The sequence below is a fragment of the Punica granatum genome, chromosome 5 (genome assembly GCF_007655135.1).
Source record: "Punica granatum isolate Tunisia-2019 chromosome 5, ASM765513v2, whole genome shotgun sequence".
NCBI classification, from domain to species: domain Eukaryota; kingdom Viridiplantae; phylum Streptophyta; class Magnoliopsida; order Myrtales; family Lythraceae; genus Punica; species Punica granatum.
This window is the reverse complement of record NC_045131.1, coordinates 26,742,811-26,814,899: the sequence shown is the minus strand read 5'-3', so window position 1 is coordinate 26,814,899 and position 72,089 is coordinate 26,742,811. Positions and strand designations below refer to the sequence as shown.

Sequence of the window (72,089 nt, the reverse complement as noted above, 5' to 3'; positions counted from 1 at the left end):
ATAATTAATTTATATATCATATACAATTTATTAAATGCCTTATTTTCCTATTTTATTATACTAGATATATATTTTTATGAATTAGTTAACACTTTTTTAAAAATTAGGTTCAACCGATTAATCTTTGGTTGAATATATAAACCCATGAACCCAAATGTTCACCGGTTTGACGTTGGGTCCGATTTTATAAACAATGCTACATAGCCTCACGGATATACACATGTGAGAAATATTGGGTAACTGGCCAGTGATCATTTCATCTACTCTAAGGAACATTTAACGTTTCATTTTATCTCTTATAGGACATCTCCTTCGGGGTACTCTTCATTTACACTTCACCAAACGAGTATAATTTTAGATGTGGCTCCCCCCACAGTACATCGGGTGTAGCACTTAATTCCAACACTTTATGGGAACATTTCACATTTCATTTCATCCCTTTCGGAAACATTTAACATCTAATTTCATACATTTAACATCTAATTTCATTCCCTTGAGGGGTATGCGCATGCATGAGTCAATTATCTCACTTATCTTAATATTTACAGTAAATTAGGTATATCAATCTCTCCATTTACATTCACATATATATTTCCAACTATATCAATTTGCATATATGATATTTCCATATACAATATCAAAGCAAAGCTCTCATTAAATAAGCATAGAACATATAGCCCGTTTGTTTTCAGGGTTAAAATCACAAAAATTTTAACTCAACACACTACACAATAAAAATACACATTTCTCAAGTCAAAAATTTTAACTTTAACTTTAACTCAACATACTACACAACATTTGTCATTTTCTACAATCAAAATCAAAGTTACTTTAACTCTAAAACCAAACGCACCATTACAATTGACATTCCAATAAGTTGACAAGCCAATAGATAGCATAATATGCTTTAGGCAATTCATTTTCAAACAGAACTGAACCCGAACAAACACGTCTCTTAAAGACATTAACACAAAAATATCAGCTGTCATGCACTCTTGATCTTTGACCAAAAGCATTCAACTTTCGATGAACCAATCCTTACAAATATTAGTTAAACTCAGCCATACATAGACATTTTCATTCAAAGCTACATCGACCCTGGTGACTCTAAGAAAATAACACGAGAACTTCTCAAGATGATTGCACGTGATTCTCACACAACGTATCTTGCCCAAAACTCCCTATTCATAAACAAGGTCAACATCCATAGTATCAAATATATATTTTAAATATCCCTAAGAGTAATCTTAGAATACTTATATTTAAGGATATGTATAAACCACATAGGAAGATTTCCTTTTTGAATAAATTCTGAGTTGCAATGGAAACCACACCTAAACGGAAATTGAATCACGAGATTCTCTCTCGGCCAACTTTGCCATGGCACATCGCAATAATTGTTGTGGCAATGTTGCTGCATCCGTCTCTATACAAATTGCCACAACAATCCAGGTATTTTACTGTGATAATTTTTCCTGATTGCTCATTCCTTTTCTTGGTCGATTCTTCGTCCTCGTTTCCCAGTCTTCGGGTCTTTCGAGTCTTTCGAGGTTGATGCGAGACACCTCTAACATTGATAAAGTCCAATAAACATTTTGATCAATATATTCAATAACCTCACTCATAAGAATATCAATTCTACATTCACTGACATAGCAACATAAGCACCTTAATCAATTTCCCCAAAGATGATGTCACGATTCCAACAAGCCTCACCGAAATCCTCATACAAATCTAACTCAGAGCAATTAATAGAAGATAATCGCAACCTTTCAGAATTCACGAACAGCCCATTGCCTCAAATTTTCCATCAGTCGGGTAGACCTTAGCTTGAGCTTAAATTGACGGAAATAAGCCCTAATTTACCTGTAGACCTAATGAATAAGAATGCTTAAGCCATGAACAACCAATCTGTCAGCACCTCATTTTGGTCCACTGGCTCCAATAGAGGATGCCTGATTAAAGCTTGGATCACTATTCACAATCGGACCTGTCAGAACCCCATTTTGGTCCACCGGCTCTAGGACAAGACATCAACTAGGATCCCAAAACTCTAACAAAAATGGCGAGGGCAACATATGAAATTTTGCGGCACACACAATTGATCTCGAAGAGTAAGGCACGAATTATCAATATTTGAACCAAAAGCAGTGGACAAAAAGGAAATCACGTCTCTGTATCATTTTCTTCGGTGAGAACGACTATCTTCATGGATCCTAGAGCCAAGTTCGATATTTTTAGATCAAGGTTTGATGAGTCGGGGACATTTCAACATAAACATCATGTCGATAGCCCATTTGAGCAAAGAGATGAAATTCGTTGGATTTGGGGTGCCTAAACAGTGAATACAGCAGCTTGAGCAAGGAATTCGACACATCATATCTCGATCAATCCTGAACCTAAAAGGGTTAATTTTATGTGCTTGACCTAGGAAATCGAGTTAGGTTCGATATGATGGGTCACTCATCCCAAGATTCAATACGGAGAGAGAGTTATGAATTTTTTAGCACGTCATGCGCAAAACAGTTAAACCGGGACATACTCTGCCAGTCGAGGGAGAAAATTCATAAAAAATTCAATTTTTCGTATTTTCAAGCATGACCAACGTCATTGGATTCCCAATTCACTGAAGATTCAGAAAATGAAAAATAATGGGAGACGTTTTTGGCTGGATTAGTACAGAATTGAATGTTTTCTCATAGATCAGAACCAAGTCTCCTGGTTCTGGCTAGCTGTTGGAAAAAAATTCTTTCGGGTACTTCCCGACGTCGAACGATCTTCAAATTTTACAAGGGTGTGCCTAACTCATGTAGGGATCAGGGAAAAATATCACATAGACCGAAAGGTTCATGAGAAATTCAAGAAAAATTCGGATGTTCAGGTCAGCTCATGGACTGCTGGTCGGAACTCTGCTTCTTCTAAGTAAGGTGGAGTGTACACCACCCCTTCCTCCTCTCGCACACTCTTTCCCTAACTTCCCCTACACTCTACCTTGACATTTCCCCATCTTAATCTTCCCTCCAAAAATTCGAATGCCCTAAGTACACCTCAATTGCACTTAATTTCACTTAACCTTGTCATTAAGCTTGCCCTTATAAGTTCATTGCATCATTAACTTAATCACAACTCTCTTTGTAACCTATCTCTAGCTTTCTCACTCAAGAACACTCTCCAAACTCCCCTCATTTTCCAGATTTCGCTCAACCCCATAACAGCCCGGATACAAGGCCGGTTTACTCGAAAACTCAATTATTTTTCGGTGACCGCCATCCAACCCGAACCAAACTTGACCAAACTTCATATCCCACATGTATTCGACCCCCCGAGTCCATTTCCGAGCTTATTTTTTCAGTTTGAAGCCTCCAGAAGCCCGTTTTGCTCCAGCACAGAATCGGTCTCCTAGGTGCACCCCGGTACCTAGTCGGGTTCATCCGACGTTTCCTCCTCCCCACGACTATGGCGAGTCGTGCCATCACTTTCTAGGAGTTCCTTACAACCCTCACTCTCCCCGTGACGAGATGGTTGCGTGCCGAGAGCCGTTTAACCGTGCACCACCGCCATTTCCTTCTTTTCTCCCTTCACAGATTTTTCCAGTTTTTTATCAGTCTTCTTTGCATCTTTCGGAAAAATCTACATATCAAATCCTCACAAAACCAACGCAGGCATGATCCTCAGTCAGTTAGGAGTCCAATGCCGCCGACCTTGCAGCAAAATACCATCGGGAGCCTCTGGGACAGCCATTTCTTTCCGACTTGCCCAGTCGGGTCAGTTCCGCCCAGTTGGTTCTGTTTTCTGCTAGCTAACCCGACTTTGTTTTTTATTTCCAGAAAATATACATGTCCAATCCTCACGAAACCACCATAGGCATGATCCTCAATCAGTTAGGAGTCCAATGCCGCCGACCTTGCAGCAAAATACTATCGGGAGCCTCTGGGACAGCCATTTCTTTCCGACCTGCCCAGTCGGGTCAGTTCCGCCCAGTTGGTTCTGTTTTCTGCTAGCTAACCCGACTTTGTTTTTTATTTCCAGAAAATATACATGTCCAATCCTCACGAAACCACCATAGGCATGATCCGCAATCAGTTAGGAGTCCAATGCCGCCGACCTTGCAGCAAAATACCACCGGGAGCCTCCGGGACAGCCATTTCTTTCCGACCTGCCCAGTCGGATCAGTTCTGCCCAGTCGGGTCAGTTCTGCCCAGTCGGTTCTGTTTTCTGCTAGCTAACCCGACTTTGTTTTTGATTTCCAGAAAATCTACATGTGCTCTCCTCCTGAAACCACCGCAGGCGTGATCCTTAGTCCCTTGGGGATCCAATGCAACTGGCCCTGTGCGAAAAGGCCATCCCGATCAACCGGTATAGTCCCGACAAGCCGGACTGCCAGTCGGGTCTGCCAGTCGACCCGACTGCACCGATTCGGGTCTGTTTATTCCAGGGGGCAGAACCGACTTCCCGAACCCCTTTTTCCGACTTTCCTCGACTTTTCCCGCATTCTAGGGCTAGGTATAATCATTCCCGACTTAAAGAAGTTAGGACTTTTACGTTTTCTTTGCGTTTGTGGGGGCGATAAGGCGGTCCATGACCGATTCGCATGCAAGTTTATGTTTTTATGTGTTTTTACATCGTATTATGCATGTCTTCATCGTATACAGTGCTAGCATGTCGGGAAATAGCTTGAATCGGAGTCGAGGAGACCTCGTTGGCTCTGGCAAGCCAAAGGAGCCTCTCGGCCTCACCCCAAGGGAAGTGGCTGAGAGCCCCTCTTGGCTTCCTCGGGCCATGGATGGCCTCCTTTCCCCGACTCAAGTCGTTTCCTAAGTTTTTACATTTTTCGCTTCCCAGAAGTCGGTATCGTTTTATCGATTCCTCTAAATATCGTGTTTGTGCTTGTTTGTATGTTTGATTGCGTTCCTAAGATCATGGCGGCACCGGCTATGTAAAAAATGTACGTTGTCATCGTGTTTGATGTTTTATGCATGCAAGAAACAGTCAAAACCGATTCTTGGAATTGATTGTAATCATAATTTTCATTTAATCGTTGGTTTCATGTTAATTCGTATGATAGGTACGTTAATATCGAACAATCATTTCATTGATCCATAACAATTGAGGTTCGAGGTCTCAATCATTAAACCACTTCACAAACGGGAAACGGGACGTATCATTCAGTCAATTAAATCATTCGGCTCAAATAAAGTTGTACGAATCAGCTATCAATTTGTAAGTGCGTCGACGAATCATGAACCAATGGAAACGCCTTTCTCAAAACTCACAATTTCAAAATACCGAGATGCGTAACACGAATAGAGTCGAGGTCTAGGGTGGACTTGCGCACCTTGACTCGAATCCGGGCCCAATTTGAGGCGGTTCAAGTCGGAGCACACAAGTCTCCCTTAGACCCCTTCATGTCACGTGATCTCGATTTTTCATATTTCGCAAACCAAAGGGCATAACCATTGTTTCGTGATTCGCTGACATTTTAGGCGTTAAGGAGATCGAAACACCTTGATCTATGGGTAGGAATGGGCAGCCCGTTCGGATGCGAGTCTCATTCGCGTGGCCCGTTTTATCCACTTTCGGTGTTTCCGTCATCTTACCGTAGATTTGGTAATTAACGTTGTTATTTCTATCACAAAACGCATAAAACCGGACTGATCATTCACTCGGCTTATACAAACATTAGATAATGGCTAGGTGGAACTCTAAATTCCAAATCAAGAGTCAAAACATGAGTTTGGCATATTCAATGAAGCCGCAGTGTCGTTTACAGAACGAAGTCTTAAAATCAATTCACACGCATAGTTGACCTAGAACTGCATCCTATCACAATCATCTGTTTGCCTAGAGTAGGGAGATTGTCTGCCAATCAACCCCGGTTAATAACTGATTAAATCACGTACATTCGGCTTAATATACAACTTGTTTGTATTTATCTGTATTTGACAGTTTTTGTCTGTTTTTCATCAGTTTTATCAGTTTTATTCTGTTTTCCACTTGCTTTTGCTGATTTGTTGCGGTTTGGGTCCGAACCCATAGGTTACGTGTTGCACGGGGTCTAACACCCCAAATCACAGAACACGATGTCCAACGCCCCCTCACACTTTGAATGCGCACAACCCGAGTGCGGAATGAGATCTAACATTGAGTCATCATCACGCTCGAAGTACGGCCTATATGGAAGGCGACTTAGATCGGATGTGTGAATCGTGGTTAGATATCACCCGGGAGCTCGATCGGTCCAATGGTTACAGTGAGAATCAATCAATTCCCCTATCACCCGTCGGTCCGATCGGACCCGACCCCCGGCTCTTTGAGCCCGCGTTGCTTTAATTTATTTATCGGTCATTCAAAACACACGGTGAGCCGGAGCGGAATATTGGCTCAATGCAAACCGATCGGGATCCATTTACTTTATTCAGTTGTACTTTGTAATTATTCGAGTGTACATTGCGATGATCTTATTTGTACATCTATTCATTCATTTGTAAGGATCCTCGATCAGCAAGCGAGAGGTCCGAGTGTCGAATCGGTCAAGTTGGCCTATTACTACCTAGAGACGAGTAAGCCCGAATACTCACGGTCTCGGTTCACGCAGGGAGTCGATCGCCATGGTCTGACGAACTGTAAACGCTAGGATAGTGAACCGAGTCCTCGACGCACAAGCCTACTCATCTTTCGAGTTCTTGGCCCAACTTGATCAAATTCATCGATTTTACAGTGTCAAAACGGGCGAGTCAAGTGCAACCCTAAATCACGCGGTAAATGAACAAAATGGCAAGCCTAGCAAACTAGAGTACCGAAATGGCGTGCGGAATATAGGTCCGCACGTAATAGAACCCCCAAATTCGGAATTTCCGGTTCCGTATGACCATTGCCTTAGCATTTAAATGTACCTCGTACCCCTAGACCCGGGTGACTCAACGGCCCTCGACCTACGGGTCGTAAATAGTAAGTGGCGACTCTTTCTCACGCGCGTCCGTCGTGCGTCCCCGAGAAGGTGGACACTCCCAAGCCGCGTTGCATAGGCGCGCGCATGCGTGCCCCGACGAGATGAAATTCTGGTGCGCACACAATCTACAGAACCCTAACTGAGCTGAAATGGAAAACAAGGCCTAATCAACATCTAATCACATTGGAGTTAAATCATACTCCATTTAACTCTAATTTATTTTTTCTTCAATTCAATAACACAATCATTATTTTTTTATCTTTTTCTTCAATTTAATAATAAGTTCTCTTATACACATTTTTTAATCATTATTATAGTTAATTTTTAATACTAAATTATCATGATTAACCATTACTGTTCCTTTAATTCAATAATATCTTTACTCTTTTTTTAATCTTTTTTTTCAATTTAATAATAAATTATCTCACGTATTTTTAACCATTATTATAATTAATTAATAAATTCTCTCAATTACTTTTGTCTTAATGCTGTCAAGTAGAATCGTATTCTACTTCGTTACCAAACGTCACCTAAGAACCTTTAGAGCAAGGGGAATCAACTTACCAAACAGGAATCCCAAGCCCAGCCTTCTGCCCTTCTTCGGTTCTTCCTCAGCTCTGTTCGTCTCTCTCTAACCTATTTTATTATGTTCTGATTGAAGAAGAAATTGGAAGGTGCTCAAAGCTGATAAGGATCCCGAGATTCTTAAATGATGGGAAGGTCGGCCAAACTCTTTGTAGAACGCCCCAAAATTCTTAGAAATTTCTAGACTAGCCCTTCAATTATTTTATAGAATCAGATTGGCCCTCACATTTACATGAAATATCATTCAAGTAAATGTCTATTTCTTCATTTTTTTTATTTTACTCCATTTACTTAAGATATTTACATATAAAAAACAACGTACCCCTTTGGGATCCAAATAAAATATCAAAAAAAATTAAATTCAAAAGGATAAAAAGTCAACTTTCCTATCGAAGAACAAAATTTCTGCACTTTCTTCAAAATCATACCGACTAGTTACTGAATAGTTTAAGATATTTACATATAAATAACAAAGCATCCCTTTTGGATCCAAATAAAATATCAAAAAAAATAAATTTCGAAAGAATAAAAAGTCAACTTTCTTGCCGAAAAACAATAATGAAATTTCTACACTTTCTTCATAATCATACCGACTAGTTACTAAAGTAAAACTCATCGAAAAACTAAGTAAAAGTCATCTTTGTGGTCCAATAACATGGGAGAGCAATTACCAGCAAAAGTTTCTCGTAATTCATTTGTTTCTAAAAATCTCAAAATACGGTCAAATCTTCCAAATTCAAACAGTGTCAAGACTCCTTCAGTACACGGCATTTCTAAACCGACATCAACTAAGGAACAATTAGACAAATTCTACTCACTCATGTCTAATATTAAGTGACTAATCTTATAGGATTGGTCCAGGAAATTACATTAAGTCTTCCCAAAGTTCAAAAATTAACAAATAAAAAAACGAAAACTGAAAATCTTGACAAAAATGAGGCTTCAGGAAATTACGAAACTTCAATCACCATGTCCGGTCACCATGAGATTGCAACTCTTTCATGTTGAACGTTCATTCCACAAAAAAATTTATGCTTCAATTGGTACTTGTGGGATTAGGGCAATTAATTGAAGATAAGAGAACTGTTTTCCTTTTGTAATTGGAGGAATAGATAGGGAGCTGCTAATATGGTTAGTGTTCCTTTATTGTATCTTGTTTCCCGATGAGTGCCGAATTGGTCATGTTATCACTTATGGCTCTATAGAAGAGTGTGATTGTCTGGTAGGATTTTATGTTATGTTAATTTTGATACAGCTAATAATGGAGCACGAAAAGTGAACTTGTCATGTGTTCTTTACAGTTTGCTTTGTTATTACTAGTTTACATTTAGTAAATGTTTTACTTTTAGGACTGATATAGTCAAGAGTTGAATTCACATTTTAGCATACTTATACTATTTTCTTGATAATTATTAATTTAGATAGCATCTTGTATACTAAATATATTATCACAATTATGCATACAGAAGTCATGTCATAGTATCATACTTTTTATTAAGTATATTTAAATTCATTTTACTAAATTATACAGAAGTCATAAAAATATCATATTTATATGCACATTTCTCGATACTTAATGAGCGTTTTTTCAAAATAAATTTATAAGATAAATAATAATTTAATATACTTTTCTTTTCAATGATATCATAATTTTTACAAAGTAATAATAATTGAATCTATTTAAATAGGTATAATACCATTTATTTGAAGAATTTGAAATTTTTTTTCTTGTGTCAGCATATGGGTGCTCATCACTAGTATAATTAACGATGAATCAATATATAATATATAAAATTTGAAGTGTGAAATGTAAGAATATAAACTCTCTAAAGACACGAACTATAGTAACATTTTAATCTTTCAACTATGGGAACAATCACAAAATAGTTAAGGCAATTACAATCACCTCGATGATCAATTTCGACAGGAGTCATCAACACACTACTCTCAGCTTATGATTATAAACTCTGCAAAACAAAGCAAAAAGTTTTAGTATAATAGGAAATTAGTGGAATTTCTCACAAAAATATACTCTACTACAATTAAAAATTGGAAAAAGTGGAAAGCAAAAGCAAAGATTTATTATATTTAGATATTAGCATAATTTCTTGTATGTAATATTCAATATGAGAGGCTAGAATATGATGGAGAGGATACGTTAATTTTGAACTTCTATATAGCATAACCCGCGCATCTTCATTATTTTTATTTTTTAAAAAAAATTTAACATTGTAAGATTTTTTTAAAAAAATTAAAAAGAAAAGAACTTTTAAACTCACAAGTACATTATATATTTTTGAAAAATAAGTAATTCTTTAATAAGTTAAATAATATTTCAATATTAATTGCATAGAACTCCTGCATAATACAAATGCCTGCGCATGTATTAAATTTATGGCCTCAATTATATCACGAGATCTCTTGGTCTTTGTCCTTTTTCTTTTTGCACCTTCGAACTCCAAGCAACAACATAATATTTGAAGTGAAAAATAATTATAATATTTTTCTTCTTGGTTGTTAACTCCAATATTCTATTGAATATTAAACATAAAGAAGAGCAAAATTGTCCACTAAATTAGCTCCATCTAAATATGAGTATATAGAAAAAGGCGCCATTTAAACTAAACTATACTTTCATCTTTTCATGTTACATCCTATTTAGTTTTTAGAATGCTTTGAGTATGTATAAAATTATATCTAAGACAACCATGACATTTTTGTAGTACATAAACATTCATCATGAATATAAATTGTCATTTTGATGATAAAATTAGTGAAGACCAAAAAGTAACGATTTTATCATAAATATAACAACTCATTGCATTTAGGTAATATATATTTGTTCAAATATTGTAAATTATGATTTGTCATGTCTGCATTCTTATCGAGGAGTAAGTATGAGAGACAACTAAAGAATCATTTTGTTTTATATACAAAGATAGCTAATTAAGATATGTGTGTGTATATGTTGAGAAAAATCAACAACCTTACTTCGAATTCGGATCCATTTGTAATTTAAAAGCTTAAGTCAATAAATTGCTGAATCATTATTTTTTTTATAAACTTATAGATTTCCTCTCAACTTTTCCATGCGGGATTACTTTCAACATCCGCCCTCACCATTCTCTATATAGGAGAGAAATCGTCCCAACAATTCTCTCATTTCTCGACTATGTGGAGAATTTCGTCGTAATTCCCATGATACGACGGCAAGGAACATACTGTACACAACTAATTTCGAGTCGAACTTCTACTTCCGGACTCGGATATCAATTGTTAGAACTTTTACTAGTCACGAGTTTCACATTCGAGCTTGGTAGGGTGTGGGTTTCCACACATAACGTGTGTTCTTCCTCAGGATCGTTATCTTGAACACTAATATCACTTGTTGGGAAAAATCCAAAGGCTTATTTCAGACTCGGGTCCATCTGCAACTCAAAACCTTAAGCCAATAAATTGTTAGATTATTGTCTCTTATAAACCTATTGATTCCCTTTCAATTTTTCCATGTAGAATTACCTCCAATATCCGTCCTCATTATTCTCCGTATATGAGAAAAATTGTCCCAACAATATATATATATATATATATATATATGCTCTTTGGTTGATTGACGTCCGCGATAATGGAAATGAAATGGAGTTCTTCCTTAAAGTTATGAAAGCTATTTGTAAAATGTATAATAACGTCAAATCATGCTAGACAAACCGTAATTTAATTATAAATATGATGATATTGTGACATTAGTTCACTTTCAAAGTAGTTGGGAGAGAGAGATTGGACTGTAGAGAAACGGTAAATAGATGGAGCCGCAGCGGACGAATTCAATTACTTAAATGCACGGGAATTAGTCAACTTTTCATAATTCAAGCTGCCTACAATGACTTGACTTACAGTAAAACAACAAGAGTAAATTAATTTACACGTATCTAAAATTAGAAACTGCAATAATCAGACAACCGTTAATCTCATACGACACGAGTAAATTAATGTTTAGCCCATTAATTAAAATATAACCATTAGAAACATATGCAGCATTTTCCCAATCATAGATTCCAATAGAATAAAATGGAAACGGCATCCAAATCGACTGAAATGTCAAATTGAGATATCAATCGATTCAGGGGTGGTGGTATAAGTCGGTTGCTGCCAACACCCATCCGAGGTTGATGGCTTGAACTTGTAGTAGATTTGAGTGGTGGAGGCGTTGGGCCTGACCCCGTACCCTTTAAGTTCATCGGCATCTTCTGAGGCGGTGGGCAGCCTTGGTCTGGGGAGTTACCGCTGGCCAATGCCCCGACCCACTCTCTTCCTCCTATTCTTTTTCATGTCCCATGTCCCTCTTTTTCTCTCTTCTTTTTTTGATAATTTAATTTTATTTACGAAATTTGTATTTTAAAGGTAAAAGTGAAATTATGAAATCAATTTCTTTGTGGTAAAGTAAAATTATGAAAATTTAATTTATAAACGCGTCTTTCCAAAATTATATAAATTACAGAGTCTGCCTTAATTAATCAAATCCAAGGACGATTAGTCCACTGAGAACGTAAAGTTCTTCCAATTATGAATATTTTCATTTACAAAAATCGAACTTAAAATTTTATTCAAAGAGAATAAATATTGAACTGCTTGAACTTATTCCTGTTGGTGCTGCCGGGAGCATCCTTAAACAACTCAAACGAACCCTGGGGGGATTTTAAGACTTCTCACCGAATATAGAGGCAAATCGAAATTAACTCTGTTTGTATGCTGCCACGTTGGACTTTTGTGCCTGCAGTGTGAGAATTTATGATTTTCCCTTGTTCACAATTCAAAACTTCCAATTTATTGCTAAGAAAATCATCCTACTTTCCAAAAGTCAAACACATATAGAATAATTTCTTATACGGAATTGCTTCATTATTTAATCATTGAACGGCATAGTGCCACTCCCAAATTATCATTACATTTCTAAAAAGCTACAATTGTACACTAATTCTAATTATTGGACACTAAGGTGACATTGATAAATTGAATACTTAAAAATTAAATCTTTAATTAGTTAATGAAAGAAATGTATAGGAGTAATAGATATATGATAAGGATGATGAGATGTTTTGTAAAGAAGAAAGAGTACTAATAAGTGAAAAATAATTTATTTCATTAAGTTAAATATTTTTAATTAACTTATTAAGTAGTTTAAAATCTCATTTCCTATCTTTCCCTCTTTCTCCTATTCATTTTCCCTAATAACTAAATTGTAACTAACTTTTAAACACTTATCTTTATCTTTATAAGTTGAAATAAACACAACCTTAGTGGTTGCAACCTGGTTCAAATCCTGCAATTATATATTTAAGACAGCACGGAATGCACTGGAAGAATGTGATATCTTAATCTCACATGTCACTGTAGTGTCCATACGTACAGTGCAGACAATATTATTTGCATATATATATATATATATATATTTCTTTGAGCTATATGCGAAGGAGCAATTGACTAATTACTTTCTCGCTGGAAAGATTTAATTAATTACACAGAAATCCTGAAGGCATAAAAAGTTAAAAGAAAAAAAATCCTGAAAATATTGCTTTTCCAGTGAGACGTCCTAGAACAATTTGGAAAGTGTATAATATTAAGTACTTTCCAATCTTGCATGTGGAGCGACTTTCTTCTCGTTGTTTGCATCTAAGTAGTCAAAATATACATTTTCTTCTCCTGGCATGCGTTAGATTACTTACGAGGGTCAAAATACCATCAAATCAGATGTCTCGATGAAAATAAAAAAGGGAGAAGAGCTCAGCTTTCTGAATATTACCAAGAAATTTCTGTCGTCTATTGTGGAATAAAACTATCCTCTCTTACGTTTGTCTAGATTTTGACCCGATTGCATTTCAGCTAACAAAAATATGGACTAAGAAGCGGTTCCATGCACGTCGACTCGAAACTAAAAGAGTCTGAGTTTGATACTCAACCATGTGATTTATATATTTATTTATTTAAATATTTTATTATTATTATATTAGTCTCATGAACCTCTCTTACGGCAAAAAAAAAAGAACAATTCCATGTGGTAGCACCCTCACTTGATCTGAAATCTTGAATTATTGTTGGTGGAGCTTACTTAATGCCCTTTAATTTCTTACTCATTAGGCCCCGTTTGAAATCTAGAGTAACTGCGTGCATCCTCAGATTTATACTTAAATTTTCTTCCTTAGGGGTTGATATTGCTTACTATACTTCGAACAATTTGTTTGTTGATTCTAATTTCATATATACACGTTTCGGCCTAATTTGATTCTACTTCCTCAAGTTCTTAGTTCTAGATTAGAGTGTATGAATCCTTCGTTTGTTAATACAGATATAGTATTGTAGGAATAATGGGAAAAGATGCCTCTGAACCAAAATGCAAAAGAATTGGTCTACTTTTCAGTTTTGAATGAATTTATTGAAGAGAAAGAAACATTTATATGACTAAAATAGAAATTCAACTTTTTTCGATGCGTACACGGTATAAATTAAATTAATATAAAAAATGGTCCTCAACTTATCCGGTTCGAGCTGAATCAATCAATTCAAAGGTAAAATTTTTTCTACATGGATTTTTTTCTATTTACAAGACTCGATTCGAGACTAGAACAATTTTTATTTTGGTTGAGTTGAAATTAATATATACATATACATGCATGCAAGTATATTCGGGGGCATTTGTTATGAGATAATCCCAGTAAATTTTTGGGAATCTAATTCGAAATTTTGTGTGAACATCAGATTACCTTATTTGACTGAAATAGATTATTGGTAATCTAAATGTGTAAGATAATCCACTTTTCTATTCAACTAGTAATACTTTCTGAATCGGGATGACTATTTAAATTACCAGTGAAATTACTAATAAAGTAATATTATCAGTCCATACCAAATGTAATAATGTAACATTACTAATAATTTTAAAAGTGAGAATCTATTTAAGAGGAAATCTAGAGTTACCATTGAATGGCAATAATCTATTTTAGTTTGGTTGATTTTTTTCTTTTTTGGATATCCTGGTAATCTAAAGTCTAACATCCTCGAATTAATTCAGTTCGATTCGGATTGGCCCATTAACTGGCAAGATTCTTTCAATCAAAGATTTTTTTATATTCAATAGACTCGAATTCGAGATCTTATTTAAAAAAAATAAGTATCGAATCGCTGTAATCAATCATTATTGATAGTTTAGTTGAAATTAATATATGGATATACGTGCTTGTAAGTATATAAGTTCATAAATGCCGAGAACACCATATTTGACCTTTCAGAAATGCATCAACATGCGCCATTGAAGCCAAGCAGGACCAGCCGTACGGCATGGTTAATTTCAGCTCTACCCCTAGACTTTTGACAAAGTTGCAAAATCCCTCCTCAATTTATACCTTTCACACTTCGTACCCTAAAGTTTGCAATTTTTGGATAACATCTCCTTGCCCGTTCATAGCTTGAATTAACTCATCCAAAATCTTTCACACTCCAGTCTGGCAGTCACCCTTTTGGTGGGATAGAGTTATTTGCGTACCAAATTTAATATCTATTTTACAATTTCCTTTCACAAATGAATAAAGTTGAGGCGTCATAATTAAAGATATCTATTCTAATGTTGAAGGTTGACAATTCTTTATCATGGACCATCACCATCATTGTTACCAACTAACATATATGCAAGTATTGCAAAGTATTCGAGCCAATTCTATGTGTTCTCAGATGGGTCCACTTTACTCATGCATATCTTTTGGGCAAGCACCTTCAAAGAAGTTGCACTGCATTAAGTGGTATACTGACTTGACTTTCTTCTTTGTTTTGTCCAACAAATTAATTAATCATCGTTCACCATCGAGGACATGACTGAAAAAGTAGTATCAAAATCTTAGAAGCAAAATCTAATCTAATACTTCCAATCTATAGTATATATTATTTGGATACAACAAAAAGCATGTGAGTAATATTTTTGAGATGAAAAAACAGGGAGAGATGGGTATAGTGTGATGGCTCTCCCTTTCGAGAAGGTTTTATATGCAACGATGATATCACGTACCACAAGACATATAAAAATTTTATTTTTGCCCAACAATGAATTATTTTTATCAATAATATATTTTTATATTTTTACATACTGAAAACTAAAATGACAAACCATTATTAACTTACGGCATTATCAATTGATACTACCATTGCATAAAGGACTTTTTCCTCCATTTCATCTGGAACCAAGAGCATCTGTATTCGATTCTCGTCAATAGAATTCTTCGTTTAATAAGCTCATGAGCTTTTTCTTATTACAGTAAAAAGGAGCATCCGTGTAAATCTTTTAATAATGAGGGCGAAATTGCAATTTCGGGAAACGCGGACCAGAAATGTTTGAAAGCCGTCTTCCGGTCTCTTTGGTTAGCATTCTTTTTTTAAAAAAAAAAAACCTTATCAACAACAGTATTGATTGCCTTCCTCAGCTTAGTCGTACGGTTCCATACTTCCATTCCATTCCTCTGCCATTTCATGGAGGCAGACCCTTCTGCTCCTTCTCCCAATTCTCTCCGGACATGAATTCACTACAATTCTCTCTCGTCCCTCATCTGCTCTCACTGGCTCTCCTCTTCCAGGTCTCGGCCTCGGTCGACTTCGTCTTCAATGGATTCGATTCCTCCGATGTTCTCCTCTACAGCAACGCCACGGTCGTGTCGCCAGTCCTCACTTTGACGAGAAACACGCCCTTTGCGTTCGGACGGGCCCTCTATAAGGCCCGAATCCCCGCGAAGGACCCGAAGTCATCTTACGTGTATCCCTTCTCCACTTCCTTCATCTTCGCCATGGCTCCTTACAGGAAGGTCCTTCCCGGTCACGGCCTGGTGTTCATATTCGCCCCGACTACGGGGATTGATGGAGCTGACACGGCGCAGAATCTCGGGTTTATCAACCGGACGTTAGACGGGATCCCCAGCAACCACCTGTTTGGGGTAGAGTTCGATGTTTTCAGGAATGAGGAATACAACGATATCGATGATAATCATGTCGGGGTTGATGTGAACTCTCTCAAGTCCATTAGCTCCTATACTGCCGGGTACTGGCCCGACAGAGGGAAATCCAGCGGCAGCAGTAACGGTATCGATGACAGTAGTCAGAGTGGCTCGGAAGACGAGGAGTCGTTTAAGAAGTTGAAGCTAAACAATGGTAGGAATTACCAAGCTTGGATCGACTACTCGGATTCGGTCTTGAACGTGACTATGGCACCGGTCGGCACGAGAAGGCCCGTGAGGGCTTTACTTAATGTCTCATTGAATCTCTCCGAGGTTTTCCTGGACGAAATGTATGTCGGGTTCACAGCTGCAACAGGACAATTGGTACAGGGGCATAAGATCTTAGCTTGGAGCTTTAGCAATACGAATTTTTCACTGAGGGAGAGATTGATTACGACTGGGCTGCCCTCTTTTGTTCTTCCAGAAGAATCGATTCATCGATCGAAGGGGTTCATTGTCGGGATTTCAGTGGCTTCTTTCGTGATGATCATTTTGGGCGCATTGCTTTACTTGTTTCTTGTTAGGAGGAGGCAGAGGAAGTTGAAGGACAAAGAGGAATTGGAGGACTGGGAATTGGAGTACTGGCCACATAGGATTATGTACCGGGAAATCGAGGCGGCAACAAAGGGGTTCTCTGATGAAAACGTTATAGGGACCGGTGGCAATGGGAAGGTCTACAAGGGGGTTCTGCCTGGTGGGGCGGAGGTTGCCGTGAAACGGATCTTGCCTGAGAACGGCGAAGGAATGCGGTCGTGCTTGGCCGAGGTCTCGAGCCTCGGGAGGTTGAAGCATAGGAATTTGGTTGGATTGAGAGGTTGGTGCAAGGGAGAGAGGGGAAGCTTCATGTTGGTGTATGATTACATGGAAAATGGGAGCTTGGACAGGAGAGTGTTTGATTGTGATGATGAGAGTAAGATGTTGGGATGTGAGGATAGGAGTAGGATCCTCAAGGATGTGGCTCGTGGGATCTTGTACTTGCACGAAGGATGGGAAGCTAAGGTCCTCCATAGGGATATCAAGGCAAGCAACGTGCTACTCGACAAGGAAATGAACGGCCGACTCGGGGACTTTGGGCTGGCCCGGATGCACGAGCACGGGACTGTGGCCGGGACGACGAGGGTGGTTGGGACAATGGGTTACCTTGCTCCCGAGGTGGCAAGGACTGGCCGGGCATCCACGCAGACGGACATGTTCGGCTTCGGGGTCCTGGTCCTAGAGGTCATGTGCGGGAGGCGGCCGATTGAGGAAGGCAAGCCGATCCTGGTCGAATGGGTCCGGGAAATGGCAGCTCGAGGAGACCTCATGGCTGCCGTGGATGAGAGAATCACGGCTCAAGGTGGTTTCGACCCGGAGGAGATTATACGCGTGATGCAGCTCGGTCTGGTCTGTGTGAATCCAGACCCGAGCGCAAGGCCCACGATGAGGCAGGCCGTGAAATTCTTGGAGGGTAAGAGCGAAGCGAACTGCGAGGCGGACAATGAGGAGATGGAAGCTTATTTGCTTCAAATGACGCGGAGTGGTGCATTGTGGTCCAACCACCATGGACATAATCTTGGCCACGCCTCACACCCAACCATGGAAGACGTCAGGCAGTCTTTGTCATCTTCCATGTCCCTATCTTGGTCCAACTCCATCGTTGAGGGAAGGTAAAACCTTTCAATTTCACAGTTGGTAAGGAGCATCTTTGGCTGAACATAAGTTGGTCTTACCAGATAGAAAACACATTTTTGGTTTTTTTTTTTTCCTTTTTCTTTTTTTGAGGAGGATTCGTAGAGGCTTTCTTTGTTTATGTTTTCTGTAAATACAATAGATGCGGAGAATTCCTATCATTCCTTGGGGCACCATCGATCACCCTTTTTTCCTAATCACATGAATCAGATGATCATGGGACGATGATGGGGCGATGGTGCCCTCGGGAAGGACAGAATGTCCCTCTAGATGTGCAGAGGTTTGTTCACCATTACTTTTCATTTTGCTTATTCCGATTTGATATGTTTGGACAGGCATACCTTTGAAGAGATAAACAAAATACCTTTTAGTTGGGCCTTTCACAATGGTGTTGTTATTATCATGAAATTTGTTATTCATTTTTTAATATTAATGAGAATTATATATATATATATATATATATATATCCTAAATATAAATACAGCAGCTTTTCAGTTATTGTATATATATATATATGTATATAGAGTCTTTTCTTTGATAGATTTATATGCATTTAAAGTCAAAATGCCAGCTCGAGCACCCCCAGTTCCATTAGCTGGATTGGAAGGAAGTAATGATGATTTTGGATGATTGCAATAAGAATTAAATATAGAGAAAACTTTGTTGAAAAGCAATGTACGTGAGAACAACATCTTTTTTTTTCCCCCCTCCAATTAATTCCTTTATTTTTTCTCTTTTGGTTGGTGGTCGGAAGAGTTGTTCCACGTAAGGTTTTTCTTTTCTTTTTCTTTTTCTTTTGCCCCCCGTTTTGGGCAAATCATACAAGGCCTCATCAGTATATGGGCTAAAACTAATTCTCCATTGTGCATCAGTCTGATCGTGATCAATAGACATCTTCAGTGAATTTTAAATTCTCTTATTGTTATCTTTAAAACTCACTAAATTTATCGTTGAATCACATTATCATAATTCGCCGATTGTAAATTTTCAACTTTTTTTTTTTTTTAAAGTCAGTCAAATTTGGAGACTGTTGAGAGGGGCTGCTAGAATTTCAGGAGAACTATATGAAGGAAAAAAAAATAGTGTAGCTAGGGAATGATTAAGACAACGCATGATTGCCATATGGTTATGACACAAAACTGATGGTACCTTCAGATTAAAATACTTGCATTGAAATTTTGACCTGTTGATCGAGCATTTGGTGCAACCGAGATTAGATATTGCTCCGGCTAGACTGCTATTAATTTTGATATCGTCTGTCTTGTCTGCTAATTAACGTATAACTAGCTGGAAACCCCCACCCAGCTAGCTAGCTAGCCAAATCTAGTTTTTGCTGATGAAGCGGGCGTGACCCATATAGGCCAACACCAATTATCAGTAAGGTCAAATGTGTGCCTTTGCTCAGACCTATCGATACCTGGAAAATGGAAACCCTGTATTCTGTTGTGCTGCCAAGGTCATAAATCTTATTACCATGTCCTAGCGATGGAAGGAAACGATAATTATACTTTTATACTCGAGCGGTTTGCCAAGAATATTATCTCTCGACAACCTTTTCATTTTTTTTCCTCATTGAGATCGCATGGTATTATCAGTTTATTAGCTGAAACTAAACTCGACTTCGACACAACTTTGTGCTTTTAGTGAGTCTGGAGCCGTGCATTGCTGGTAAATTGCACTCGCTGTCAGTGCAGCTTGCCCATCACTCGTTTTACGTAAATTGTGAAATCGACGGTGTTGCGACGTAAGTTTGCGCATGATACGTATGTCTGTTGGTTTAGTGGACAGGCCTGCAATTCAGTGGGCTGAGTCGAAACAAGCCCAAGAACAACCTAAGCTAGACCCAACCAAGAACAACCCAAGACCCACAGCCCATGTAGTATATGTATCCACTAATGGGCCTTATATGAAGAGATCACACGTAAAACCCAATGGTGCAATAGTGGAAAGATCAAAACTTCTGGGCTATATTGTAATTGAAAACAATCTTAATGTAACCGAATATCAGGGGAAAAAAAAAACTTTTGGGCTACTCGAGACGTTTATCCGTACTACTCATGGCATTTCGTAAACTTTTTCACAATAATTTTCCAATATATATAGAACTTTTAGCAACTATAATAAAATATCTTACAGTGTTAAAGTCGCTCACCGTTTATTTCGCTTAATTTAAAAGTGTCAAGGATGTCATGGGAATATGCGTTTTATTCTGATTGTGATATCAGCTCCATCGTCATCATCTCTTAAATAATCAAAGGTTTCGTTTCATTCGCTGCGAGAATTATACTCATTTTGCTTCCGTTCCCTTTTCAATATGAAAAGTTAAGATCATGCTAGGTTTCTGTCTGAAACGTTGATGAATGGCTTCTCCTAATGCAAAGCATACTTATCATTTTGCTCATATTACTTATCACGTAAAACGTGTTCGGTTTCACAGGTTAAAAATGCTGATAATCAACAGTGTTACTTTCCATTTCCGTCAAGATTTTGATAACTCTGGCCTCAGAATAAAATGGAGGTACGATGTCGATTCCTTTTCAGCCAAGTACATTTCTAAATTATATAGTCATTTTCTTGAGCATGTATAATTTTAGGAATATTTTCGGATTATTTGATGTCAATAACATGGTAATTTCTTTATGTTTTTTAAATACTGGTAAGAATTGGCTACCGACTCAGAGCACGTATCCTTTAACACAACTCTATAACATGGGTTGACCAACATATGTCTGTTTAAGCGATTTAATGCTTATTCCCTTTAATCGAAATCTCGAGTTCATGTGAAGTAAGAAAATTTATGATTGTGAGGGGTTATTCCTTAATGGGTTAGCATAGCTCGAACTAAATTAATTGGAGTCCATCGAACTTTCAAATATAGAGTGCACACACAAACAACAAAAAAAAAATATTTCTTGCAAAGGAGAATAAATATGGGAACAATGGGAAAAATCAATTTATAAGTACTTGATATTGATAAGAAAATAATATAATTTGCATTTTTTTTACCAAGAAAACCTTGAGCTACCTATCGTTCGGTGATTTGATGACCAAAAATGTTTGTTTGTCCGAGTCGGCATGTACTATTTACTTGCATGCCACTCAGAGACATTCGGCACAGCCGAATTCGGCAGGATTAGCATTTCTCTGTGATGACAACTCGCGTACACCACCTTTTTTCTCTCTTTCTATTTTCCATGAGTTATTTTCATCAGATTTCCTACATGGCTGACTTGAGCGTCCGAGGGCCAACTTAGAACCGTGAGACCCCAATTTAGCTTTGTGCTGTGGTTTCAGGTTGATCCGAGCTTGGCAACTGGAGAAGGGGAGGACCAATCGTCAAGAAACCAAATCGAAGGTGATCCCATCAAATACAAATTCAGTTGAATTACATGGACTGCTTCCATTACCTATATACAGACATCACAGAGAAATGCTATTCCTTTGAATTGTACAAATTCAGTTGAATTACATGATTAACTCTATATAGGTTCCAACTTAATCATTTGGAGCAAGAAAATGCCCTTTGAATTGTGAACTCGAGTTTCTAAGATCACAGATAGAGCGATTAACGAGGACATTGTGTCAATATGTGAAACCAATTTATTTATATTATATTAATTCTAACTCCTGAAGGCTCGAGCAATGGGAGGCCTCCACTCGATAAATAAGAGCTTGCCACGTCAACTTTTTCAATCCTTTCGTAGCTTTTTATTGATCGGATCTTCATTCGCTTAATTAATGTCGAGAGAAAAAAAGAATACTATTTTTAACATTAACTTTAAAAAATCAATGTTCTTTTGATTTCCTATCGTTTCTGCCATTTATTTGTTTCTCTTTTCTCATGTTTGAAAAGGTTCCACTCCGAAAAGCTGCGCTGTAACCTTTGGTCGGCCAACACCGTTTCCCGCCCACTCCGTGGGTCCTCCTCTCCGTCCGCGACTTCTCCATCTTTGTCCGCGACTCCTCCCTCACTCCTTTCGATCGAATTGCGGGTGTCCAAGATCGATTCCTGCGCTCTCCACAATTCCTCCCTCAACCCCTTCAATAGGTGCCCCAACCTTGTATGTTGTTGGTGGCCGAGAAGGTTCCTGGCCCCTCCGCACCTCCTCCCTCACTCCTTTCGGTAGGTGCCCCAATCCTTGCATAATATGGGCCGAGAAGACTCCTGCCCCCTCCACAGTGCCTCCCTCACTCCTTTTGGTATCTGTCTTGTGCCCATTTGAGGAATGACGACTCCTTCTTCCTTCAGCCTTTTTAATCCTTTCGTAGCTTCTTATTAATCGGGTTTTCATTTGCTTAATTAATGTCGAGAGAGAAATAAAATACTATTTTTAACATTTACATAAAAAAAAATCACTGTTATTTTGCTTTCCTTTTGTTTTTGCCATTTTTGCGTCTCTATTTTCTCCCGTCTGAAAGGTTCCAATCCGAAAAGCTTCATTGTCCCCTATGGTCGGCCAACACCGACTCCCGCCCCCTTCGCGGATCCTCCATCTCTGTCTGTGACTTCTCCCTCCCTGACCGCATCCATTCCTCCATCACTCCTTTCGATCGAATTGCGGGTGGCCAAGATCGACTTTTTCCCTCTCCATGGCTCCTCCCATAATCTCTTTGGTAGGTGCCCCAACCTTGTATGTTGTTGGTGGGCGAGAAGGCTCCTGGCCCTTTTGCAGCTCCTCCCTCACTCCTTTCGGTAGGTGCCCCAATCCTCGCATACTGTGGGCCGAGAAGACTCCTGCCACCTCCACAGTGCCTCCCTCACTCCTTTCGGTAGTTGTCATGTGCCCATTTGAGGAATGACGACTCCTTCTTCCTTTAGCCTTTTCAATTCTTTCGCAACGTCTTATTGATCGGGTCTTCAGTCGCTTAATTAATATCGAGAGAGAAAAAAATAATACTTTTTTTAACATTTACTTAAGAAAATCACTGTCCTTATGCTTCCCTTTTGTTTTTGCCATTTCTGCGTCTCTCTTTACTCCCGTCTGAAAGGTTCCAATCCGAAAAGCTTCATTGTCCCCTATGGTCGGCCAACACTGACTCCCGCCCCCTGCGTGAATCCTCTGTCTCTGTCTGCGACTTCTCCCTCCCTGTCCGCATCCACTCCTCCCTCACTCCTTTCGACCGAATTGCTGGTGGCCAAGATCAACTTTTGCCCTCTTCATGGCTCCTCCCTCAATCTCTTTGATAGGTGCCCCAACCTTGTATGTTGTTGGTGGGCGAGAAGGCTCCTGTCCCTTTTCGCAGCTCCTCCCTCACTCCTTCCGGTAGGTGCCCCAATCCTCGCATACTGTGGGCCGAGAAGACTCCTGCCCCCTCCGTAGTGCCTCCCTCACTCCTTTCGTAGTTGTCATGTGCCCATTTGAGGAAGGACGACTCCTTCTTTCTTTAGCCTTTTCAATTCTTTCGCAGTGTCTTATTGGTTAGGTCTTCATTCGCTTAATTAATATCGAGAGAGGAAAAAAAATCTTTTTTTAACATTTACTTAAGAAAATCGCTGTCCTTCTGCTTTCCTTTTGTTTCTGTCATTTCTGCGTTTCTCTTTTCTTTCGTCTGAAAAGGTTCCACTGTCCCCTTTCGTCGGCCAACACTGACTCCCACCCCCTCCGCGGGTCCTCCGTCTCTGTCTGCGACTTCTCCCTCTCTGTCCGCGACTCCTTCCTCACTCCTTTCAACCGAATTGTTAGACCGAATTGTGGGTGGCCATGATCGACTCCTGCCTTCTCCGCAGCTCCTCCCTCAATCTCTTCGATAGGTGCCCCAACCTCGTACGTTGTTGGTGGCCGAGAAGGCTCCTAGCCCCTCCGCAGCTCCTCCCTCACTCCTTCCAGTAGGTGCCCCAATCCTTGCATGCTGTGGGCCGAGAAGACTCCTGCCCCCTCCGCAGCGCCTCCCTCACTCCTTTCGGGAGTTGTCTTGTGCCCATTTGAGGAATGACGACTCCTTCTTCCTTCTGTGATTAGGCCCCCGAAGAGGAGGAAGATCCCGTACTTGATGTGGCAGAGAGAGATACGAGGAAGCACTGGGCTATCAGGGCCATGAAGAGGAGGTTGACGCAGACGACCATGCTCTGTCCGGCTAAGCGGGTCTCCAAGGGGAAGAGCTCGCTCGGGACTAGCCAGCCAAGGGGACCCCATGACCGTCCATGGGCTAGCACGATAGCCCAGGGTCACAATTATCTGCACGATATCAAGATGAGGCATATGATTAGCGAGTGACCAGAGAATCAAGGACTGAATGAACTTTGAGTAGATGGAAATCAATAGAGATGTTCAGCTTCTGTGTTTTAAAGTGATTGATTTTGTTCAACTTCTGTGTTTTCCTCTTTTACCTGAATTAGATGTTCATTTGTTTGCTTCAGTTGAGGAGATGCAGAGGCATAATTTCGGCTTAATGGACTCGAGCAATTCCATGATTTGTTAGCGAAATTCGGAGTGGTAATGGCAATTTAAACTTTATGTTCGTGCTTCTTTTATGTTCTGTTTTCTCAAAATAGCTGACTTTTGTATCATTGTTCTTCTTCTTTAGAATATATATACCTGAGCACAATGGATTGCACGTGTCCTAAATGCCAAGGCGTCCAACTCAAAAAGCGAGTCCACAATGTCCCTTTTTCCAATTTTTACCTAATTGTTGTTGTGCTTCTCAAAATTTGACCTGTCTTCATGCATGTTTTCTTCTTTCAATTGCTACAGATGCAGCAAGATATTCGTTTACCCCAATTGACAAGTAAGATAGCGAGATTACATCGCCGTGCACACATAATCTCGCGTAATGTTGATGTAAATGGAATGTTGCCTTTGTTGCAAATGATGATACAACATCTTGGTGAACGTTCATGATTTAAAATGAAATTTCTTTTGGATATATATGAGTTATTTTAGCATCTTACAATCAAATTTGTCAATTCCTGCAATCAAAGACTTGCTAACTGCATAAATTAGGTGAAGATGAAGTTTGAAAATGGACAAGTTACTTTTTTGGTTCACATTTGAGAAGAAAGTTTCACTGTTTTAGTTGATTGGTTCGCTTTTCTTTTAGGTACTGCAAACAGTGCTTGTGCTACGGGGAGCTCGACTCCTACAATAAACACACACCCTAACCCTTCGACTGGTATGCGGGGAAAAATGCCTTAATAATATTCCATAGTACACGCTGTTCTTAAAATTTGCACTCGCTGTTCTTAGCCATATCTATTTTAACCACAATTTAGGACTAATTTGTCACCAACATATCAGTTGCTTTAGATGAAGCAAGAGTATTTACACATGACCTGTATGGGTAAAAAAAAAAAAACAGAGAGAGAGAGAGAGAGACAGAGTTCCTAGATACTCAATATAATTTACATGCTTTTCAGATGGGGTTTCTGGTGTGGGGAGTTTGACCTCTGGAATAAACACGCGACCATCCGCTTTGACTGGTATGTGGGGACAAATGGCTTTGCAATACTCCACAGTATATGATGTTCTTAAATTGTCTATTCTATATTCTTAGCCACATTCATTTGTCTGTGATTTAGGACTAAACTATCGCTACATTTTTTTTCATAGGTACTATAAACTCTTCCTGAGGCGCCATTATAATTATTGTTACAGCTTCATCCCTTTATTTTACATTGTGCCTTGACATGGAACTTTTGCTTTTTTTTCTAACTCCTCCAATATTTGATTTGCTAGAGAGTGATAACGAGACTTGGAATTTTGGGAAACCTACATGCGATTGTGAATATTGTGGGGCACTACATTAGTATGAAGAGAGAAAAGAGAAATATAGACGACCAAGGAATCCAAAATTCTCTATTTGTAGTTCGGAGGGCCGCATAGAACTACGAGGCAATATTACGCTTTTCATCTTCAACAAAGGCGTCAAGAGGGACAAACCTGGCTGCGTGCGGGCCATTTACTACGGCAGTATCTTGTGGATGCTTACGCTTGTATTGAGGAAAATTGGCTAAATTGGATATGAAAAAACTAGAAACAATTGAGAGCTGAGTTGTACAAAGGACTCAAGGATGCAATTAGACAAAGCGACTTGATGAGTGATGATGTTGGCCGAATGACAGTATTAACGTCAACCCACACTGGTGGACTCCGATATCGTGTACAGAATTATCAAGGCGCTATGGCTATCTATCGGTCAATTGGATATCCGGACTTATTCCTTATATTCACATGTAACCCAAAGTGGCCAGAAATAGAATATTTTATTGAAGACAGAGAGGGGCAACGGAGTGAAGACAGAGTTGATATTGTTAACCGGGTCTTTTCAATCGAGCTTTGGGAAGTACTTCATGATATCAAGCGACATAAAATTTTTGGTAAGACTATTGGAGGTAAGTGAACCTCATATCTTTGCTGACAAATTTTTGGTAATCAAATTCTCAGAACGAGAGCTCTCTCTACGCTGCTTTTGTGAACCAGATTGCTTCGGTCTGCATGTCTACAATGAATATACCTCATGGCTGTAATGATCGTGAGGTAGATGATTTGAGCTTATGAGAGATTGAAACAGACTATAGTTTATGTTTTTGTTCAAATGAATGTTTCCCATTACAGCTTATCAGTGCAAATTTAGTTCCTGTCGAGCATCATGTTTGGTGAGGCTGATTATTAGCTTGGGGGTAATGATAGCAGACAATCTAGAGTTCTTTTGCTCCATTCAGAACATGTGCAAAATTTCATATTATTAGTAGTCTCTTGCCAATTGCACTATGAACTATTATTAGGTCGGACTCTCTTGGCTTATCAGAAGCAACTGAGTTTTCTAAATATGAGTGAAATTGTCAATTTCTATATAATTGATTCATATAAAACTTTTTATCTAATGAAAAGGTGTAGAATAGTAAATATGTATTGTGGTCCATTTATGAAATAATTTTAATTAATTAAGAACAATTCACAAATAAATTAAAATATGGAAAATACATGTATACAATTGATTAACATAGGGCATAGATTTTATAGAAAATATATGTCTACTAATGAATATATAAGACATAATTTTTATATATCTTATTTTGATAATAACCAAGAAAAGTATATCTTGTGCAAAAATTATGAGAATATATCCGGTGAAAAATGTCACTCCTCTCAAATGATCAATTAGCATAACATCTATTCATCTATTACTAATATAATATAACACGTATCCTATTAATTATATAAATATAATTGTCATTCTCAATATAAATATATGCCTAATTTAAAACAACATGACAAAGAATCTTATGCTAAGCTCTTTTCATCCAAATAATAGGGTTAAATTGGTCATTTTCTAGATTAATACTCAATCAAATTATAATTCTACGTAATTTTACGATGATAATAATTAAATATGTGAATTTGAAGCTATTAAACAGGTTAAAAGGATCTTTGTTTTTAATTTTCAGTAGACAATTCAAAATGGGAATAATTAATCACTTGGTGATCATCTGTTCTGGAGAAACTAACTACTATTATATTAATCTTTTACTTTAGAAAAAAAATGCAGGCAATGTGTAGAGAATCGCATGCATATGACACAGCAAGAATTTATAACATAAAACACACTCATTCTACATCATCATATGACACTACTTGCATATTTCCTCATCTACATCAGCATGGCACAATTCTTAGCATAATTTATAAGTTCAAAAATTTAAACCATCATTCTACTAAATTTATGAAACATAACTCACAAAATGTAAACTAAAACATATAAATTTTAAGGCGCGTTTCACGGGGAATGAAGCTGGTACTAAGTTTAATCCAACCATCTCGAAGGATCGTTCAGGTACTATGAATGTTTTTAATATTGACAGAACACAATATATGAGTGCTTATAGTATGGTACAATAAATAATGTCTCATGGTGGGGCACTAATCTTATCCATTAGATTTCCAACATGAAATTTTGGAATAGGAGTGGTGGTTCAAGAGCATGACTTCCTTGAAGAAGTCCCAAGTTCAAGTCACGTCACGAACCATACAGGAGCATACTCCTTGTTGGGCCACGTGCACGGCCTATGTGGCTGGACTGACCCGTTTCGCGAGCTTGCAGGGTGCTCATATGGAACGTGAGAATTATGAGCGAAGCTCGAAACTCATTGTCTTAAAAAAAAATAAAAAAATTTGGCCATTTATAATTTACAAATTTTGCCCCTCAAATTGTAGTCCTTCAACTATTTATTTAGTGATTTTTGCCCGCAATAATTTGTACTCATTCCTCACTCATCCGACGCGTGGCCCAGTCAAACCGTCACACGTGTCCACACGCGAGACAAAATGTAATCGATTAATGGGCGAAAACAAAACTTAATTAATTAAACTAATACTGAACTGATAGGCTGATTTTTTGCAAATTCGATTTGGTTTATTCAGTTTTTCTTTGGTTCATTCTAACGTTTTTTAACTAGTTTCTTCAGTTTTTCATTGGTTTATTTTATCGTTTTTAATTCCGATCACCACGTTCAATCATCATCTTGCTATTGATATAGAGGTTGCGGCCTTTTCGATCATCAAATTGTTTCCACAAACAATTGGTTTTCGCATTTCTTCATACCTAGTTGATTTTTTTTATTGGATATGAAACTTCAACTCCCTCATCAATTTTGCGATGCTTACAATATGAAAAGAGTCCCCTGCTGGACGTCCCGTCATTGTGACGGGAAACTAGTTTCAGTACAATGGCTAATTCCTATCGACGTGTTTTGCTTCAGTTACCGCGTCATGCATGGCTCAAGGCTTCTCGTAGTATTCTTGGAGAGTTCGTTGTAGGCCGACCATGTTAATTTTTCTTAATTTTTTTCTCGATCTCCTATCAGTTTTTTTTTTGGCAACAATAATTTCCTTGTGTTATGGATATTTTGCAATTTTTTACGGTAAGTCGATATTTTTCAGGGATATTTTGTTCGTTAATTGAGTTAATTTTTCTTTCTAAAATTGTTTTGTATTATTGGTTCAAGTTAATTGTCTTGTCTACTAGAGTTCATTTGTGTCATAAATAATCTTAGAAGTATAAATTTCTTTAGGAGAGAAAACAAAAGTATCAGTGAAGAGGACCTTGATAAAAAACTAATAAGTTCATATATTTATAAATTGACCGAGGCCAATTTTATAATTCGCTTAAGCAAATCTAACCAAAGGGATAACAACGAGTAATTGTTAAAGACTTCGTGCAATAATGATTTTGGTCGATTGAATGACTTGCCAAGGCCGACCTTTATATTATATTCTTGTTTATAGTTTCGGTTGTTGATGAATGCAGTAATGATGACGACCATTTGATAGAAACAAATATTTGGAATATATTTAACTTTTATTCTGTTTATTTATATTGGCACAAGCTAATTGTAATGCTTGCCAAAGCTCATTTATGCTATAAATAGTTTCAGAGATATAAATTTATTTAGGAGGAAAAAAAATTAAACCATCAGTGAAGATGACCTTGATGAAAAAGTAATAAGTTCGAATATTTATATATTGACCTAGACCAATTCTATAATCTGCTTAAATAAATCTAAACTAAAGGAATAACGGCGAGTAATTGTTAAAGGCTTCAAGCAATACCGATTTTGGTTGATTGAATGACTAGGCAAATGCGGCTTTCATATTCTATTCATGTTTATAGCATCAGTTGTTGATGAATGTAGCAATGATGATGACCATCTGATAGAAACAAATATTTGGAACAAAATTAACCTTTATTTTGTTTCTTTATATTGGCTCAAGTTAATTGTCATGTCTGTTAGAGCTCATTTATATTATAAATAGTCTTAGGAATATAAATTTCATTAGGAGGAAAAAGAAAAGTATCAGTGAAGAGGACCCTGATGAAAAACTAATAAGTTCATGTATTTATATATTGGCCTTCGCCAATTCTATAATCTGCTTAAGCAAATCTAATTAAAGAGATAACGACGAGTTATTGTACGGTTAGAGGTAAATGACGATTAGAGGAATCATGTTTTTCAGATTTTCTGAACTATTTTTCTAAATTTAATTTAATTTTTTAATTCCATAATTTTAGTGATAGTGACCCCATAAAAAAACTAACATTCCATATTTTAGGAAGTTAATTTAGGGAAGTTATTTTTTTCCGAATTTTTTTCAAGACAAATGAAAAGAAAAGGCAACTGTTCGTTCACTGGAAGCTGCCATCAACGACGACGTTCATCATCTTTAAAATATGTTATGCCTTATTATAACAATCTCGTTTCCTTTTCATAATCTCGTTGCCATTTCATAAATTTGCGTCTGCCATGCTGTGTTCGTTCAACTTCGATCTTCATCCAACTGTATAACAGACAACCACCAATGGTCGTCTTTAGCACGTAGGAGCATGGTCAGACATAAATTGTTCATGAAACTTAATCATAAGTTGACTAAATTCATTCGTTTGATTCACTTGATTACGTATTGTTTCATTTGATTGTAGTTCTCCGAATGAAAACCTAAGTCCGTCTTTCTATTCTCCGGTGATGATGGATGCCATGGCTGACAATGTTGTTTCAGAAGAACAACTAAATGTTTAAACTGACTCTACAAATCATACCAATAAATTCGAGTCGATTTAATTATGAATGGCTTTGTGTTAAATCGATTTTCTTGAAAAAATGGTTCGGTTCAAAAAAGTCGGGTCAAGTTTGTCATGTTTTGGTTTGGGTAGGAACAGTTAAAGGTTCGGATAGTAACTGTGACACGTGCAGCGTCTACATGTGGTACATCATCAATCCAACATATTTGATTGTTTTGGAATGTGACCCGATGATATTGTAAGAAGATTAAAAAAACTGCAGATTAAAATGTAAGTTTTAATACTATATATGTCCCACCACGGGACATTATTTAGTGTCTCGTGCTAGGATTTTCCACACACGCATGCGCACGCGGGAGCGCGCACATATATATATATATATATATATATATATATAATAGCAGAAAATTTGTGTCTCTGTATAGATTCTGGATTATTCCAGTAATATCTTCCCCCCAATAATCATGAACCACTTTGCTTACGGGAATAAGTGGCAATGTGCCATTATTTTGTCTGCTTCATAAGCCCGACCGAAGAGCCTAGCTCACATTAATTAATAAATTAAATCAAAGTTTATTAATTAATGTGAGTTCGGTCGGGCTTTTGAAGCTGACAAAATCAAAGTAGCTATCGATCATATGCGAATTCCTCTCTTCAGTAAGTAGTGATGCCTACGGTTCCATGCTCTAATTTGTACATGCATAAGGATCAATTCAGCCATAAGCGGTATGGAATTAATACATAAATAAAACTGCTTGGTAGAAAGGAGATGTAATTCTACATTACAAAATCTTCACACATGAGTTACACTAGAGATAAATACAAAAAAAATATTCTCTTTTACAGTATCCCGCAATAAATCGTTTTTATGTTTTTACGAGATATGTATTCCTGCTACGGACTAATACAGGAACTGTATATATCGGGGTTTCGTGGCTTGTTCATGAAAGAAGCGTGGACGTAAAACGAATCATTGTATTATTGAATTCCCAAATATATATATATATATATATATATTCTGGGGAAACAGTTGATGTTCATCCAAAAGTAGGTTTTGTCGTAAGAATGCAGCCAATCAATCTATCTCAAATGCCCCACTAGCCAGCTTCCAAGCGTCGCATTATCAAAATGTTCTTCACATGAAAAAATTACACAATTTATATGTAAACATGTACAACATATATATTATACATATATTAGTGTGAAAGGCGGTACTAAGGTCTGCACCAACGATGGACTTATTAATTGTTCAACATATATATGAAATTATTTCTGGGTTTGAGTACAAGTAATTTATCAAATTTATAAAATATTTATGTTCTCTAAATTTGATTTTAGCAAGCTATAATTTGAATTCGATTACTCTGTATCATTTGAAATAGTTCAAATGATTTTATTAAAAGTATTGTACTTTCACTTTAGCTTTATCATAATCATAATAATAAGTTTCTTGCTATTGTGGTTGGCTCCATCGTTAATTGAACTTGAAAATCAAGCCATACTTCTATGAGTAATAGGAATAATTTAGTATTATAATTACATGAAATAATAGATAAAAAACACACACCCATATATATATATATATATATGTATGTATATATGTATCCATAAGTCAAACGAAAACTCTTGTTTCACATTGACACATGTCAAGCTATCAATTTTACTTTTTTATCTTGATTTTTTCATGTTAGTTTATAATCTCATTAAGACTAATCTTGTTTCACATGGACACACGTCAAGCTATCAATTTTTACTTTTTTATCTTGATTTTTTCATATTAGTTTATAATCTCATTAAGACTAATCTTGTTTCACATGGACACATGTCAAGCTATCAATTTTTGCTTTTTTATCTTTATTTTTTCATATTAGTTTATAATCTCATTAAGACTAATATATATATATATATATTAAATTATATATTTTTGATAGATTTATTTTTTTATCAATCCATATATATATTTTATTAGTAATGGTTTATAAATTTTTTAATCCTTATATATTTTTATTAATGTAGTTACCTAAATGTATAGGTTTTTTTCAAGTCATCACCAATTTAAATAGCTTTTATCACGAGTTCTATTTTTTTTTTTATGAAATGCAAGATTACTCCAACCTACGGACAATCCTCACTTGGGCTGGTCATGATCAAGATGTTTTAATTGATTTCAGAGACCACTTAAAATTAAAAGGGTTTTCGATTATTTTTTTAAGCTAATTCAAACAAGAATTTATGCCAACTAAACTTTTATTTATTTCTGCATTTGTATCCTTTTTATATTCATTACATATACTATTAAGATGGATTTTGATCTTTTCTCTCGCATTCATGTATGCTTTTCGAGATAAATTAATATTATAATTTTCAATTAAGTTTGTATTTAACAAAAATTATAAAAATTATAATATTTTGTATTTATAGGTTTGTTGTAATATTATAATATTGAACACTATAATGCACCTGATAAATTTTTTACTTTTTATTTATAAATAAAAGAGTCCTCATAATATTTGAGTACAACCTAGCCTAATATTATGTGTCAAAGAGATATGGGGATCAAATGAAAACTATTGAAGAATGGACAAGTTACAATAGTAATATATATATATATAATATGAGATACTTAATGTAAAAGAATTAGCTAGAATTATATAGTGAAAATTCTATGTGTAATACAAATAGATATGGTATAATTATTTCTTTAAAGCATGAATTAATATTTTAATCTTTACAAAATTAATTATATCTTTTACATTTCTCCTTTCTATGTAGATACTGTTTAATCACTATATTTAATATTTCATATAAATTTTTGCCTTTATATATTTTTCTTATCATATCATCTAATTAAGTTTCTCATTTTTTCCTCCACGTCTATATGTTTATTAAACTAAGACAATTTCAAATTTAAAGTGTTATATCAATTTTTAAAATAAGTCACGAGATAATAATTTCTTAATATTTTGTACTTTCCAATATTATTGATATCATTCCTCACACTTCTATAATCTATTATATGAAAATATTGTTGACAGAGAATTTTTTTTTCAATTAGAGTGCTGACAGAGAACTTTTCTGGAGACTCGCGATATCGTGCAGGCCCCTTTACTAGTATATATATAAAGATATAAAATAAAATGTTAAGAAAAAGGAGGTCAAAGTAGTTTCGTGTAGAGAGAGCGTATGAATTGGCTTATGAATTGGCTTTTCTCCAGTCATTTTTCATTTCTATTCTAATTTTAGTACAGCTGAATAAAAAAACCAATGCTGATTTACTTGTAAAGTTTTTCTATTGTAAAGTTCAAGAATTCTAAAAACATAAAAATATTACTACTATGGAAATGTGTTTACTCGTAGACACCTTCGTTTTTACCTATAAAATGTGGCTGGAGAGCAACAAAATTTAACAAACAAAACACAATGTCAATTGAGAATGGTAATCACTAAATTAATGATACATCATAATATTAGAAACAGGAAGGCGTGAGTGTAGGTGAGTTTAAAAAAGAAATAGACTCATTGATCAAATTCGAAATTTGCTTCATTTCCGATGAAGAGGGTCTGAGAGCGTCCGAGCTTGACAAAGATAATTATTGATATATATTTTTTCAAATTTTAATTGTCTAATAGAACAAAATATATATAGGAACAAAATTTCTTTCTTTATATATATATATATTCTTTTCTTCATCGAAGATCGAGTAAAATATATAAATAATTCTAATAAATTAATAAAATAATGTAAAACAAATATCAATCGCCAGAGTTTAAAATTCTTCTCCTAGTCTCCTGGGGATTGCGTGAAACTTCAGAGTTATATTAGTATGTATAGATAGATGCATAGATAGATATAGACGAATAGAAGGGCCAATTCGAGGGAATATTCCCTCGCAAAAACCCTCGAAATTCAGAGGGGATATTCGCTAAGATTTTGCGAGGGATTTTTCGAATTTTTTTCCAGGGATTTCCCTGGAGAAATTCTGTGGTCGGATTTTCGCTGAAAATCCGTTGGAAATTATACTTTTCTGTCAAATATGTCCCTCGGAAATATAACGACTTCTCTTGTAGTGTTGGATGACTATTAAACTTCAACTAAATACAGTACTGTGCGTTGCACGGATGATTAAAGAAATTAATAAAAAAAAATATTTGATATATATATATATATATGAATAAATTATTTAATTTCTTTAGATCAGATTATATTTAAAAAAAAATTAATATTTATAAATTTTATAGAAATTTTTTAATACTTATTTTGAGATTTTTAATATAAAATGAATATTTTGATTGTATTAAAATTGAGATATTCAAGTACATATCTCTTTTTAAAGAAATCAATTATCTGAGTAATCAATAAGATATTTAATCACGAGCTGAGGGCCAAGAATTGGAGCTTCACAACTCGCGGAACACTCAATCACGAAATGTGGGTTAGCAAAAAGAGCTCTTACATTCACGCTTGAGCTTGTGTATATTATAAATAGATCGATCAGACCGTTGAAGCGTATGTCCCTCGAGGCATATTGGAAATTTCTTATCCTACATAATTCCTTGATGCCCTCAAATTAAACTTCGGATTCATTTCGTAGAAATCTTATCAGTCTTTCCAAAAGGAATAACATACTAGATTGAAGAAGATGTTATTGCACGCTGATAATGTGGGCATATTAATAACTAATTTGGTACTTTAAAACATACTAGAGTTTATACCTGCATTACGCACGTTGTACTATAAGATTCTCATCAGAATCAAAATAAGAGACATTATAATATGAATAAATGTCATATTATAAGTAATTATTCTGAAAGTATAAATAGTGAAAATGAATATAAAAGAAAAACTCAAAAACTCAAAAAAGAAAAAAGAGAACTTTACGGAAAAGTGTTCAAGGGGTGATAGAACGGATGGAGGATTGTACATAATGTTGGATACTCGAAAATATAATTCCACTGTACTCTACTATATTTTATTATTTCATCACTTCAACAATACAATCGTTACTTTTTTCAATTTTTTTCTCAAATTTAATAATAAATTCTCTCACATATTTTTTCTTAATCATTATTATAACTAATTTTTTAATACTAAATTCTCCTAACTATTCATTACTTTTTTGTCTTTTTCTCCAATTTTATAATAAATTCTCTCACATATTTTTTTTCACTACAACACAAATGATCTATAAAAACAAAAATTAGAGACATTTAATTGTTTTATTTCTAAATCTATACTTCTAAAAACAAATAAAATATATGTTTCCATATATGGTGTTATTTGTCTCTAAATCTTTACTTTTAGGTATAAATAAAATTGTGTCTCTACATGATATTTTATTTGTCCTAATACAATTAATTAAAAAAAATTGTTGACTTAGATATAAGCAATAGAGATTAATTTATACGCTTTTAGAGTGTATCAACGTATAGAGAATAATATAGAGCTGCTAAATTGAATTTGAAATTTTTATTTTTCGAAGGTAAAAGTTTTACAAGTTAAGAATAAATAATTGTGCAATTTGTTAATTTTACTTTATTCATGTCAATTTTTCACTCTTTCATCTTTTTTTTTTCTAAGAACCATTTTCCGTATATATATTATTCATTCGGTCTTTTCTTCAATGCAAGTATTTTCTCTTGTCATGCTTTACATTTGCTTCTCGATTCTTTGTGCTCCTCACCATATCTCTCTTCTCATTCTCTACTTAGATTCGACGACCACTTATCCAAGAAAAATTAGGCGACCACAAGAATTTATGGCCTTTCTGTTCGACCAACAAATTGTTTACAAAAACTATATCCAAAATTATTTAATATAATTTCCAACAGAAGTCTGTCAAAATTTTTTTAAAAAAGATAAACTGTCACAAAATATTTTTTTGGAATAAATATTATTTTTTCCTAGGTTGCTTCAAAATAAAACTTATAAATATAAAATATTAATGATTTATTTAGAATAATAAATTTTTTCATAAAAGTATAATAAATAATAAAAGTTACCAATTTAGACGAGTAAGGAGCATTAGTGAATTGGATAAGGTGATGTTATACTAAAATGGAGGTTGAGGGTTCAATTCTCTTTGTTATAGAACTAATTGCGTTGGTGGAAGTTGGTTTGTTTGAATTGGAGACCCGCCACTCGGTTCTGTAAAAAAGATTTACTTTTTTTGTGGAGTTTTATAAATTGAAATAAAAAACATATTGAGACAGCTATATTTGCTTCTAAAAAGTTGATAGAGACAATTTTATGGGATACTTTTTCTTATTTTTAGAGGCAAATAATTTGTTTGAATTGAACTAATTAGAAACAAATAAAAATTTATTTCAAATTTGTCACTAAAGGTCTATAGAAATAACACCAACAGGGTTAATAAATTTATTTGTCTCTAAATGTTATAGAGGCAAATAAATGGCTTATAGAGATATATAATACCATTTCAATAGCTCATTTGTGTTGTAGTATTTTAGCCATTATTACAATCGATTTTTTAATGATAAATTTTCCTAAATATTTTGTCTCCATTTGATGGAGTGGAGTAGAGTATAACTCTACTCCGAAACCAAACCCCCACGATAGGTGAGAAAGAAATTTGCGAGGAGTGTTCACGGGCGGTCGAAGAGAGTAGGAGTCTAAAGTCAAACTTTAACATGAGGTTTTTAATTCATTTAATAAAATTCACTTCTTTTTAGTTTTTTCTTTTTTTTACCTTTCAGAGATGGGAAATTAATTTTTAAAATTTTTTAAGTTAATGCATTAAAATTCTTATGAAAAATATAATAATATATAAGCAAAAAACTATAAATAAATTCACCCAAAAAGGATGTAAATTAAGAAAATAGAAGAATCGAATAACACAATATCAGTATGAAAGTTGATTCAATTAATTACAGAAGAGTTCACTTTTATGCGAATGCTTCAAAAGTAATTTTATTGCTTGAATACTTGTAAATAAAAAATGGAATGGTTTTGCTTTCTTTATACTTCTAATAAATAAGAGTTAAAATGATTAAAACATACTTATATTTTAGAGTATAAAATGAAAATTAAACAGTGTCATTGGCAAGGAGAATAAAATTAGTCGCTATGGAGGGATAAGAAGTAATATGATGGTAGACAAAGAGGAAAATAAGAACTCGAATTGTGTAAATGGTGAGAAATAAATTGGGGTTGTTCATAGAATAAAAATTTGGAAATTATGGGTAAGTAGAATATACTGGTGAGTAAGTGATACAATGAGGAAGAATGAGATTTTAATGATTAATTAAAAAAATTAATATTTGAGGCCATAAATTATTACATAATAACAAAATAAGTTTTATATTAATTATCATTACATGTGATATATAGTTAATTCAAGGGCAAGTAATTATGGGGCCGAACAAATTGTGGGGCCTAAGCAAGGGCATTAGTAGCCTTGCCCAGGGGCCCACCCTGGGAGTATTAACTCTAATGATTTTACGGTTCTATTTTTATATTTAACATATTATTTATTTCACTTGATATATAATTAGAGTTAATGAGGGTAATTTTATAAAATTGCAATAAGGGTAATTATCATGGGACATCAAATTCTTCTTTTATATTATATATAGAAATAGATAGATAGATGCACGAGTTAACTTCAATTAGCAAACTGCCTATGAAAAGAAAAAAAAAGGCAAATTATCTCATATATCTCATGATTTCATTTCTCAAAATTATAAAATAGATTTGAGAAAAAAAAACTAAAATCTTGGGATAGATTTGGAGTTTACTTACATTTCATTAAAGGGAAAATATAATGCCATGATTGATTTAGAAAAAAATACAAACTATGGGATATTTTAGATCATTTTAAAAATATATGATAGATTTAAAAGAAAGGTAAAATCATAAAATATATGAGGTAAAAAAAAATTAAATTAGCAAACTTATATGTTTTTCCACGTGCCCTATACACGGAGTAAGAACGACAATAAGTGGTTATTCTTATTCCAAAATAAACATGATCAATTAGTTGACTTTCCGAGCGGTCATCTTGGACACAAAATAAAATTTGTAAACCTGCTAATAATTACAAGCTGATCTTTTCTAGAAAGGAGTAAATTGACAAATTGGTCTTCCATAGATAGATGCACGTTACATCAAATTCGATCTCAAAAATTTTTTTACATCAAAGTAAACCTTGAAAGATTAAGTGTACATCAAATCCGACATCAAGAAAATTTTTTATATCAAATTGAACCTTAAGAGATTAAGTTTATATCAAATTGAACCTTGAGAGTTTAAGTGTACATCAAATCTGATCTCAAAATTCTTTTACATCAAATTGAACCTTGAGAGATTAAGTGTATATCAAATCCGACCTTCCGTCAGAATGTCATCCAAAATGGAAGAAAAAATCTGATTTGACATTCAACAGCTAATGTGGCATTGTTTGATTGTTTTCTTTTATTTTTTTATTATTCCCCATTTATGTCTGACTTAAAAAAGTATTTCTTACAGTTCCCTCACTTTTCAATCGGAGGTGAAATTTGATGTACACTTAATCTCTCAAGATTCAATTTGATGTACACTTAATCTTTCAAAGTCCAATTGATGTAAAAAATTTCTTGAGGTCTGATTTGATGTACACTTAATCTCTCAATGTTCAATTTGATGTAAAAAATTTCTTGAGGTCAGATTTGATATAACATGCATATTTAGAGGACCAATTTATCAATTTACTCTTATAGGAAGGGTTATGCATGCAGTGGAAAGGGAGGACTAAACGACTATATAGTATTTGCTTGAAGGAAGTATATTCAATTATTTGAACTTCGACTTTCGTAAGTTGGATTTCTGGAGTGAAATAGATGTAAACGTTGAACCATCTTGATTGAAGTGATAGTGATTGAAATATTAGTGGTTGGTAAGGTTTCATTTTTTTTTTCAAATTATATAGGGAACAAGAATGATAGATAAGGAGAACAAGATTGATAGACAAGGATAAATCCATTGCTAATCGTACCTCGTTACATAGCTCATTATGCAGCATGAGCTCGAAAATAATTTCAAGGGAGAAACAACATTATGCGTTATAATATGCTTGGGGTAGATCATAGATTAATTGTTATGGTTGAGATTCCTTTTAAGTACGTATTCTCAACTCATCCTTAAGGTCATCAAACTCAAATTCACCAACATATAGCAGGGACACGATCGATGCCAAAGTAAATCCAATATGAAGTGAATTTTGATTATTCAGAACATCTATAAAGATGTCATGTTGGCTAGTTTTATAAGACTGTGCGAGTTCACTGGATGAACATATACTCAATTTATATTCATTGCGAAATTCAGTTTCCCTTTAAATGAAAATTTATCAAGTTGATTCCTAATATAGCCTAACCTCTCCAATATTTACGAACTTAACAAATATTTATTAATAAATTAATAAATAATGGAAAATATACTTTTAGCCCACTACTTTTATCTAATATTCTATTTTCGTCCACTTTCTTTATTTTTCCTATTTTCACCCAGTACTTTTGGTTTATTTTCTATTTCTATCCTGCCGTAACTTTTACCGTTAAATTAAGCCAAATTGGCTGCCAACGTCAGATTAATGAGTGTATCAGTTACATGTGGCACCACACATCCTCATAACCAAACTGAACCGATTTAAACCATCCCGGTTCACAACCTAACTGCACATATGATGCCCTCGTCTTTTAGGAAAGTTCCTCTGCCATGTACTAATCCTCTTCTCCCCTTTCTCTTCGACGATTTGCTATATGCGTGAATATGAATAGATTATGATACCTTCGCTGCTTTTATCCCTCTCATGGGCAGTTTTAAGCCTTAATGAATTGAAGTGCACTCCCCTCCTCTTTCTCTTCGTTCATTCGTTTCACTACGGATTTGAGGAACTTTGAGGCCGTCATGCTTCCTGTATCTCTCTCTCTCTCTCTCTTTTCCCTTTGGTTGAAACTTCCTGCACCTCCCACAGATAGAAGTTTGGCCAAATTTTAGGCAAAATTGGGATTTCATTCAACGAATTTATGGCAAGATTAAGAATGGTGATGTGGAGGTGAAAGAAGCACATAGCAAAAGCATAACGATAGACAATTTATCGTCTCCTCTTTTTTTTTCCTGGATAGTTTATCGTCTTATCGAGTGCGAACGATATATAAGGAGCAGTGTGATTAGGGGTAATATGAATCGGTTTGGATAATTCCAATTAATTTGGTTCAAATAGACATATAAAGTGCCACGTGGCAACTTATTTTGACTTGGGCCCCATAATCTTTTACAAGTCAGCCGGAACTAACTGAAAAGGTGACAGAAGGAGCAAAAGAAAAAAATCATCAAAGCTACAGGACTAAAATAGAAAATGCATCAAAAGCACTGGGTGAAAATAGAAAAAAAAATAAAGAAAGCGGATGAAATAGAAAAGCTGTTAAAGTTATTATACTAAAAATATACTTTCTTTTCATAAATAAATGAATAAATAATGGCGAGTGACCCACCAACTTGATCCAACATTGGGATGTCGAATATACGTTGTTCTCATCATGTTTGTTCATAATTTTGGACTCTTTATCATGAATGATGCACCTTTCTGCCATTTCCATTATCTAATGAAATAATTGAAGATATCATCCTTCGTCCGAGCTTTATTAATTTATTATCTATAATAACACATTTTTTCCTTTCCCCTTAAAAAAAGTAAAATAAATAAATATATATATATATATATATATATATGTAGAGAAAGAAGATAAAATCAAAATCAAGACGCCGCGTAAGTGGCAAGATTCGCTTGTTGGCTGGGTTTTTAGGTTCAATCAATGTCCAGCAAAAGAAGACAAATCCATCTACGTTGGATACAGCAAACAGGTGGGTTCCACCTTCTCGGATAAGCCCCGATATCCCATACATACGACGCTGCCAGTAATCCACACGTTGCATGATAAAAAATCTGTTGTTGGCACCAAAAAATCAGAAAAGAAAAACCAAATCTGTTGATATGGCAAGACAAATCAAATTAAATTTTATATAACTATAAGCAGCAAAAGGTTATTACATTCATTCACGTAAATCTCTGCTTAAATTTCTTGGATAAACCCTAACCGCAGGTGTGGTTAACTTCACCATGACTGGGACGCTCTAATGGATGACAAAAGCGACTTGGATCTTATCAGGGAAAACCTATTTGGATATGTACTAAAATAGTTATATTGAAAATGTTGCGTGAACCATCGTAGTTCATTATAATAGATTAGTCATTTTGAGTGGGACTGCAATTGCAAGACTGCGAACAAGTTAACAAGACCCGGTATGACTAGTATTTGCACCCAATACATCAAGAGACACGATGTGCTGCCTGTGTAACTAAATTCTGTAAATCCTTACTCGATCCTTTATCAATTCTGTCCCTTTTAAACTTAACTGAGGACCAAGAATGGCACACAATAAGTACCATCTTATTGCTTATTAGCGGATGATATAAAAGAGCTAGATATATACTAATGCAGATTTGATTTAGGTGATTCCGCATTTCTTTCTTTCAAGCAAGGTTTTATGTTTAATTTTTGTGAATCCTGAATTATGAGACTTTCTTCCTTAATGAGCAACTAGACTCGAACTTATCAGAGGCCTTTGGAATTCCACATATCAAGTAGTGTAGGGCAAAAAAGAAAAGAATAATATATATTTCAATATGATTCGTAAGTATTTCGCGTGAAACACTATTTTGTCAAAGAAAACCATGAAAAGCTAATAATGCAACGTATTTTATATACGGCAGCATAAAATATCTTCTGTAAAACAGATTCAGTTGTATAAGTATTACATATTTTATTTTAGTGAAATCTGAAATATTTTCAAATTATTGATTTAGACTACTTCTTGCTCAAGCATTATCTTAGTCATGTGCAGAGCAATTGTTACTTTATTTTAAGGAGCTTCACCTTAAAAAAAAAGAAAAAAATTTGATCCGTTTGAACTAACTAAAATTTGTATTTAAATTCCTTTTATCCGAGTATATCCTCGAGGTTTATCCATTTTATCAGGACGATGCTTTGGAGATCGGCCCCATCGCTGCCACAGCCCTACGTGGATCCCCGCTGGTTCGGTCAACCCTTTACCATGACCGGCACACACACCAACCACGTCAGCCGGAAGCCCAACTCATCATGCGCTTCGTAACACCACGTGCTCCTTGTCCCCATTCACATGCTCTGCTCTGGCGAACTTGATGGCCCATTTGATTTAGGATTAAAATTACAAAAATTTTAATTTTAAATTTTATTTTAATTCAGTATATAACAAAAATATATTTTTTTTAATAAAAAATTTTAATTTTAATTTTAACTCAATAAATTACACAATATTTATTATTTTTCACAATCAAAATCAAAATTAATTTAACTCTGAAATCAAATCCGTCGTCATTGTCCATGGCCATATATAAAGACCCCACTGATTCATTCGTTCACTCGTTCATTCATCAGGAAGAGATTTTCCATCCATAAACCGCCATGGCCAGTCGGAGTTCGACATGGGAAGGTCGGGAGCTGGAGTTCCTGGAGCTGCCGGTGGCGAGTCCTTCTGACATCGATGAATTCCTTGAGGACGGACATAGGTCCCCCGAGAGCCTAGCAGCCAGCGAGGGTCGCCGGACCGAGGTCTGGGATGAAGAGGACGAGGAGAATGAGGATTCTTCCAGAACTGAAGAGAGCAAGAATTTCTGGGAGACTCAGAAGCAACTCCTACAGGTAACAATTTCAGGTTTCACGAGAAGTCCATTTTTCTTTTAGAAAGAGCACGAGGTGTCCTTAACCTATATGCTGGGCCTGTTTCAGGTATAGCCTTGCCGTGCCATAAGATGTTTTTAATGAACCATTTTGATTTAAATTTAATTTCGGTCGTTCGATATGATTATAAGCAGGGTCATATAGAAAAACAGAGCAACTCAATTTTAGTATTTCATGCCTGATGATGATTCTTCAGCTTTCCTTATCAGTTTAAACTTTTATTGTTAGTGGAAAGATCAGAAGTTAATTTGAAGTCGAACTTTCCTATTTTGGATGTTTAGGGGTCCGTAATTTGTTCTGCAGGCAATACTATGCAGAAGCAGTCCGACGGAATCGAGAATAAGGAGCGCCAAGAGAGCAGCGCTGAAGGAGATAGAGATGGGGCCGGAACTGAGTTGTGATTGCGGGAAGCAGACAACCACCCCAGGCAGCCGATGCTGGAGTTGCCTGATGGAGAAATTGTCCGGCCGCCTCCAGAAGGCGGGTTTTAACATTGCCATCTGCAAGTCCAAGTGGAGAAGCTCCCCTTACATACCTTCAGGTAGATTAAGATTGCCATTAGGTTCAACCGATTTATAAAAATCTATGATGTATATATCGATCGCCACTAGAGGACCGTCGTCAGCCGTCCCTTAATCCTCGGGGACCGTTAGATCAGTATAGGGTCCTCCAACGGTCCCAACGGGCTATGGTCGATTAAGAGACCTGATAACTTCACCGTAGATATCGATTTAGGATCATTTGCTTACTATAATTAGACAAGTTTGTTAAGTATGTGATTCTATTGATGGCAGGAGAGCACACATTCTTGGACGTGCTCGAGACAAAGTTGAAGAAAGGAGAGGTGAGAGTACTAATCGAATTGAACTTCAGGGCAGAGTTTGAGATGGCAAGGGCATCGGAGGAGTACAACGGCCTGGTCCAGCAGCTTCCGGAAGTATTCGTCGGTAAAGTCGAGAGGCTGCAGTCGGTTATCAGGATAGTATGCTCGGCGGCCAAGAAGTGCATGAAGGAGAGGAGGATGCACATGGGACCGTGGCGGAAGGAGCGGTATATGCAAGCCAAGTGGCTTGGTCCGTGCGAGCGGAGAGCTCCTTTGCCTGCCTTGCCAGTCGGTCTCAACAACCGGCCTCGGCGGCCGAGGGCTTCCATGTTGACGGTGGACTTGACGGAGAAGCTTGCAGGCATGCATCGCACTCCGGTGGAGGTGGTTTAAACAGGACTCTCATACTCATGCGATAGAATATGATGCTATGGATCCAATCCAATCCAACTATGTGGAGAAGTCTGGTCCGATGTTACTCGTGTCCTTGCGGCCCGTTTAAACGAGGAATTTTCGGATTCGAACTAGGAGATCTGTTGAGGGTACTCCTGTTTGTAACACAGTAGCTTGTGTTGTCAATGTATGTACCTGGGTATGTTTTGTCGAGAAGGTTCAAGATTTTGGCTTATATGTTGAGATCGAGAACGTCTATAGGGCGGGATGGGTATATAGTTTTCACATATAGCAAGAAAATAAGTTGACCTGCGGGTGCCTTTTTTTTTTTTTTTTTTTTGTCTCGGTAGATGAAAGGGCTGAAGCCCGACCATCTACTGGATATTATATTCCTTTTGATGGAGACTTGTTTTTCGAAGAGGATGTCTATGGGTTTGTTTCCTTTTAAAAAATTGATTGTCCATTTTCGTCTCTATTTTTCTAGTCCTTTAAATTTTTCAAAAAAAGTTAAAAAACGTTATACTTAAATTACAAAATGTAAATTAAAAAAATAAATTAGAAAATTTGCTACTCTGAGAAAAAATGAGAAATATTTTTAACAAGTAAAAACTTATAAATAATAAATATTTACCTAAATCATGTAACTAACAATATAACTCAATTTTATCATTTGAAATAAAGCATCATACATGTATAATAAGTTGCTCTTATAGTTATTAATACATAAACTCATCTTTACAAGTAAAAAATCAATAAAATCTTTAGACGAGACTGATTACGATAGACAAATGAAACATAAATTTAAATTAGAAAATTGAAAAGAAAGAGAATCGGGAGAAAAGAACAAATGATAATCTTAGAATAAAATATATGAGATACTAATCATTCATGAAAATTTTTTAATTCAATTTATAAATAGAAAAGCAAATAAAAAGCAAAGTCATGAATTAGAAGATAGAAATGGAAACATTTATCTAATGGAAAGTGAGGAACTAAAAATAAATGCTTTTATCAAGAGAGGGTTTAGCGTAATGGCGCACATCTCTTCTGGTGATCAAGAGGCCCGAAGTTCGATACTTATTAGGACTACTCGTGTCCTTTTATTGGATGTTTAGGATTTCTAATTCAATGTACTAGGCGCATAGGTCTCCATTGTAATCGAAAAAAAATACTTTTTTATTTCATGTACAAACTTGAACGATGAGGATCAAAAGGTGATATAACGTAACGACGTATGCCCTCATCTGATAACTAATAGATTCGATACTCAGTGAGACGTGGTGCCGTTTACCAAATCACTCAACTCTATTTCTTCTTGGATCTTTTCCTCTCTTTGACCGCAAATAGAGGATGGGACAAACCCGGAGTGGTAGTACGCCCAAGTCCCAGTGCGGATCAAACCGGTTAATTTGTGTATATTTGACAACTTAATAATGGGTCTCGGGGAATTAACATGAATTAACATGTCCTAGTGAGAAGATCCGAGTGATCTCGAGGGTAGGATTCCTAGAGTCGGGTTGTCAATTTGATTAATCACTTCACTCGGCTAAGAAATGAAATTAATTGATTTGAGCGTCAAACTTGCATGAAAATTGGCTAATCAAGATTAAAACTGGTTGCTTCAACTTGGCACTTCATTCATGACTTTTGAGGAATAATTCAACCCATGAGTGGTGCTTTAGCAGCCGAATCGGCACTGCCGAATGACACTGTTTTGGCAATTCTTTAATTACATCAAAAGCAAGGGGCAATTTAAAGTAGAGAGAGGATCAGAGGATATTCCTCCAAAAGTTTTCGGAGCAAAAGTAATTACCGTTCACCCATTACAAACGTCCTAGGAATCAAGTGGAAGGTCATCTTTCACCTTGAGAGAATTAGGACCATTTTAAAAAAAAAAAATTGGCATTAACCAGTTGATCACATAAATATAACCATAACAAAAATGAGAAAAATTGTAATAAGATAAAATTTGTAAATGAAATAGGTAGACTTAGGACAAATGAATATAGATTTTTCTAGATTAAGGCTCTAGGCCCACTTTTTTGTTGTTGGGCCTTGAGTCCACCTTCTTAGGCCCACTTGGCCCATTTGATGTTCTCAGGCCTACTCAGGGGCACATGATGTTTGTAATTGTGAATGAGATGAATGCATGGATGTAGATACATGTAATGTGGATTGATGTGCGGCGCACAAGAGATGCAAATCGAGGTCTTATACTTGTTCATATGTGTGTGTGTATATATATATATATATGTATATGTATACACGAATACAACCAGGACTTTTAAGGATTCAACAATTAGACCTAAATAAAACAAGTGTTAGTTAGATAAACATATGGAACCGTTTGAAATTTGGGTTTGATTTTAGAATCGTGATTTTGATTTTAACTCTACCCATAACAAAACAAATTACACTCATCAAAGTCAAAATAATGGGCCCCACCCATAAATATTTACACCACTCCATTTTAATACAACTCCATAATTACAATATTCTCAAATGAATGTGGGCCCGCAAGTTTGACCAAATATTTCGTAAAATCACAATCAAAGTCAAGTTAAAATCAAACCTAAATTTCAAACACCACCTTAAGGATTCAACAATTAGACCTAAATAAAACAAGTGTTAGTTAGCTAAACATAGGAAGGTACCGATTTCGGGCAATAATCTCGCTTGTTGGCATTACTGTCGTATCCAAACCCTCGAATCTAGAATGTTTGGTTCAAGACTGAGTCAAAATTAATAAGTCCCTAAGAGGTTAGTATCTTGATTCGATTAATGACTTGGGTGGCTCACCGGTCAAATAAAATGGTGTAGTGGCGACTCCTTCCAGTCCCAAGCCTTGGACTAATCTAACTACATTCAAGTCACTTGGCAGGCATAAAAGGGTAAATTACTCTAGTGATGCAAAAAGTTTTATAAATGTAACACTATGGTATAAAAAAAAATTTCTGCTATTATTTTGTACATAGATGTTCTCAGGCCCATTTGATGTTCTCAGGCCCACTCAGGGGCACATGATGTTTGTAATTGTGAATGAGATGAATGCATGGATGTATATACATGTAATGTGGATTGATGTGCGGCGCACAAGAGATGCAAATATAGGTCTTATACTTGTTCATATGTGTATATATATATATATATATATGTATGTATACACGAATACAACTAGGACTTTTAAGGATTCAACAATTAGACCTAAATAAAACAAGTGTTAGTTAGCTAAACATAGAAAGGTACCGATTTCGGGCAATACTCTCGCTTGTTGGCATTACTGTCGTATCCAAACCCTCGAATCTAGAATGTTTGGTTCAAGACTGAGTCAAAATTAATAAGTCCCTAAGTGGTTAGTATCTTGATTCGATTAATGACTTGGGTGGCTCACCGGTCAAATAAAATGGTGTAGTGGCAACTCCTTCCAGTCCCAAGCCTTGGACTAATCTAACTACATTCAAGTCACTTGGCGGGCATAAAAGGGTAAATTGCTCTAGTGATGCAAAAAGTTTTATAAATGTAACACTATGGTATAAAAAGAATTTTATGCTATTATTTGGTACATAGATTTTCAGAATTGTTTCAATGTAATGTATTCCGTCATTTCGTGCTTGGGGGTGGGGCTGGGGCAGGTCGCTGGCGGTCTCTGGTAGGCAGGGGTGCCCAAGCCCCACTACCGATTCGTCTGAATTTTTTTTTTTAAGAAAATGGTAACCCAAGAACATGGAGTAAGAAGATGAAGCAGCAAGTTGCATAACAACAGACATAGAACACCACAGTAGTACAGATTTTAGCCTCACAATCAATAAACAACATCTTTCTGCATAATTATTCGATTCAGATCCTCATGTCAATATAGGTTAGAGGAATAAGCAACCACCCCATTTTCAGATTCGAACGCCGACCAACCACCCCATCTCATGGGGGAGAGAGGTCGAAGAGCAGTCGGAGATGGTTGAGATGGTGATGATGATCTAGGTTTTCTTCAACGGAGGATGAAAGAAGAAGATGAAGATGATGATTTGATGATTTTTTTATATGATTTTAATTTTTATGTTACCTTTATTATGCCGCGTAAAAAGCCATGTCAACATTGGGACTACAGCATCAAGTGTGAGATGACAAAATGCAATCCATTGAAACAATTTTAAAAATCTTTGTGCCAAATAGTAGCAGAAAATTCTTTTCTATAACGTAGTGTTACATTTATAAAACATTTTGTTCCACCGAAGTAATTTACCCAGCCTAAAAATCCTATCGACACCGCCTCCTTTCTCTTTCAAGTGAATTTATGAGCTTCCTCTTATTAATTTAATTATTTTTTTTAGGTTTTGAAAAATAATTTATTGTCATAAAAAATTGCCATGTCGATGATTTTTAGGGAAAATTGAGTGATGGGATTAATTGGAACTGTATGTATAATGTTGAGGAAAAGATTGAATCGAAAATGCAACTAAATATTGAGGATCAAACCTGAATTTTTTTATTAAAAATGCTAGAAAAATTATTTGGACAGAAAAATAAATTAAAGGAATAGATAAAAACGAATGAAGGAAAAAAAAAAGAAAAAAGAAAAAAAGAGGACTAAAACAGGCATGGGAAGCAAAAGGATGTGTAAACAATAGAAAAGATCAGAAAATGACTGAAAAAACCAAACCTATATAGGATAAAAAAATGTAATTTTCTCTTTTTATAGTAATAAAATTTTGCATGTTGTATTTTTCATAAGTTGCGCAAGGAATAACTATGAGCCGACTAGGAAAGTAAAAAGGAAGGGCAACAAAGAGACGAGAGAAATCCAGTGGTTTTGAATTAATTTTGAAACTTCATGATATCAAATCAATGGTGAGTAATAGTATATTACTGTACTAGGTTATCTTTCTTTATAGGGAAAAAGTATAAAAATCTCATTATGATTTAGAGTCGAGATAAATTGTACAATGTATTTTTGTTATAAACAATTAGCCCCCAAGTGATGTACTCCGTTAGACATAAGGAATTACGGCGTTAATTTTTTTTTTCATTTTCAGCCCTCAATCATTAGCCGTTTAATCATTTTAATTCTAAATTTTTCTTTTATCATTCCTATCCTAAACTTTTCATTTTGCTTCATTTTAGTCTTATAAAGAAAATCGAAGGAAAATGAGAGGTCGGGCCGCCAATGGGCTACCCCGACCCATCTACCGAGGTCGCCGGTACCCACGAAGGACGTCGGCGATCTTGGTGGAGGGGTCGGGGTCACCGATTGGTGGCCCCCACCCCGAACCGACTGGGGACCTTCGAGTCGAAGGTCCCCAATCGGTTCGGGGTGGGGGCCCTCGGGGGGGGGGGGGGGGGTCGTGGTCTCCGATTGGCGGCCCCCACCCCGAACCGATTGGGGACCTTCGAGTCGAAGGTCCCCAATCGGTTCGGGGTGGGGGCCGCCAATCGGAGACCCCGACCCCCCCCCCCCCCGAGGGCGCTGGTGTCCTCTGTGGGTGCCGGTGACCTGGGTGGACAGGTCGGGATCGCCAATTAGCGGCCCTGAGCGCGAATTGATCGGGGACTTCCGAGGTCGCCAACGTCCTCTGTGGATATCATCGACCTCGGTGGAATGGTCAGGGTCGCCAATTGGCGGCCCCAAACTCGATTCGACTAGGGACCTCCGACTTGGAGTCCCTGGTCGATTCAGGATTGGGGCCGCCAATCGGCGACCCTAACCGCTCCTCCGAAGTCGCCGGCGTCCTTCGTGGATGTCGACGACCTCGGTGGATCGCTAATTGACGGCCCTAACCCCTCATTCTATTTCGATTTTCTTTGTAAGACTAAAATGAAACAAAATGAAAAGTTGAGGGTAGGAATGATGAAAGAAAGAAGATTTAGAACCAAAATGATTAAAATGCTAAAGATTGAGAACTGAAAATGAAAAAAAAAATTAACGCTATAACCTCTATGTCTAACGGAGTACACCGCAAGGGATTAATTGTCCCTAACAAAAATACAAGATGAAATTTATCCCGATCCCAAATCATAAGGGGTTTTTGTACTTTTCTTTATATGATGATGATGTTGAGATCATATTTCATGTGATTATTTATTTATGAAGTAAATCATATTCAATTTAATTCTACTTTATCTTTTCCTCAATTGAACAACACAATCATTATTTTTTTTATTTTTTTCTTTAATTGAATAATAAATTTTCTCGCATACTTTTTCTTAACCATTATTACAATTAATTTTTAATACTAAATTATCCCAATTATTCATTATTTTTCTCTCAATTCTGTAACACAATCATTAATTTTTTAATAATAAATTATCTCACATACATTTTCTTAACCATTATTATAACTAATTTTTTTAATAATAAATTATCTCAACTTTTTTTGTCTTCATCCCTTTGAGTTAAGTAGAATTATACTTTAGTCCGTTACCAAACGCCACATGATTTTAGGGATTAAGATTTAATTTTATATTTGAATTGTATTTCTTCTCAATAAGAAAAATGTTATTGTTTTCGTTTCTCCATTACAAAAAAAGATGCTCATGAGTTTAGTACTATTTAAAAAAATTCTAATTGCTAATATAGGGCATGAGTAGGTCTACAATGAGAATCGAACTTACAGTCTCTATGCGAGTATGTGCCAAATACTCCCTCTTCTTGAGGAATAAGTTTTAGTCCTCAACCTGTGACCCTCATTTCAATAATGTTCTAAACCCTTTTTTTTCAAAGCTTGAATTTCGTGGTTTACAACCATTTTTTATTTTGTTCACTTTTGATTTATGGTCATTTTTTAATTGGAACTGCTTATGTGACAATTGGACTAAAATAGTTTTGAAGGCTCATTGTGGGGAATTCATAAATAGGAGGGCATGTGCATGCATGATATTTTGAACTTATACTCTGATACCATGTGAAATTTTGAATTGATCACATTGTCGGCTCAGTTTCTCTCATGCCTAGGTTGCCATATGTTTTGAAAACAAATTGTGTGAAATTCATTAGAAGGGGACAGACGCGTCCCGTTTCAAACCCATGGTGTAATATCATGTGAAATTTTAGAGTGACCACACCATTTACTCTAATAAGTTAAAAGCTATTAGATAGAAACATAATTTTTTTTATATTTATTTTGTTTATAAGTTGAATTTTATAACTGTTTCACTTTTTCAGGTTCCAACCATTGTATTGTAATGTAGCTCACAATTTTCACGCAACACTTGCAAGCTATAAGTATGCTCGATGATACATATTCTTGTTTTTACTTAGACTAACCAAAACAAAATAGTATGCCTCGCGATATAATAAATTCAATGCCTCGCTATCCCAAAGGAGTGGAATATTCAGAATAATCCTAGAGAAGTAAGAAATAAACTTAGAACATTTAAACTTACGACAATTCATATTTATATCATATCATATCATATAAAAAAAACATAAATCTCGTCCATCTGTTGGTGGGGCTAGTTGCTGGGTTTTCCCCACCCGCAATCCCCCACCATTCCAAAAAATTATGGAAATAAAGGTATGTGATAGATAATGATTATACAATAACAATATTTTTTTTGCATTTTTTACTTTTCAAAATTTCTTCCTTTTTCTTTTACCCTTTGAAAACCTCGTTCGTCTGTCGGTAGGGCAAGCGGGTGGGTTTTTCCCCCCGCAGTCCCACATCATTCCAAAAAAATAATAACAATAATAAAAAATTAATTTTTTTACAATTTTTAATTTTTAATTTTTTTTTCCTTTTCTTTTGCATTTTCAAATCTAATTTGAAAAAATAACACGTAATTCAACTGACCCGTCATGCTAAAAGATTTGATCATAAGGTCGACGCATTGCACATTTTTAGTAATTTCAGATCTGACCCCTATAAAGTTTCTAATAATTCGATTGACGTGATACGTCAAACGATCCAATCGTTAGGTCAATACGTTACATCTTTTTAATGTATTTAAATCTAACCTGAATAAGATACAACATAATTCGATCGACGTGTTATTCAAATGACCTAATCGTAATCCCCCTTTTTCATTTTTTATATTTTTCATTTTTAAAATTTCCCTTTTTTAGGGTTTGCAAATTGATCCAAACAAGGTACCACATAATCCGATCACGCGTTATACCAAAAAATCTAACCGCAAGGTCGACGCCTTACGCTTTTTTAGCGTTTTCAGATCCGACCCCAATAAGATTCAATATAATTGGGTTGACACATTACCCCAAATGGTGCGATCGTTAGGTCGAAAAGTTATGCATTTTAGTCTTTTTAAATTTGACCTGAATAAGATACCACATAATCCGATCGACGCATTATGCCCAATGATTCAACCGTTATAATCAGATTATTTCCAAAAAATACTTTTGCCCCAACTTTTGTGTATAAAAACTAGAAGAAATTTTGTACTAGAAGTACTAAATGTACAAACTATGATATATGCAATATTCTTTTTCAAATTTTAGTTTGTGAGTGCGGAACCCCTTTTTCTTATTTTCCTTCTTTCGTCCAATATTTTTTATCTTGGCCCAATAAGGTAGTGATGTAGCCTAATTGATCCATCAGGTCAAATGACCCCATTATTGTGGCTGACCAATTATTCCTTTAAAAAATAATGTAATGTTTTACGCCCATATGATATACAAGTTTTTCTCATTTTTTTCCTCATTACAAGATTTGACACCATGAATTTTATTATATTCTCCTATTTATTTTGCCTTTTTTTGAGGAGTTATATGTATATCATATACTTTATTTTTCCTTATAAATATTCATTCACAGACTTTCTTAAGTCTATATTGTATTTTTCTTAAAAATTATATTAATATATTAATTAAACACGTACTTTTTAATTATAGATAATAATTTTTTCTCTTTATCCACATGGGAAGACCCGACGATGAAAAATAATTTCGTTGTTAATTTATATTCATAAATTTATAAAACGCAAATATTTTCATTTTCTTAAAGTTCATCATGTGTTCATTTACTTAATATTATTTTCAAATGTTATTCGTACCGCTCTTTTTAAGAGCAAAGCTTTATATTCAAGAATCAACCTATTTAACCTATTCAAAACACACTCTAAATAAATAGAAAAATTATATTATATATGATAATATGATACATCTTTTGATAAAAAAGATTATTTACTATTAATTGAGAGTTCATAATTTTTAAAAATAAGTAGTTTGTTATTAGTTTTTGTTATACACTATATTAATTATTGCACAAATCATGATAATGAATCAAAAAATTGAAGAAAATTTCAATCTGCAATGTCATGCAGGGTCTCCCCTAGTGATAGATTAAAATATGAAGAAATTAGGTGAAACAGAAATTGACGAATTAATTAATTTTATTAATATGAAGGTAAACAAAATAAGATGTTCCTAAGTAAAGAAAAATGAAAATACTTGATTGGTCACTGGACTATAAAACTAAGAACCTAAAAGGGGGACATAATAGTCCACCGTAAGAGAGAACCGGGTAGGGGTGTGCACGGATACCGAGGATACCGGGTATACCTGGAATCGTCGGAACCTATCGATTATGGTAGGGTCCGGGTAGCTCGTATGGAAAATAAGGTAGGGTCTGGATATTAAAATAAAGAACTGGTAAAAATCGATTCTTATTCCAATTCCTCCATACAAGGTATCCAGAACTAGAATCGGTACCCGGACCCGATAATAATTTTTCCTGATTATATTCAGATATATTTCTTCCTTTTACTTTACCCTCTCTCTCTCTCTCTCTCTCGATGGAAGTTTCGCATTCCTTATCGTCGGCAGCTTTAGTTCGACGATCTCGGCGTGTCCTCGGTGATGCTTGATCGTATTACGAATGTTTAGTTTTGTAGATGGATTGATGAGACATATTACTTTTTGTTGTAAATGTATTGTGGGTTAATTTAAATCTATGTCGACATTCTGTTTTGCATGATTATTGATTATGTACGAGACATTTTCGATTTTATTTAGCGAGACAAATAATTTACAAGTTCCAATAGGGTACTCGGAACCGTGGTATAATACAAGTTCTGGGTAGGTCCATGTTCCAAGACTCAATAGGGTAGGGTTCAGTTCTAAAATCTTGGAACTTGTTCCTTATAGTGTAAGGTCCGAGTATCGTAAAAAAAAAAAGAGGTACTCGGACCCAAACACCCCTAGTGTCGGGGGGCATATATTCCCTTTTTTTAAATAAGACGAGAAAATCTTTTGCATAACTTGTATATCACGTGATATGTGTAAAAGGTTAATAGTTTTTCAATGTATCAGCATGGATAGTAAAAAAATTGTGATATAACACTGTTAAAAAAGAAAATATTTTGATGTTTTATGCGCAATTATCACGTGATATATTCATTACATATAAAGCCTTTTTAATAAATGATGTGATCATAGGCATGAGAAAATTTTATATGTAATGAATATACCACGTACTAATATCACAAGCCAATATGTTCCCAAATCCTCTTGATTTTTAGAAATGTCACTAAAAAAATTATTGTTGACAAAAATATATTTATTTTGTATATGGTGACATAGTGTCACGTGGAGAAAGTCTTATATAAAACTGGTATACCGCGTGACAATGTCACAAGCCAAATATGGATATCTAAGAGTCTTTTGACATGAAAGGATGTCGAAAAATAGTCCCCCTAAACTAACGTGAGTTGGTTTAAATGGTTCAGTATTTGTTCCCCTTAAGCAATGTATCGAGTTCGAGTCTTGTGAATGGAGAAAATCCACGCTATGATAGCTTTATCCCTTAACGGCCCGACCCAACTCGACTAGATTAGCCAGGGGTCCTTAACCTTATGGATATCAGAGTATACATCGAAAAAAAAAAAATTTGTCCCCCTTGAACGCTTGCATACATTTGTATATACAAGCTATGAAAATAGGGAAAAGATTAGGTGCAAAACTCCATCCCTGGATGACATATGTCCAATAAAAAAGATAGAGATATGTAGCGTGACGCTTTTTCATTCTCATATTGAGTTTTACACTTTCACTTGATTATGTATTACTCACAAATATTTTCTTTTGAAAATATGCGGTTAGGGCAGTTTCCGCCTACTGATTAGGCTTTTGGGCCGTACATATCTGGCTTGATTTAGGGGCCCTATATTTCCAAACCCATCAATAAAGACAGCTCTTATTGAAGAGTATGCTTGTGTTTTTGTGTATGATGTGTTATGTCCAAGGGTCCTCCATGGTGATCTCCATTTATAGATGAAACTCCTGCACCCAAAATTACACAACTATCACTTATTGGTTAGTTGTCCATTTCCTCATTCTTTTTTAATGGAATGACCTGTTACTGTTCTTAATGATTAAACTTGCTTGAGCATACCAACATAAACATTTCAACGATTATTTCTCTTAAGCAATATCTCATGTTCGAGTTTTGTGAATAAAAAAAATTCATACTGAGAAAACTTCATCCTTAGTGGGTTGATCCAGCTCGAACTAGATTAGTGGATGCTCATTTTATTCCGAATATCATGATACACACTCAAAAAAATTACTTGAGCATAGAAAAAGGGGTTTCGGTGCAATAACATCAGCGTTGAGCTAAATCAAGATATCTTAGATTCGACATTAATAGGTGAGACTCGCCAAACATGGGCACTAAACGATTGGAAAATTACATGCAGTAACTTTCTCTTTCTCTTTTCTTTTTTTATTTTATTCCAATTCGATCCATTTTCCAATGGGCATCAAGTCTAGGTCGAACTTCAACTGGGCTCTCGTATGATTTCGAGTATGGTTGAACAAGCCCATTTGGCCCAATCTCTTAAGGTGGCTCTCTCTAAATTTTGCTTCTTGGATCTTATAAATATTAAATTTTATCTGCAATTACATGTCAACAGCTATAAATAATAATTTTACGTCCGAGTATCTTAATTAATTAATATATATGCTGCCATAACATGGAATAGATTATGTATATACCGGTCTTACGATATAAAAGTCTTCATATAAATAAAAAAATGCGTCTTGATCTAAATACACATAATTGGTACATTTATTACTTATAAAATACTTAATAATAAATAATCCTCTAAATAGATTTTATTTTACTATTAAAATAATTAGTCAATTTGAATTCTATTTTTGACGAAATATTCATACAAAATGATTGTTTTAGTTTTCAATCGCGAATATATAATACAAGAATTTATAATATATAGTCTATACTCTAAATTATATCTATATAGACAAATAAAAATAAATATAGATGTTGTAAGTAGATTTTCATCATAATTTCCATCAAACATCTATCTGATTCTTTAGGTTACATACTTTTAAATAACTGTTGTAATGAAAATCTGCATTGTAAAATGTTTAATCCAAATGATTATATTGTGTATATATCTATTCATTTTATTTTTAATGATAATTGATAACTACATTTGGCAATCTCAAAATATCGCCATTTGTGCAGTTGCGCGATACAAAGATTATTTTTCATGATTTCAGCTAAAAAGTAAAATTAATGTTGGATTTCCAAAGAAAATACATTATGTTACTCATAAGGATAATCATTTGGTCAAACAGTAAATCTAATGTTCCTCATAGTTATTAAAGAAAAATATATATCATAACATAACCTTTTACTTTTGTTCAATTTTAGCACAACTTTTTAAAATTATACTATATAGCACATAGTTTTGGGTATAATGTTAATTGTGGTCAGGCATCAAAATTTCCGTGAAAATTAAACGGAAAACTAATGTAGCATATTTGTGGATGAATAGTGGACCTATGCTTTTATCACATACAAAATAACTCATATTCCGATCTGCCCGATATCCTTTTACCCACTTGACTCTCCCGCTATCAATACATGGATCCCATTCGAATCCCAGAATTGCTCTTCCCCCCATTTCTCCATTCTCCCGTCTCTTGCCCTTCTGATCTCTGCTCTTCCCTTAAAAATCAGAGCCCCTAATTCCACCTTGTGGCTTACAGGAAGTGAGGGTGAGGCCAGCCTCTTATTAGGGTTTTAAATTTGGGGGTTTTGTGCTCCATTTCCTTTGTTGGCCATATGAGGGCCGACGGAGCAGGTGATTTTCGTGGTGGTCCCCAAATTCAGCAACTTAAAAAAGATTGTCGGGCTCTTGAATAGCAGTAGGTGTTCCCACATTTGTTTGTATCCCCTCTTTCTTGATTGCATGATGGTTGTGAAATGGTTTAAAAAATGGATTTTTTTCATCTGCAGGTGGGTCAGTGCACTGGGGTTCCCATTTGGTCTCCATTTGTTTTACTGACTTCGAGGGTTGACTAACAATGTAAGTTGTATTCTCAAGTTTTCGACTTTCATATCCAAGCTTTTTCGTGGTCTCCATTTGGATCAATTTTTGGTTTTTTGTTCATGTAATGAGCTTTGAGGTTGAAGTAGAGGCTGGTGTATGTTGTTTATATAATTACTAGGGTTCGATCCCGTGAGTTGCCCGGATTAATTTTGTTCATATATTTGGATTACTACCTTTTATAATAATTGTCATATTTTATAAGATTAATTTACTTATTAAGAACAAAAACTTTCAATAATTAGTTTTAATTAAAAGATAATCTTTGATAGAGTTGGACTAATTTAATTTTCAAATATAATCCTTACTGGAGTCGGACCAATATTCACATTCCCATAAGTATTTCTCCCATCATCAAACCTAGTGTTCCCGTCAACATTTCTCCCATGATCATACCCGATGTTCCCATTAGCATCGTCATCATGCGGATCATCTTTCCTATTAGCCTCAACATAGAAATCAATCATTTCAGCCTTTACCCCTAGTTCTGTCATTCTCATTACCTCTAAGTCAGTTTGTAAATTTCAATTATGATGTTTTAGACTTTTATAATATTTAAATTTCAAACATTAGTAAAAATAAATACATCTAAAATCTGTGCTTTCCTGGGCGAAAAGCTAGTTATAAGTATCTACTTATTCTTTTTTTTTTTTGAAGGACCTAGTAAATGGAACAACTATTATTATTTGATTCCACCACTCAAAATTGTAAGTTACTAATTGGTCTTTATGTTTCTCAGTCATTATAATTCAACACAGCAACGAAAGCTGATTAAAAGAGCCCGGAAAACACAGTGTGCCGAGATCTACTGCTCCAAACATTGAGCCAAGAAAGAGTAGGCACCCAGGCCTCAAAACGAAAAAGACTGACAGTCTCAGACTAAGAACAAAGACGGAAACTTGGATAGTTCCCCAAGTCTGCAGTAGCCATTCTTGGTGAACGGTCTTAATCTTCTTCCTAATGTTTCAACTCCCATCAGTCGGCCCTGTACTGCAATCATTTTATAGAAGACCGGACTCTTTCTTCTGATAAGAGCTAAATATTGAACGAACAATGTCGTTTCTTGCTCCCACATATGAAGTACACATACATACTCAAACATGCTTGTATAGCTTCTCACAGATGCTTTTGGTGCCAGGACAAGAGAAAAAAGATATGTTTTCAGGATTTTTCCTCCTGTCGCTTCTGAACACGGGGAGGATGTCAACACCTGCACACCATTTAGAGATCCTATATCCTTGGAGGCCATCATCTTGTAGAATTCTATGGACAGTGGTCCGTCTTCTCAATATGGTGATAACATTATAACGTCGAGCACTTTAGCTTGCTTTTGGATATAGTTCTACTCAATATATGTAGCTGTCATTTTCCAGTTTGAATGCAATTATCTCATGTACAAATTGTGCATTAACCTACTAAATGATCAGTTTAAGATTACCATGTATGTGTCTGTAAAATAGATTTTAAATGTCTTTTTTTTTGTGGAGATATAATAGATTTTAAATTTATAATAATTGTAACACTTGATTGTTACCGCTTACACTATAATATTTTCAAACAGATTTGATCTTTTCGATAAGATCTAGAGCAGCTTGATTTCCCTCTTCCAGAAAATATATTAGATTGGAGTGCATAAATGTGCACGGAAACTGTATATACCATTTCTGGTTATACGTACCTAATGTTCTTAATTTGTGACCTTTTATTAATTATTTCCCACTGAAATACCGTGGAGGAACTGATCAAACTAATGAAATTTTCAACCAAATCGATCTTTCAGTTAGGGTGGGAATGAAATATATATATATATATATATAAAGCCGCTGCATATCTGGCTACAAGTGGATTTATTAAATTAATACAATGGTTTACAATATGAATTGGTATTCATCTTATTTGTAACCAAAATTCTCAAAAAAGTCGCACAAACTGAAATTCTCTGCTCTGAAAAAATATTTTTCTCCGGCTGGGGGTAGTAACAAGGGTAAATTTTACGAGTTAAGAGGGCTAACATAAGCCGTGCTTTATAAAAAATTAAAAGGATAGTATGTAAATTTCTTTAGATTCAAAACTTTAGGGAATCGATGCAGTTTGTCCCTTCGGTCCATTAATGTTTGGAAGAAACAGATTTGTTTTCTTCTACAGCTATAATCACGTTTTCTTCTTGTCATCTTTGGGCCCACGATCTGATGGCCAATATTAATGGGACTGGGCTGAAAGTGTTTGGATGCCCATTGGGCCAAGAAATTTCCAGAAATCCCAACTAGTGACAATCTTCCTACTGGCCTGATGTAACCTAACAGAAATGTGTCCAACGCGCGTACTGCAAAATGCTTTCACGTTTCTTTCATGCCCTTCAATTCAATTTGTGGTTAGAGCCGAAATATGAATAGTGGCCATAAATCGAAAGGCTGAGGATGATCCACGTCTCCTATAGAAACACTTGAAACCCAGTTGCTTCCTCGGTTTATCCAACCGCAACATCGGACAGCTACTATTCATAGATATTGTGCTTCCACTTTAGCTTTCCTTGAACGTGATACCCACATTGATACATGACATTGTAGGACCGGACTTCGATCAATTGTAAGTCGTTCTAAAGGGGCCGACTAAGCTGGCAATATGATACATCAATCAATCAAAATATATCGAGTCAATCGTAAATTCTTAATACCGAGATCATCGTACAAGTCGAGTATCTCGTGAAGCGACTAAAAGTTGACTCTCAATTAAGACAAGGACGATATAACGGATACGGAAAACTACAAGTATACGCTACACATGTGAAGAAGGTGGGATGCAATTATACGTGATGGTTACTTGATAGGAACGTGAAAGTAGAAGAGAAGCCATGCTATAAATTGATGGTGGTGAGCAACCCTAGCCCCTCAAACAACTAAGGAAGAAAATTGGTGGAAATGGCACAAATAAAGACCCTGTACTCCAAGCTCAATGCCCTTGTTCCTCACTCAAGCTCTGAGGTCTCTCTCTCTCTCTCTCTCTTCCATATACACACACGCACGCACGCAAAGTTGCATGGTAGATAGCTCTTACGATTATAACAGTTATCTCGAGGAGAGCTTGATATCAATCAGAGTCGGTGCGTAATACTTGAGACTTGTTTGATAAACAGAGTAGAACGTTATAATGCTATATGAACATACAAGGGTCAACCAAACTAATTCGGAGTGACTCTCTTACCGCAAAAATGAGTGTCTTGTTAATAAGAAATATTGTGATCTAATTAAGCAAGAATTATTATATAATCTTTTTTCGAAACGTAAAGTGAGTGTTTTGTGAATTATTACATAGTTATGCTAGAGACAATTTAATATTTCTTTTTACACAGATCATTTAGATTTTTTGTTTTTTTTCCTTCCAGAGGGACCACGGTGCAAACAGAGCACATCAATATTTCTTTGCACAAAACATTTGGAATTTTATCAGTTTAAGAGTCTATGAAGATTAATTAATTTCTACCTACCGAAAAAAGATTAGTTAATTTCTTTTCCAATCGTATTTCTTCTCCTTTATTCCCATTTAATATCCTTCCCTTAATTACTGATCATAAGTTTAAGGTTATACTTACGATCTCGACATATAAACAGGAGATGTCTTCTCTGCCAGATCAACTTGATGAAGCTATCATCTACATAAAAGAGTTACAGACAAGAGTGGAGAAGCTGAAGGACAAGAAAGAGAGCTTGTTAGAGCCCGAAAGTCTAAATACGGCCAGCCCGGTCAGCAGATCTTCAAAAACAGCAATACTATCACCTGAAATCATGATACATGAGCTGGGCTCGATTTTGGACGTCATTCTCATCATGAACAACGTGGGCTGTAATCAGCTCATATTTAATAAGGTTGTTCGAGTTCTGCAGGAGGAAGGAGCTGAGATCCTGAATGCCAACTTTTCAGTAATTGGTGATGTCGTGTTCCATAGCATTCACGCCGAGGTACGATGAGCTCTTTTGCTCTTAATTTTAGCGGAATTCGTTTACAAGCCAAGATTTATGTGAAAAGCCTCAGCTGTACGTACGTTTATCCAATTCTTCTTTTACATTTTTCCCATTATTCATTGGTTTATAGCTAACTTAATCGTACATTAGTTTTTAATGTATGAAATGGTTCTCAATAAATGATGAGAATTTATCCTACATTGTTTTTTGCTGAATAATTCCCCGAGAGGGGAAAAAGTTGTATTTGAAAGTCGAAGTGTTTCTTTGGAGCAATTTACAATAAATTATAAAATTTGAAAACAATGTACTATAACATATAATATTTCTATTAAATTTGATAGACGTATAAGTTTCAGCGTACGTAGTAGTCGTGAAAGGTTAACAATTTTCATGAATTCTCATAATTCATAAAAAAAGTACTTTTCAATTAATTTAAATAATGGAAATATATTTCTAAGAATTTGATACTTCGTTTCGGTTATAATGAAAACTAGTGAATCTAAATTTGATACTACCTTTTGTTATAGGTTGGACTCATGAATTTGATTCTTCTAAAAAAGATTTAAGTTTTTAAAAAAATATATTATAGGTAATACCATATAGTAAATTTTGGGGTTATTGGATATTCAAATACCACTTCATAGGGCTTCGGCCTCTACCTCACCCAATAAATATATATATATATATATACACACACCAATTCATAAGAAAAAAGGGATTGTATAGTGCAGCAATATACGTTCTCGTCTAATAATTGAGGTCATCGTGTATAAAATTTTTCCAATCTGATAAATTATGAATATTGCTTGCAGAAGCATCTTTAATGATGTAGCTAGAATGATTGTTATGATGGGCAACAATTATAAATAACCAGATTACGGATTTGGGAGAGCAAATATTTCTTTCTTGATAAATAAAAAACTTGATTAGCATGTTTATTATGAATATTGATCGATCATTTCCTTGCCGATTTCATGTAAATTCAAAATGTAAAATGTTCATGCAGGTTGATAAGGAGTCCGCAGGAAATTGTAAGGGTGCTGCGGCAACGATATCTAAGAGACTTAAGAAGTTCCTTCATGACAGCTAAATTTTATGATCGGAAACACTCTCTCGAGTTTACATCTATTGTGCATATCAGAAGCCATCTTAGTCTGCACCGAAAAAATAAAAAGAAAAAGAAAAAAAGAAGCCATCTTAGTCTCATGTGAATTCAATGGAAACCAGGGCTTCATGAACCGTTCATGCGATGAATGGTAGTGTTTCAGAGTTATTGGTGTACTCCCTAATTATATAAGCTGTGTTCATTTCGCAAATATCCATTGCCTTATGTCCTCATATTTTTCGGTATAAATCCTGATATCCGAAAGTCCAACTGGGCCCTGACTAATCCAGTCGAGCCGGGTCTGTCCATTAAGGGGTAAAACAATCACAGCATTGATTTTTTGCATTTATAAGGACTTGAGCTCGAGACCTTATTTAAGTGGAATGAGTATCGAACCGCTTGAACCAACCCACGTTTGTACTTCGTGTCCTCATATTTGATGATTGAGATTGTTGGAAGGGCAGCTGCTTTGATATCAATTATTGGAAGCGCAATGCGAAAATTCAAACCAAAACTAAGATTTATACGGACCAACAAAAACCAAAAGTTCCACATACGAAAATTCCCCCTTTATTCTGACTTTTCCATATAGCGGTGGAGGGTTTCTCCTACACACTCACAAAGTGAGATATACATCAATATCTAAGGGTGTGTTTATTTTAAAAAAAAATGTTCAACTCAACTCCACTTATTTTCAATTCAACGACACAATCATTATTTTTTTATTTTTTAAATTTTTTTAACCATTTAATTAAATGTTTAATATTAAATTCTCTCAACTATTCATTACTTTTTCACAATTTAACAACACAATCATTACTTTCTCTTAACTATTCATTACTTTTTCATACATTTTCTCATAATTCAACAATACAATCATTATAAATCAATTAAAACCAAAACTCAACTCAACTCTAAATTTAACCGCACTCTAAAATAACCATAAGTCACAGGACTTATTACAAATACCAACCCTAATTAAATGACTAACTGATATAAATAGCCGTAACCCCCAACTTACTTTAAGATAATAAAATCCACTAAAGACAATACACATTAACTGAATTTTAAAATTACTTTTTAATGAGCAATTGGTTTTACCAATCGAGTTTTCATCTTCCTACATAAGTTATAGACCAAATTTTGGATAAAAATGTTCTGCTATTGAGCTGAAAAATCATATCACATGTTGTTGGGTATCCCTTCAATTTGGAGGAAGTTTGGTTCAAATTGTGTTGGGCTTTTATCGGGATTTAATAGGCTCAATGACCCACTTTTGTTAGAGTTTATTTTGCAGCACAGTGGTTGATCTGCAGAGAAGAACAGAAAAGAAAAGCAGCAGAATACAGAGAGCAGCAGAGCAGAATTTCAGTCCGACCAGCTGGAGATCAAACCTCGATCGAAAGGGTAAACGAACTCCGATTGGGACGAAATTTTGACAGAGGCTTTACGACGTGTGAAGCTAAGTTCTGAACGGTCATAATTTCTATTCGAGCTCTGTAGGTTTTCAGCTGACTTTGTAAACCATCTAGTGTGGGTGACGAATTTAGTGTGTGGGTGATCCAAGAGAGTGTTTCTCTTGAGTTTGGTGATCCAAGGGTTTACCCTTGATGAAAGACATTGTATAACCTTCATTCATAGTGGATCGTTGATTCGAAGTTGGTCCCGTGGTTTTTCCTCACATCGGGGTTTTCCACGTAAAATTCTTTGTGTTCTTTTCTTTACTGCTTGTTGGTTGATTTGATTAGTTCCTATATTAATTACACTAGTAGGAGAGGAAGATTAATCGCTGCGTTGTTGTTTGGTTGAGCACATCCCTTTCCAACAAGTGGTATCAAAGCCTCGGGTTAGAGAAGTTCGAGTTTTTTCGGTATTTTCGAGATGGAGGAGTCTACAGGATCTATGTTCAAGTTGAATGCAACCAACTACTCTATATGGAAGTCTCGGATGGAGGATCTTCTATTTTGCAGGGACTTGTACGATCCCATTGAAGGGGATTCCACGAAACCCAATGATAAGGATGATAAGGCTTGGGAACGCACAAATCGAAAGATTATTGGTTTGATTTGGCAATGGATAGACAATAGTATTTATCATCATGTTGCTCAGGAGATAAATGCGAAAGCTTTGTGGGATTAATTGACAAATCTCTACGCAAGGAAGACTCCGCAAAATAAGGCATTTCTCGTGAAGAAGTTGGTTAATCTTCGTTACCAGGATGGAGGTGATATGGCTGTGCACATGAGTAATTTTCAAGATATTGTTAACCAGTTAACGAACTTGGAGATAATACTACCCGATGAGCTGCAGGCTTGTTTACTTTTAGGGACTCTATCGGATAATTGGGACACACTTGTGGTTGCATTGAGCAATTCTGCGCCAAATGGGAAGCTATCGTTGGCCATGGTGACAGATAGTTTATTTAATGAGGAGACTAGAAAGAAAAGCTTTGGTAACTCACGGTGACAGATAGTTTATTTAATGATGAGACTAGAAAGAAAAGCTTTGGTTACTGAACAACGGGGAAGAAGTCAAAGCAAAAATTCTTCTTCCAAGCATGGTAACTCACGTGACAAATTGAGGGGTAGATCAAAGTCGAAGACGAAGAAAGTGGTCACTTGCTATCACTATGGAAAAGAGGGACATTACAAAAGGAAGTGTAGAGCTCTGAAGAAAAATCAGAATGGCAACGGTGAGAGCAAGAAGGAAGAAGGCACTACAGCAGTGGCATCTGATGGAGAGACATACATCGTTTGTGATAAAGCCTATGTGAATTTCACGTGTCAGGACTCTACTTGGGTTGTAGATACAGGTGCCTCGTTTCATGTCACTCCTCATCGGGATTTCTTTTCATCTTACACTACCGATGACTATGGTTATGTGAGAATGGGGAATGGACAGTCATGCAAGATTGTCGGTATTGGTGACGTCTGTCTAAAGACCGAGCTTGGCTGCAAATTGCTTCTGAAGAAGGTGAGGCATGTTCCAGAAATTCGCCTTAACCTAATCTTGACGGGTCAGCTTGATGATGAAGGCTACAGTAACGAATTTAGCAATGGGAGATGGAAGCTCTCCAAGGGTTCATTGATTGTGGCACGGGGTCAAAAGACCGACACTCTCTATAGGCTGCGTGCCAAGCACAACTCTAGTTAGGTTAATGTTGCTAAGGATTATCCTATCGAGCTATGGCACAGGAGACTTGGGCATATCAGCGAGAAAGGTATTCAAATTCTTGCTAGAAACCAGTCTTTGCCCGTTAAAGGTATGCACTTGAGCACTTGTGATCACTGTTTAGCTGGTAAGCAAATGAGAGTTTCTTTTGTTAGAAGTCATCCCTCTAGATGCAATCATATACTTGATCTTGTGCATATTGATGTTTGTTTCATGTCGGATAGATCTCTTGGTGGTGCTATCTATTTTGTGACATTTATAGATGATCACTCCAGGAAGGTTTGGGCTTACCCTATAAGAACTAAAGATCATGTGACTGAGATTTTCAAGAACTTTCATGTAGCAGTGGAAAGAAAAACGGACATGAAGCTGAGATGTGTCAGAGCTAATAATAGTGGTGAGTACAGGGGTCTTTTCGAGAACTATTGCATGACTCACGGTATCAAACTTGAGAAGACGGTCTCGAAGACACTACAGCAGAACGGACTTGCAAAGAGGATGAACCGCACAATTGTTGAGAGAGTTCATTGTATGCTTTCTCAGGCGAAACTGTCTAAGTCTTTTTGGGGCGAGGCAATGAGGACAGCGGTTGATCTTATTAATCTAACACCGTTAGTTACACTTGATGGAGATGTACCCCAGTAGGTGTGGACAGGCAAGGAAGTATCGTACAAGTATCTCAGAGTCTTCGGGTGTAGGGCATCTGTTCACATTCCTCGAGATAAAAGATCGAAGCTCGATGCTAAGGTAAAACAGTGCATCTTCTTGGGTTATGCACATGAAGAGTTCGGGTACAGGTTTTGGGACCCTGATAGCAAGAAGATTATCAAGAGCAGAGATGTTGTGTTCTTTGAGGACCAGACAATCGAGGATTTGCAAAAGTTAGAGAAGGCCAAAGTAGACAGTCCTCACAAGATCTCTATTCTTGTATCGGTTGATGTAGAGCATCCAGTGGAAGAAGTACTTGGTGAGTATGAAGAAACCACGACTGGGGGTGAGATTCCTCGGGTAGATGATGATGTAACTACGGATGATACCGGCTCGTAGTTACAGTTAGAGCCTGCAGATAATCTATCTAGACGATCTGACAGAGTAAGACGACCTTCTACAATATATCCGCCTCATGAGTATGTGCTACTGACTGACAGGGGAGAACCTGAGTGCTATGATGAAGTTGTGGCACATGAGCATAAGGAGCACTAGTTGAAGGCGATGAATGAGGAGATGAACTCCTTGTCTGAAAATTACACGTATGATCTAGTGAAGCTACCGCAAGGTAAGAGAGTATTGAAGAACAAATGGGTCTACAGGTTGAAGACAGAGAACTTACGACCTCGATACAAAGCTCGACTAGTAGTGAAAGGTTTCAACCAGAAGAAAGGAGCTGACTTCAAGGAGATTTTCTCGCCCGTGATCAAGATGCCATCTATCCAAGATGTTCTCGCATTGGCAACTAGTCTGAATTTGGAGATCGAGCAGTTCGATGTAAAAACAACTTTCCTGCATGGTGACTTGGAGGAAGAAATATATATGGAGTAGCCTGAAGGATTTCGAGTTAAAGGTAAGGAGCATTTGGTGTGCAGGCTCAAGAAGAGCTTGTATGGGCTTAAGCAAGCACCTCGGCAGTGGTACAAAATGTTTGACTCTTTCATATTGAGTCATGTCTACATACGAACAACTTCATATCATTATGTGTTCGTGAAACAATTCTCGGTGGTGATTTTATCATTTTATTTTTATATGTGGATGATATATTGCTTGTTGGTCATGATATGAGCAAGATTGCAGAGTTGAAGAAAGAGCTCAACAAGTCCTTTGCCATGAAGGATTTGGGACCAGCAAAGTAGATCCTTGGGATGCATATTTCTCGTGACTGATCAAGTAGAAAATTTTGGCTTTCTCAAGAGAAGTACATCGAGAAGATTTTGGATCGGTTCAACATGGGTAATGCTAAACCAGTTTCATCACCACTTCTCATTTCAAACTTAGCTCGAAGCAATGTCCTACAAGAATGAGAAGGAATAGATGAAGAAAGTTCCTTACTCATCAGCCGTAGGAAGTTTAATGTATGTCATGGTCTGTACAAGGCCAGATATCGTTCATTCTGTTGGTGTGGTTAGTCGTTTTCTCTCCAATCCGGGGAAAGAGTATTGGAAGCCGGTTAAGTGGATCCTGAGGAATCTCAAAGGAACATCCAAGGTGTGTTTACACTTTGGCACTGGTAAGCCGGAGTTAATGGGCTACACGGATGCAAATATGGCAGGAGATATCGATTCCCGGAAATCCACTTCGGGATACTTGATGACTTTTGCAGAGGGAACTATCTCATGGCAATCAAGGCTTCAAAAGTGCATCGCTTTGTCTACAACGGAAGCCAAATACATTGCGGTGACCGAAGGTTGCAAGGAGATGTTGTGGTTGCAAAAGTTTTTGCAGGAGTTGAGCTTGAAGCAAGAAAGGTATGTTCTACACTGTGATAGTCAAAGCGTCATTCATCTTTGCAAGAATCCCACTTTCTATTCGAGGTCGAAGCATATCGATATCAAGTTTCATTGGATTAGAGATGTGTTGGAGTCCAAGCTGGTGAAGTTAGACAAAGTGCACACTGATGAGAATGGAGCTGATATGATGACAAAACCTCTCGCTAGGGAGAAGCTTCATGTTTGCCAAAGTATAGCCGATATGCTCGAAGCCTCCAAATAGTCGGGAGGGTGAGTTTGTTGGGTATCCCTCCAATTTGGAAGAAGTTGGACTCAAATTGTATTGGACTTTTATCGGGCTTTAATAGGCCCAAGGACCTACTTTTGTTAGGGTTTATTTTGCAGCACAGTGGCTGATCTGCAGAGAAGAACAGAACAGAAAAGCAGCAAAATACAGAGAGCAGCAAAGCAGAATTTCAGTCTTAAAAACTGGAGATCAAACCTCGATCGGACGAGTAAACGAACTCCGATTGGGACGAAATTTTGACAGAGGCTTCCCGACGTGTGGAGCTAAGTTCTGAACGGTCAGAATTTCTATTTGAGCTCTGTAGGTGCTGTTTCAGTTGACTTTGTGAACCACCTAGTGTGGGTGACGAATTTAGTATTTGGGTGATCCAAGAGAGTGTTTCTCTTGAGTTTGGTGATCCAAGGTTTTACCCTTAATGAAAGACATTGTATAACCTTCATTCATAATGGATTGTTGATTCGAAATTGGTCCCGTGATTTTTCCTCACGTCGGAGTTTTTCAAGTAAAATTCTTGGTGTTCTTTTCTTTACTACTTGTTGGTTGATTTGATTAGTTCCTATCTCGATTACACTAGTAGTGGAGGAAGATTGATCACTGCGTTGTTGTTTAGTTGAGCACATCCCTTCCCAAGACATGTGATGATACGCTCTATCATTGTTGGTAATATGTATTTCATTAAAAAAATAAAAATAAAACAATAATTATAGAATGAGTATGTCAACGTGACTCAGTCTGGTCGTATCCGTAATTTCAGCGAAAAAAACAATTGTTGAAGCGTTTATCGGACATGTCGACAGTCGACATGAAGTGGGAAAAGAAATCACATAGCTTAGCACGTGCACCATAAGATTGTTGGTGATATGTTTTTTTATTTATCAAGAAAATAGGAAAAGAGAATTATAGATCATATTTCAAACGTGACTCAGTCTTGCTGTATCCTTAACTTCGGCAAAAAGTAATTCTTAAGTACTGGGTCGACAGCATGAAAGCAACTTGGTGCTCCAGAAATGCATTTTCCCTTTCAGTCACTGTGGTCCTCTCAAGATTTGTGGAAGAAATTAGACGTGAAATTGAATTTAGAAAACAACAAATTTGATCACAAGCAATTATCTACAAAAAAAAAAACCCACAAATGTTTAACACCCTTTTATGTCAGGGTTGCTCGACTGCGGTGGGCTTGCTTCCGAATTGAACATGAAGGTAAATTAATCAAGGTGCATAAGCTGAATTAGATATAACCCCCCCAAAAAAAGAAAAAACCACCGTTCAAGCAACTTATTGGACACGTTGACGGTCGACATGGAGTGGGCCAAAATACGTCCAGAAGTTCCTCCTTGGTTCTCTTTTCACGTGGAAAATTGTTGCGTCTGATATACGATAATAGAAGACAATATGAACGAAAAGTAATAAAGACACACGGAATTGATTACCCAGTTCGTCAGAAATTCTGACTACGTCTGAGGGCGCCGCCAAGCCAGGTATTCCAATATTTTTTTAATTTTTTTATTACAAAAAATATAAACTGCTATTTATAAAGGGAACAAACCCTAATATCCCCAGTTGCTTTTACTTTTTACAAGAGAAAGTATACATAATTGAGATTGTTAAGTTATTTCGTCAACATGAAAATGATAAGTTCTTTGAAATATGCTTTCCAAAAGTCAAGGCACGAGACGTAGATTTCATCAGTGTAGGGATTTTAAAATTACCGAAAGTACCTCATCACAAGACGAAGTCAATGGCTGCACGGGGATTACTCTTAGTGTAATTAGGTCTCGCTAAAAAGAAGAATGCTTATCTTACAATTGATCTCGAAAAGTACCAGTTAGTAAGACCGAAGAAAATCTATATCTAATAGTAAAATAAACTATACTTTACATTAAATACCATTAGAATAGTCAATTTGTATTTATATAATAATATTAGCTACCATCAATAATAAATATTGTATATAAATATAATTCTAAAAATTATATTATAAAATCTATCCAAAAAACTTATATTATAAATGACATATTCATATTGATACAATAAATAAGCTTGAAAATGAAAATTAAATAAGTTGTATTAAAATTTTCAATTGAGTAAATATATATATATTATTAGAAGTGACCTTAGAAGAGAAAATTTTCCAATCACATCAAATAATATATGTACATAGGAACTATATATATGTGTTAATGCCCCAATTATACTTGAAATATCATCCAAAATAATAAAATGATGTAATAAATAAATATGAAAATAAATATTGTAGGAATGTATACTCGAAAATAATTAACTAAGCAAATAAATAAATTATCACAACAAATTAATTATATAAACTAACAAGAGTAATAAACATAAAATTTACGTGTGTAAAAATAAGGATCGAATATATACTCAAACAGTATATTCTTAATATATCTTTAATTATATTGATAGTTAAATATATATAATGCATATTAAATAATATAATTAGCTATGTATATATATAATTTTAAAAACAATTAACACAAGACACTAATTCTACGAAATTAGGTTCACATAAAAAGTAAAATATTGAATGTAAACATAAAAAATATTATTTCCAAAAGATAAATTAATAGAATCAAATGATATATAAAAAAAATAAATCGTTTGAGTATATGATGCATAAAAAATATTATCTTCAAAAAAGAAATTTATAGGCTCAAGTTTGTGCACATGTATTTAGTGAATATACAATGTTAAAGATTAAATAAATATTTGATAAAATTAGTAGTAAAATTATCACTAAACTAATTAAAATTATACTAATATATTAGGATTATTATTTGAAATTTGTTTTTATTGTTGAAAATTTTAAAAATATTAATAATTACTATTATAAATGAATCTATGCAATTCACGAGTTAGAACACTAGGTATTATGTAAACGAAAAAAACAAAGTACTAATTATGAATTATAAATCTATTGGAAGTGTCTATTCAGATTGAGTTTTTTAATCAAAATTGGAGTTTTGAAACTAAAAAAAATTCCATGATTGTCAGACTTTGTAATTTTATTTTATTATATGAATTATGATCAACTGACACATGCTGGTCATTCAGGGCTTTTTCGTCC

General features: G+C 35.7%; 4 protein-coding genes across 6 annotated transcripts; all 4 read left to right on the top strand.

Annotated features, from left to right (window-relative positions):
* Window positions 1-15,987: 15,987 nt before the first annotated feature.
* LOC116208580 (L-type lectin-domain containing receptor kinase VII.1) lies at window positions 15,988-18,637 on the top strand. Its single transcript, XM_031542103.1, has one exon. The coding sequence runs from the start codon at window positions 16,090-16,092 to the stop codon at window positions 18,211-18,213; it is 2,124 nt and encodes a 707-aa protein (XP_031397963.1). The 5' UTR covers window positions 15,988-16,089; the 3' UTR covers window positions 18,214-18,637.
* Window positions 18,638-22,117: 3,480 nt separating this feature from the next.
* On the top strand, window positions 22,118-26,913 carry LOC116206829. Of its 3 annotated transcripts, none has more exons than XR_004156807.1 (5): window positions 22,118-22,354; window positions 24,192-24,665; window positions 24,757-25,341; window positions 25,586-25,648; window positions 25,905-26,913. XR_004156807.1 is itself a non-coding variant. In XM_031539642.1 (2 exons), the coding sequence occupies exons 1-2, from the start codon at window positions 23,166-23,168 to the stop codon at window positions 24,444-24,446; spliced, it is 585 nt and encodes a 194-aa protein (XP_031395502.1). In that variant the 5' UTR covers window positions 22,367-23,165; the 3' UTR covers window positions 24,447-24,696. The 3 variants fall into 3 exon arrangements, 1 of the variants encoding a protein (XP_031395502.1); XR_004156806.1 differs by lacking the exon at window positions 22,118-22,354 and adding an exon at window positions 22,367-24,058; XM_031539642.1 differs by lacking the exons at window positions 22,118-22,354; window positions 24,757-25,341; window positions 25,586-25,648; window positions 25,905-26,913 and adding an exon at window positions 22,367-23,495 and having other exon boundaries at window positions 24,192-24,696.
* A 16,285-nt stretch (window positions 26,914-43,198) lies between these two features.
* On the top strand, window positions 43,199-45,192 carry LOC116209302. Its single transcript, XM_031542901.1, has 3 exons — window positions 43,199-43,485; window positions 43,828-44,065; window positions 44,319-45,192. The coding sequence occupies exons 1-3, from the start codon at window positions 43,249-43,251 to the stop codon at window positions 44,738-44,740; spliced, it is 897 nt and encodes a 298-aa protein (XP_031398761.1). The 5' UTR covers window positions 43,199-43,248; the 3' UTR covers window positions 44,741-45,192.
* Window positions 45,193-60,914: 15,722 nt separating this feature from the next.
* On the top strand, window positions 60,915-63,317 carry LOC116207342 (transcription factor bHLH162-like). Its single transcript, XM_031540251.1, has 3 exons — window positions 60,915-61,023; window positions 61,651-61,998; window positions 63,008-63,317. Exons 1-3 carry the CDS (start codon window positions 60,961-60,963, stop codon window positions 63,089-63,091), a joined length of 495 nt encoding a protein of 164 aa, XP_031396111.1. The 5' UTR covers window positions 60,915-60,960; the 3' UTR covers window positions 63,092-63,317.
* The last annotated feature ends 8,772 nt before the right edge of the window (window positions 63,318-72,089 follow it).

Excerpts from the sequence above, each read along its gene's own strand:
- LOC116208580 (XM_031542103.1), top strand. The coding sequence starts at position 16,090 with ATGAATTCACTACAATTCTCTCTCGTCCCTCATCTGCTCTCACTGGCT.
- LOC116206829 (XM_031539642.1), top strand. The coding sequence starts at position 23,166 with ATGCTTCCCTTTTGTTTTTGCCATTTCTGCGTCTCTCTTTACTCCCGT. Across the intron at positions 23,496-24,191 it reads CTCCTCCCTCACTCCTTCCG|GCCCCCGAAGAGGAGGAAGA; the intron begins GTAGGTGCCCCA and ends TTCTGTGATTAG.
- LOC116209302 (XM_031542901.1), top strand. The coding sequence starts at position 43,249 with ATGGCCAGTCGGAGTTCGACATGGGAAGGTCGGGAGCTGGAGTTCCTG. Across the intron at positions 43,486-43,827 it reads CTCAGAAGCAACTCCTACAG|GCAATACTATGCAGAAGCAG; the intron begins GTAACAATTTCA and ends TTTGTTCTGCAG. Across the intron at positions 44,066-44,318 it reads CTCCCCTTACATACCTTCAG|GAGAGCACACATTCTTGGAC; the intron begins GTAGATTAAGAT and ends TATTGATGGCAG.
- LOC116207342 (XM_031540251.1), top strand. The coding sequence starts at position 60,961 with ATGGCACAAATAAAGACCCTGTACTCCAAGCTCAATGCCCTTGTTCCT. Across the intron at positions 61,024-61,650 it reads TTCCTCACTCAAGCTCTGAG|GAGATGTCTTCTCTGCCAGA; the intron begins GTCTCTCTCTCT and ends ACATATAAACAG. Across the intron at positions 61,999-63,007 it reads TCCATAGCATTCACGCCGAG|GTTGATAAGGAGTCCGCAGG; the intron begins GTACGATGAGCT and ends ATGTTCATGCAG.